At 33.3% G+C, this 72,089-nt stretch overlaps 1 protein-coding gene across 1 annotated transcript; it reads left to right on the top strand.

Moving 5' to 3' along the window:
• The first annotated feature begins 23,934 nt into the window (after window positions 1-23,934).
• Window positions 23,935-40,307, top strand: LOC149528064 (mechanosensitive ion channel protein 5-like). The gene is made up of 10 exons (XM_089807993.1): window positions 23,935-24,141; window positions 24,317-24,873; window positions 25,497-25,620; window positions 25,850-26,140; window positions 26,282-26,484; window positions 26,721-26,781; window positions 27,177-27,257; window positions 27,457-27,657; window positions 28,301-28,381; window positions 40,110-40,307. Exons 1-10 carry the CDS (start codon window positions 23,935-23,937, stop codon window positions 40,305-40,307), a joined length of 2,004 nt encoding a protein of 667 aa, XP_089664119.1.
• The last annotated feature ends 31,782 nt before the right edge of the window (window positions 40,308-72,089 follow it).

The raw sequence follows: 72,089 nt of genomic DNA, 5'->3' as shown, positions 1-72,089 counted from the left end.
GGGTTCAATTTGATATAGATATATAATCAAGACTTAATTTTATACAAGTTTATATATAAACTCTCCTCTTCCCTCTCTGCCTTTCGTGTCCTCCATTTCAAGATCCCATATCTTTATTTCCCTCTCTAGCCCCCTATGAATTTCTCTACATTAACCTCATCATCTCATTATCTTCCCATAAATTTATATCTCTCTCGAGTGCACTCATGTCATGTATCTTTGTCTCTCCCTTATTTAGGACCACTATCTCCATCTTCCCCCCTATATGTATTAATATACTTATCTTTTTTTTGTTTCACTATATATTTCACCTTCTCCCTCTCTATACATGTACTTATATGTCCCTACCACTTATTTTATTATCTAAATGGATATGTCTCTTTTCCATCTATTTGAATATTTATATCTCTCTATCTCTCTCTTTCCATATTTATCATTTATCATTTATCATTTTCTCCATCTCTCTATTTATTCCTTTCTATCGTATATATACACATTTTATGCTTCTCTCTCCCTATACATATCCTCCTTTCTATTTATCTATTAGTCTCTCTCTCTCTCTCTCTCTCTCTCTCTCTCTCTCTCTCTCTCTCTCTCTATATATATATATATATATATATATATATATATATATATATATATATTTGTGATTTACTATCCATTATTGAAAGGATTAAGGGATAAATTTTGTGTACTTATATAATTAGGGTTTAATTTGATTTAGGTTTATATGCACACATTCTTTTGCACATCTACCTATCTCTCTCCCTTTTTCATCCTTCATTTGCATATCCCATATCATTTTATGAGCCTCACTATTCCCCTACCCATCTCTACATATTAAACTCATTATCTCATTCTCTTCACATATATTTTTGTCTCTGTCAAGTTATCTTTCTTCATATATTTGTCTCTTCCTCATTTAACCTCACTCTCTCTATCTAACCTTCTATATATATCTAATATACTTATCTTCATTTATTTCACTATCTTTTTATCCATGTCCATCTATCTTTGTTCCTATGTATACTTATATGTCTCTATCACTCTATCTCTATATCTCTTCCTCTTTGATTTGAATATTTACATCTCTCTATCTCTATGGATCTCTGCATATTTTTTTCTTTTGATCTTCTTCATCCCTGTATTTATTTATCTCTATCATACAAAAATATACACATTCCATGTTTCTCTCCCTATATATATCCTCCTCTCCTAGATCTACCTATTAGTTATTTCCATCAATTTCTTTATGAGTTTTTTTTCTATTGAAATTATATAAAGTCTCTAGAGCTCTTTTTCCCAAGTGGTAATAATGCAAAAAAACACTAACAACACAGAAGTTATGATTTTCTCTTTCAAAAAGGAAGAAACAATAGTTCAAGAATTCATCTTTATGGAAGCTCATTTGTGATACAAATGACTATGAATTGATTTCCAATAAAAACTTAGTTGGGAGACTTGTATAATTAGGAGAATACAAGATAGATGGAGAGATCCATTCTTGTTTCAGTAAAGGTGTATGAAAGTGGAGCTATGAATTAAAAAATCAAGAAAAATATTTTTGGTTTGATGTTTGTATCGGTTTTCCTCTATGGTTATGAGATTTGGGGTAAGAGAATGAAATACCATGAGTGGAGGAAAGTAGAAATAATTCAAAAACCTTTAATCACTAGTTCTCTTTAAGTCAAACCAATGGTCTCATACAGATCCTTTTTTCTAAGGTGCAAATATTTCCAAAGGTAGTATTATCAGTAATTCATTTTCTAAGATACCTAAAGAAAGTGGAAAACATGGATGAGAATCCCTCACCCAAAATGGTTGTTGAAGAAGAATTACACCATGGGAAAATGACTTGAATGAAAAAAAAAAAAGTGGACGAACAAGGGAAAATCAATTTTCATGATTTCCTTAATACTATTAATGAAAACGGGAAAAAGTTAATGTTAGAAAAAAAACCATGACTACTATGAGGACTAAATAAAATTTTATATAAAAAAATACAATGTATCAAAGAGTTCAACCTCATGTTATAGCACAATGAAAAAACTTATCTTAGAGTTACAATTTTGAGAAAGGTTAAAATTATATTTACATACTTGAGGATTGAATCTCATCATTTTATATGTGAAATAAGTGGATGGATAATCCCCAATGAAGAGTGGGGAGAAAGAACTTGCACTTTCTGCTATAAAAGGGTGGTTGAAATGGAACACTACTTCATCTTTGAATGCTCAACATATGAAGACGTTCATCCAAAGTTATTTTGATATTGGTTCATTTTAATGAGTTATTTTAGAAGGCAATGATTCATTAAATAGAAAATTTTCTAGTAAAGATTCATAATAGAAGAGTTTGCATCAAGAGGAACATGAATATGTGTCAATTTTTTGATTCCTTGATCCCTTAAGTTTCTTGGTCTTGTGGAAATCATTAGAACTCCATTCTTTTATTATTCACTAGATTTTTTTTCCATCTAATTTATTATGGCAGCTACAATGGTTATTCTATAAATGTTATTTGTTCTTCTCCTTTATCCAAATATATTGTATACCCAAAAAAGCTACCAAATGCAATTGACAAAAAAAAAATAGTAGAAAGGAAGAGTAAATATTTTCCAAATCTATTATCAAAAAAGGGGAACAACTCTATTTACGATTAATGTCAAGTTACTCTAGGTTGATGTAGTGGAGTTGTGTTGAGCTACACATTGAACCTCTTTGAGAACTTGGAATTAATTCCAAGTTGAGAGGCTACTCTAACAAATCCATGTGTTTTAACAATAATAAGATGAAATGAATAACATATTTAGAGCTTAAACATTATAGATGCAAATAATTTTTTTTAATTTAATTCTTTGTTGAATTTAATTGTACAGTGTTGAAAGAAGTTAAAGAAACATATCTAATATGGCTTCTATACCAAATTATAGTTTTGAGTAATTTGTTTTAAAATAAAAAAATTCATTAAATGTTGTTTTTCAAATTTTGATTGCATATGTTTCCATGTCCAAAATCCAAATATATAACCTCCTAAGTTCATCATTGGATTCAATTAAACATGAAATGATTTTTTTGATTTCTTCTTAAATCTTGATAATGAAACCTTGTTGGGCTTCAACTCCACCACAACACTTCAAAGGAAGTTAAAAAAACTAATGCTCCCTTTTATATATTAATTTTAAGTTACGCACAAAAATAGGGTAATAGAAGGTTTGAGACACTAAAATAGTGCCTAATGAAAAAGAATTTATATAGGGGTGTAGTTTGCAATGCTAAACACACTTAGATCATGGTTTTAGTCCATGGAATTAGAAAGTTTATAGTTTCTTGCATTAATTTTCGCTATATATTAGAGCTTGAAGTAGGAAGAACACAATATTTTTCCAAGTTGTAGAAGTAATGAATTGCTACAAAGGTTCTTAAAGAAAAGTTGTAATGATGTAACTCCATTGAAAAATTATTTGGATTTTCATCTCTTGTTTGGTTCTTTGCATTTTAATTAATGATTTATCACTAAATCATGCACTAGGATGCTTTGAGTTTGTAAAATTATTTGATTTATAAGATGTATCTTGTTTCTATGATTTTTTTATTTTAATATCACTTTGGTTTTAGATCAAACTTTCTATTTATTATTGGTCTAGTATGATTCTTTAGGAGAGAGCCTGCACAGGTAACACAATCAGATTGAGGTTGTGGGTAGTTTCCCATGGTCTTGGGTTTGAAATTGATTTCAAGTTAAAGAGGTGGGATGAATAATGCATGAAGGATCTTTCCCTAGTCTCACCCTTTCTTGCACATGTTGTAGGCCGCTGGACAAGGTCACATGGATGCCTCATAAAAAAAATTCTTGAGGAGTGATCTTGAAATAGATTTGAAATATCAATATAAAATACTATAGTGAACTGTTTAGATGCATGATACTATGTCCTCCCTATTACATTTTGACTCTTTTTTGACAAAAATTGGTCAAATTTATGACTCATGTTGGTCAAATTTTTGACAAACTATTTTGTCACTATTTTTGTCATCAAAAATTCAACCAATTTTTGCTTTGGTCAAAATTTTGACCAAATTGACAATGATTGTTGTATGTTATAGTGATATATCCTCCTTTTCGATCACCAAAAACACTCATTGCCATTACTTATAGTGATATGTCCTCCTTTTTGATAGAAGAGATCACTATATGTTATAGCGATATCTCCTCCTTTTTTATCACTGCAAACACTCATCATGATGACTTAGAGCAATATCTCCTCCTTTTTAGTAGAAGAGATCATTATATCTTATAGTGATATCTCCTCCTTTCCAATCACCAAAAACACTCATTTTCATTACTTATAGTGATATCTCCTCCTTTTGGACAAAAGAGATCACTATATGTTATAGTGATATCTCCTCCTTTTTTATCATCAAAAATACTCATCACCATGACTTATAGCAATATGTCCTCCTTTTCAATAAAAGAGATCAGTATATGTTATAGTGATATCTCCTCCTTTTCAATCACTAAAAACACTCATCATATGACTTATAGCATTACAACATCTCTATCACTCATTACTATAATGATTATATTTTTTTTCCATTTTTCGATGATTGCTATATGTTATAGCAATAAGCTTCCTTTATCACTCATCCTATATTATTTTTTTAGTTTCTTCACACATCAATAAAGGGGATCACTATATGTCATAGTGATATGCTTTCCTCATCGATAAAATTTCCTTATTGCTATAATCTATAGCGATCCATCTTATAACCATACTTCTTTATCATTATAACACATAGTGATATACGTCTCTTCATTGCTTATCACTATGTCATGTTTACACTAAATGTGATGCACGATCCTTTTGACCTATCACTATAATATATAGTGACCTATACTAATTTTTCATCAAACCACATAGCAATACACATCACTTCACCGCTTATCACTATGTCATGTTTACTCAAAATGTGACGCACGATCATGTATTTTCTATCATTGATTGCCACAATACAATCTTCCCCTTTTAGATCACCAAAAAAGCTTATCACTGAGACATATAATGATATAATATCTCTCTTTTTCATTTCCAAGATGACTATATTTCATTTCTGCTAGTGGATATTTGCTAGGTGTTATAGCAATATATCTTCCTTATTGCTCATTGCTATGTCAATTTTATGCTTTCGCTGTATAATGATAGAAGAGATCACTACATGTCATACCAATATACCATCCAAGTTTTCTTATGACCATGACATCATTGCTATAGTGTATATCAAGTCATTAAGCTTTATCACTATAGATATAGCAATATATGAGAAAAGTATAAGGCAATGGTTACGATGACAAAACTTTTTGAGGCTTGACATGAGATGTATAAAATAGATTAACATATGAGTTTTAGAGAATGCTTATAAAATGACTATTACCTTGAAACCAACTAAGAAAATGTTGCAACAAACATCAATAGACTTGGTTGTAGCCAATATTGGCAGGAAGGCAATGATCATGAAGTTCTATGTATGTCTGAGTGTGTTTTTATGTGGCTTTCCATATTTTATAGTTCCCCTTTGCAATTGCACTATCCTGTGATGGGGAGAGATTATAAGTGGCACTTGCTTATAAAATTTGAAGTGAAATATGGAGGTTATGGAATGAAGTATTTTTCAATGGATGAAATTCAGTGGATTCCATTTCAACCTAACAAACATGCGGTAACAGAGTTGCATGCAACCATTCCACTACACAGACTTGACACATTTATCATAGGGGAATCAAAGCAGGATGATACATAATGTGGTTTCATCCATGTGACTCATAGGGAAAACAACCATGCAAACTACAAGGAAGGCAATGTAAAATTGCATTCTAGGTGATTAGAGATGCAATTCCTGACAATGATTGCATTATTGATGAAACTAGATCAAGATACTACTTTGTGAAGAGCCAAACTAGGATTTCTTATCATAATTGCCTCAAACATCTACTAGACACTATATTTGTTGTGCACCTAAAAAATATGTTCTACTTATCCTTTTCTTGAAACCTTCATACTTATCCTACAAAATATTATTTAAAATATTAAGGAGGCATGATGATTTAATAACATAGGAACTATTGATTTCTATATTTTAATCACATCATCATCACCTTCGTATCTTGTCATTCTCAGACAAAATCAAGATCAAATGACTTATTTTCTTTGGAGAAATACATAAAGGGTGCTCTCTTCTTTATTTTAAACTTTCTACAGAATGGTACCATTTTTTGGCAAAGCTTAAAGTTTCTACAAGAGAGTAGAAAGTGATGGGAGATGCACCATCATCTAAGATATAACAAGAAAATCTTTCTACTGGGTAATCAAGTGCAAGAACAGAAAGAGTTGTATTGGTAGTTATCAATGTGGGCTTCTTAAATGAATCTATTGTAGTGATGAAAACATCCACAATAGGAAGCTTGGAAATAGATTCTCCACTATATCTACAAGATAAAAATGAAAATATAGGTACATTATATTGTAGAATTCATTGGTTTTTGCAGATTTAGCAAATTTTCATTAAAAAATTTGCAAGAGGCAAATATGGGGTTTCTACAATAGGTTTTATTTTGAGTTCTAGTTTTCTTTTGGAAACTACTTAGACTATCTTAAAGAAGGAAAGGTAGGAAGTTATAGATAGAATTCTAATCCACTTAAGCATTTGGAAAGAGAGTAGTATACCTATAGTCAAGGAAATTTTTTGGATGTTGTAGATATAAAATTAAATGTGGAGTTTGAGAAGGATGAAATGGAATAATTGGTAGGGATAGGGTTGTGGTGCTCCCATCCAGATCTAGTTGCAAGACCCAAAATGAGGTAAGTGGTAAAGTTGTTGAAACTTCACTTGGTTTTGAGAATACTTTGATATTCTCTACTTAACAAGGCTAACCACGCGAAGGTGGAAGATCATCTAGCCTCACCCCCTCCCCCTAAAATCAATCTAAATTCCCCATTAACATATAATTACTTACTTCATTCATTCATTCATCCATTTATGAGCTATAATATTCAATCAATACAATCGCATAACATTCATTAATATGATATAAAATATAGCAATACATAATAATAATCCAAACTTCATTAACAAATAACAACATTCATTAACATGACATAAAAATCAATATTAATATGCAACATTCATAGATAATTACTTAGAACAACGTTCTTTCATTATCCAACAAAGTTTATCAAACAAGATTTATCAAAGAGCATTTTTTAAAGATCATTTCTTCTTTTTGTTTTTCTTAGCTTTCTTAAGGTAAAGGATGATAGGAGCATCAATATCTTCCTCATTCTCCTCCTCTCATGGCACATGTAATGTTAAATTTTGATGCCTCCTCCTATTTTGAAGAGCACGAGGCTACTGCACTAAAGGGGGCTCTATTGAAATAACAAGTAAATGGGTTAAATTGGCATACTCTTTTCCTTTTTTTTGTTGTTGCAAATATTTCATTACCTAGTAAAACATAACATGCATTTTTCCTACAATGCCACATCATATAAAATAACATTTTTGATCTGCCACCACCTCAACATGCTGAACACTTTGTACATGCTTCACTCATTCACCATGATGTTCAACATGCTCTAAAATATTCAAAAAAAGGTTACATGTCAAATTGCAATTGAAGATGTTAAATTCTATTCATAATTGCATAATTGATTTCCAATTGCAAATTAATATCTCGACCACTATGATGCACATCATGACCTTCATCATGCACTAGTTCTATGATAGGATTTAAAGGCTATAGTGTTATGTGCATTGTTATATGCAACCAATTTATGTTGGAAACTAACACCAAAAAATAAATTTCTCAACTATTCAATTTGATTTACTTTTCATTTGACCAATTTAATTGTGTCTCATTTGGTGCACTAGAATCTTTATGGCTTTCAGATTCTTGGTGTAGGTGTACAACCATGACTTTATAGCCTTCTTTCAAGGCAATTTTTTTATCTTCATCCATGGGCTCTACATTGAATTTTGTGCCCTATATTTTTTGTTTAATATCGTCAGTTTTGCATGTATGATTTGATTAAAACAATTGTTTGAAACATTATGTAAAAAAAAATTATATGAAATTTCATTGTTGCTACTTACAAGTTGAGAGTGAAGATTCATATAGCCACCAAAGCTAAGTTTGTGTTGGCCAACCTTTTGTAGTCTCTCTTTTTTAGCTTTTGATGTGTCCTACAATCTATGAAAAGTTTGAAATATGTTAGATTATATATTTACAAAGATGACTAATTAGTGCATTCTTAGATTCTACTTAATACTATTATGACATACATTCTTTTTCCCTTTTTTGATTCAATTCCTTTACCATGTAGCCTTTTCTCTTTTGCATATTCTATTATTTCATTCCACTCCATTGTTGGAAACATAGGAGGATGCTCATACTTTGGGTTGTCCTTCAGATACCTTCTATATTGGTCCCTCATAGTCTTTATATGTTTGGATGCTCTTTTGAGAAGTAGGGCACTATCAAAAATGCTTTTTCCAAAGAGGTTCTCAAAAGATGTAATGGGATAATTTTTTAATTTAGGACTTTGTTCATTCCACTTTTTAAAAAAAAAATTGTTAGATCAATAAATTTAATATAGTACAATAAATGGAAGAAAAAATAAAATTATAGCAATGATATGAAACTACGTACCTTGACATATGGTGGGTCCAAATAACTTCAATGTCATTTCAAAAAGACAATCATAGAAAACATCATTTCCTACAAAAAAACCATTGGATTATAATTCCAAAATGAGTTATGTATAAGTAAACTACTATTACACTGTAAATAATAACAATTTTAAAGCACCTAGAAGCTTTGGTAATTTTAATGGGAACATATTTTTTTTGTTTAGCAACAATGTCCCTACAAATGAACTAGTACTAGTCATATAGGCTGCTCCAAGAAATGGTCCAACTTCACTAGTAGTGGTCTCTATTGTTCTATCGACTATAGGTGAGTCAATTAGTGCACAAATAGGTCCATGAGTATAAAATCAACCTAAAAATAATAATAATGCATGATTAGCACATAACAAAATATAGCAAAACAAGATTTTACCAGTTGTACTTGGTATACTCAAAGATGCATGCAAGCTCCTTGTTGCCAAAAATGTCATCGACAATATTGGAGTGGCGACTAAAGGAGGTGTCTGTACTTCATCATGAGCTAAAGAATACATTATTAGCAAAGACATTTGAAATGGATAAAGATCAAATGGGATACTAGCTAGAAGCATCTAAAAATCAAAGTTAAGTGTTATAATTTTGATGAAATCAAACAATGTTGCACTAGCAGGGTCACAATCTTCTGTTATTGTTCATATTGTTTCACATGTAGCTAGTGAACTTCATGTACTAATTATTCCATTTGGAGAAATATATCCAAATCTCTCATCATATCAATATGGAATGATTGGTTTCTATGAGAGAAATGGATAGCTTCTTTTTATGGTTGCATATACAGATGATATGTATGGAATGATGGCAGTTGCAGCTGTGACTGGTTTCTATGGCTAGAAAGATATTGGGGTTGCATATAAAGATGATGATTAGGGGAGAAATGGAGTAGCTTCTTTGAATTATGCGCTAGAAGATGTTAGTGCTAAGATTGTTAACAAATAACCTTTCCTCCTAGAGTCAGTAAAAATGATATTGGAAGTTTTTTGGTGCAATTAGCTTTGATGGAAAAGGGTATTTGTTGTGCATATGAATCCAGACATAGGTATTGATCTATTCTCTGAGGTATTGTAGCTTGGAATGTTGAACAATAACTATTTCTAGATAGCCACATATTGGCTCTCTTCCCTTTTGGACTTTGATGGACTTGACTATGAAACCATGAATTCACTCAAAGGAGTCCTTGCTATATGCAGACATATTCCAATTTCACATCAAGATCATTCTTTTAGAGTTTAAGGTGGAACAATATTTACAAAACTAAGATAATTGATTTCCAATTGAATGCATTTGGACTATATGCTTATGATGCAATCTAGACAGTTTCCCATTCAATTGACAATTTCTTGAGGAAAGGCTGAAATTTTCATTTTACAAGTTATCCTTAGCTCTCAAATTTAATTGGAAATGAAATAGAAGTAGGAGAGTTAAAGGTGTTTGTAGGAGGATCATAGTTACATAATATATTGCTACAAACAAATTTCACTAGCTTAACTGGTCATGTAGAATTTGATAAAACTAAAAAATTTCTTGGTTCTACATTTTTCAGATTATCAATATAGTTGGAACACAATTTCATGAGTTAAGTTATTGAGAAAATCAATCTACCTTGTTCGTTATTCGTCCAAAAATCATAGTTGCCAAGTTACACATCCAACAAATTGTGGGTCAGAAAATGATTGATATAGTAGGGCCAGGTCAAGAAAAACTAATACCATATGGGTGGGTATTTCTTAATAATGGCAAGCAGCTTTTGATTGTTGTGCCCAAAAAGGTTGGATTTCAAGAGCTTGAGAATACAATGGAAGGTAACACGAATATGATGAAGGGCTTCATTATTGATGTGTTTGTTGTTGTAGTGGCCTTGTTACCTTATGCTCTTTTGTACAAATTTTAAACTTTTGGAAATGGAAAATCAAACGCCAATTATGATTAGCTTGTGCAATAGGTTGCCTCAAAGGTTGGTATGCAGATCTATTCTTATATGTGCTACTATACTTTAAGATAATCATCTACATGTTAGAGCTCTCATGTAATTCTCACATTACATTTTTTGGTGCACCAGAGTTAATTTCCATATGCATACTAGGGTTATCTTTGTATAACTATAGTAGTGCAGAAATTTGATGCAGGAACATGGTGTACAACTACTGCATTCTTTCTTCTCATAGGAGTTGTTTTATAGACTTTGGAGCATAATCAAACTGTGATTTTCAAGGATGTCTAAAGGATCAAGCCACATTGTTAGCAAAGACATTTGCAGCATTGTTTATTCTCATTTACAATGGATAAAGATCAAAGTTAAGTGTTATTTAAATGAAGGTTGTGCACTACAACTCTCACTATATTGACCACATGGTCTCATAGGTGTCACAAAATCTTGTAAGAAGAATACATACTATTTTAGATCATGATCCATAAGATACTATAACATATAAACATCTATTGAACTTTTATTATTTTTTAAGATTAATTACTGCTTAGCTTCAAAGAATTGACTCTAAGTATCAATTCTTCTTTTAGTGCCTCTATCTCCTCGTTATGTTTTGGTCGAGGACAAGGTCAAGAATTTCATCACTATATTTTTTTACAAGTTTATGGGCGATGAAGATGGGGTCATCGCTACATGCGATGTCATCTACAAATGACGCCTAAGTTTTAGTTCACATTTGATCTACTGTCATGTTCACTTTTCCCTATCAATAAGTATCAAGTTGTGACATCAATATCAATAAGATTCCATCAAAATAACTCTAAATTCATAAAGAAAAGAACATAATAATATGAAATTTGTTTCTACATAATTTGTACAATTATACTAATTAGGTTTAGTTATATTGAAGAAGGTGTGTGAGCTGGTACATCCCCACCTATACCTTGTGATGTATCCATGTCACCCTATGAAAAAGATTAGTAATTCTTAGCAATCAATAACGTAATGAAAGTAATTGACTTACCCAAAAAATATATTAGTAAATCATGATTACATCATACTTGACATTGATCATATGTCAACATATATTTCATTGGTCATGTCATTGATCATCATCTTCATCTATGTCATGATCATCATCACCATCATCGTACTTGTCACTTTGATAATTATCATTACCACCACCATCTTCATCACCACCATCATCATCATCTTCATCACCATTATCATGACCATCATTGCCTTGATAATCACTATCTTCATCAACATGATCATGATCATCATAATCATCACCATCATTGTTGGCATCACCAAAATCATCATCATCTTCTTCTTCTTCATTGTATAATAGTTGTTCATGATCATCATTTACTTCATCTTTTGATTCTTCAATATCTTCTTCTTCCATCACATTATACTTTATCAACCTTCCTCTTGGATCATGTCTAACAACAAATGATCAACCTAATTTATGTGGAATGCCAAAGTAAAATACTTTCTCACATTAGCTTGGGTGAACATAGGGCTCATCTCAAACTAGCTCAAATGACCTTGTATTAATCATTATAAATCCACTATCATATTCAATAATAGTCCTATCAAGATCATTTTGATTCAACCCTAGCTTGTACCATTTGATAACAAATAGAATTAACTTGAATGAATTAAAGTCACACTCAAGTATATCATTCAAAATACCATAGTATCAATTTTCATATTATTGAGGATGTATATCATTTCTAGACAAAATATTGGTGACCTCAAATACTACACTTATCCCATAATCACAAGTTTTCTTCATTTTGTTTAACTTTTTTACACGAAATTTATGACCATCGTAGTACATAGCTTTGTGGTGTTTGATTTGCAATTATTCAAACCTGTCAAGATTATTTGCATCGATCTATGAGTTCATATTAAACTTATGAATTATGATTAGTAATATTCTACATACCTTTCTATTTGTTAAGCCATCTGCTAGATCAAATACCATTGGCATAACATTGGGATCTCCATTACAATGAGCTTTTTTAACTAATGATGCAACACTGTCCCATGTTAATGAGTGACCATTTCCTTGAGATTGTTGAATCCATATCACCATCCAATCAAGATTGATTGCAATATACAAATGTAGTGCATCCCACACATGACCAACTATAAAGAAAATAATTAAACTAGTTAGAAACAACTTATATTAACGATGGATAAGAATTAATTAACTACAATACCATCTTATCATTACCTCTCACTTTCTTCAATCTACCTTTCCCCATCAAGTACTCCCCTTCAAATCTATTAATGGAGTTGGGATCCCAAATGTGATCTACATGAATCTTTGATGCAAACTTGAGAAGATATTCACTAATGTACACTATGTTATGGTATACCATATATGATCCCTCTACCATAGAACCCTCAGGATGTTCTCTTTGCCAAAACAAGCCCTTCATAAATTTTAAGTACCTCTCAACCATCCACATTGACCTAGTTTGTATAGGTCCACACAATCCAGTCTCCTCAACTTGATGTATGAGGTAGTGTTCTTGAGCATTGAAAAAAGTTGAAGATGGACCATTTTTCATTTCAAACATAAGCTATCAAATTTTTCTCTTCCAATATTTTATTTCATTTTTTATCAATTTCTTTAGATGATAACCACCTAAAAGAGATTCAATATACAAAAAACATATATGAGATTTTAGATAAAAATATACAATAAATTACATAAAAAGTAAAGTGAGTCATAAATATAATATATGTACAAAAAATCTAAGAAATAACACTTCTAAGCTCATGTATTTTCCAAGATCATATATAACTTGTTTAATACTATTGTCAAACTAGTATAGGAGAGATAGAGGTAAAACGTACTGCAATCATTAAAAAATGATCTTTTTAATAAATTATGAAATAAGACAATAGGTAGTACATGAAATTTTACAAATATATTATAAATAGATAACACGGCTTACCTTGATGAAAGTATGCCAATCATTTGTTTTCAATCTTGGTCCAAAATCACCTTTCTTTGATAGAAGACCACTTATATTTGTAGCAAACCCAATGGGAAATCTTGTTTTTTTAATGACTTCTTTTAATGCATCACTTTGCTGCTTCATTAATAACCAAGAAAGGGCACTCATATTTATGTGGTCTCCATTGCTATTTGATTGAATGAAAATTTTTAATGCATGATTAGATTCATGAATGTCATTACAAATTTTGACAATTTTTTCTCTGTCATACCTTCCATCAAATATTTTCCATAGTGTCTTTGTTACATTCTTTCCAATATGCATAGCATCAAATAAATACATGATTGGCAGATCCTTGTAGTCTAGTAACCTACTAAATTGAGTAGGACAATTTTTTATTGCTCTAGGAAGTTGGTCATTAATTCCTTGATGACCTTCATAAGCACCAATTACATCATTAATAAATAAAAGATAATATCAAAATATAAATTTTAAACTTTGGACCACAAAGTAGACATTACCTTGGGGATTTAGTCGATCATATTCCAACCTTGATAGATGAGGTGTCATTCTTTGTGGCTTTGATGTTGTTTCTTCTTTTCTATTAAAAAGATGTTTTTCAGTAATTCAATATGTATGATTATTATGGATAAAGTACCTAAACTCATTGAACACTTGCTTTCCAAAACTTCTTGAATGACAAGATTTCATCTTTGGATTACAAACTAGACATGCAAATTTTCCCTTTGTTTGAAGACCTAAAAGATCATGTATAGTTGGATTTTGTGCAATTATCATGCACAACTTAAAATATAACAATAATGTGTAAGCACTATAACAGACCAAAAATATGTGACTTTAACAAAATAGTATATCACAAAAATAAGTTAGCCTAGGGGCATCATGTGTTGTCCATACAAGCATTGCATGGAATTGAAATTGTCTTTTTCCTATTGGTTTAGAGATGTCATACATAGTGACCCCATTCCATAACTTCAACAACTTGTTAATAAGGGGCTTAATATAAATGTTCATATTTTTAACTTGGTACTTACTTAGTAATTGAATGAATATAAACATTACATAATTATTATGACCATTTTGATGTATTAATATAAATTAATTTAGATAAATATTAAATTAAAAAAACCTAGTATAATCATTCACAACATTATGTGATCCCTCTTTATGGACATCTAAGGAGGAATGTTATTGTTAATAACAAAAACAAGCCACACTGAATAAACATATCACATATCTCCAAATGGATTGACATTGTCCACTACTAATAAAAGCTTGATATTATGAGGTTATTCTTTAAAGTGTGGCCATATTTTTTCTATCTTTAAATGCAAAACCATCTACAAGCATTGGCATAATGTCATCTCAACTTCTATTGTGTGTATGGTAATCCATAGATTGTGCCAAGCTAGTAGACCTGAATAATCGTTCAAGATGTGAAATAATGAGAATGTATCAAAGAACCTTGTGAGACACCTTTTTTTATTTTTTGATCTGACCGATATCTACTAATATGACAATTATGACATTCTATTGCAAATTCATGTTGTTTATGATATAGAATGTGATGATTGGGACATGCACGTATTATTGTTCGATACTTCATTCCAATTTGATTCATAATGGTAGATAATTTTCAATACGAATGAGGCAAAATGTTGATGGTGTTAACAAAAACTCACCTATCAACCTACAAAAAAAAATATGGATTGTTAATATAATAAATAGTAATGGTATGGTAAAATTGAAGATGAAAAAAATGACATTACCTTAGCATATGTAACATTGCTACATTAGATAAACTATTCATAACCTTCAAGTTCAACAACACTATAGTAGAGAGAAGATTTGTTTGGGAGCCTTGGTATAGGGGCTCCTATGACTTCTCAAGTATAGGTATATCAAGACCATCTTCATCATCATTATCAAATGCGCTAGTACCATCATAATGATCATCTTCATTAGTTGTGCCGATACCATCTTCTTTAATTATGTCATCTAGCACTTTATCATCTTCTTCCATGGGAGCATTATCCTCAATTAGATATTCACACCTTCATGTTCCTCCAGTTGGAAATCCACATTCACCAATTGAATAAAATCGTGACCCCCTTCAATGTGATCATGTTGCCTATAATGGCTTTGGGATGTTGTGATTAGAATTCTTCAATTCTTTAAGCCCTTAGACTTTTTGCAAGGACAATTATATTTATCATCTTTTCTTTAGAACTGATACCACAATCTAACAATTGTCTCATTAGTTTTTTTTGGGTTCATATTGCCAGACGCGGTCTTTCTTCATAGGAGAATATATTTGCAAAATTATTAGACATGGTGTAGTAAATATTTATATCTTCACATATGGTTTTGATTTTTTTTTTTTTTTGAGTGTAACTAATGTGTATATCTGAAAAAGTATTGGACATTTTGTACTTAATGTTTATATCTACACATATGGTTTTGAAAGAAAAATTTGGTCTAATTAATGTGTATATCTAGAAAAATATTGGACATATTGTACTTAATATTTATATCTGCACATATGGTTTTGGAAAAAAATATTTGGTCACCTCGCTCAAATTCACCTATATTATAATCAATGAAAATTTGTCTTCTTACAACTCTCTTTGTGCTAAGTTGTCACCTTGCTCAAATTCACTCAAATCGAAGAAATTATATGACCTTGAATTTTCTTGTGTGCTAATTGAAAGTAGTGGGCATACCTAGCTACAGAAAAACTCTTAAGAAGTCTTGATCTTTGCTCACTTTCTTACAAAGAGTGAGCATATCATTTAATTGGGCAGTCAAATAAAGTGGGTTATACATAATCATCTTATGAAGTATGTATAATGATTGTAGAGCTTAACAATATGTAAAATGAACTCCATATGTCTTTTGAACTTTATGATTTTAGAGGTTCTCAATTGAAAACACTACATCACATGAAAGAGAAACCAAGGTTTGTTGAATGTTGGAGTTTTCTGTCAAAAGAGGAGATATTTAGGCTTTATTTGCAAGCATGTAATACCTAAATTATAATTAGTCTCTAGACAAATTATTTCAAAGTCCAGATTTTGATGCAGAACTTGAGACGATGATTACATTAAATAAGGGTTTTAAGAATCAATTTGACATATTGATAAGCATTTTAAAAGATCTTACCTTCATAACTATTTCAATCCATCATGTTAATGATATGGGTAAATGTCCAATTTGCACTAATGATTTGTATTGGGAGAGGAGGTGCTTGAGATGCCTTTTCATCCAACCCATATATTCCATTCTCACTAAATTAAACTATGGTTGCTCCAACAATCCACTTGTTCGAACAAGTGTAAACGAAACATTGTAAATTGTATCCCCATATAATTTCCTTTTTATCTAGGTCCCACTAAAACCATGTGGCCTTCCACATCCATTTTTGCTTATCCTATCTTTATTCCACACATATTCATAATAGTTTATCTCCAAGTAGGATCTTTGTTCCAAATTCAGACCCATCTTGGGAAGAGAAGGATGATTAGGGAGGACAAGGGAAACTTAGGGTTGCTCTTTCCTTAAAATCTACCCCTATCCTCAATGTTTGGCATCAAATCTAAATGGGCAATATTTATTTGGTTTCAGTAGGGATTATAGGCCTATTTCACTCTTATTTGAGATTTGCATCCCAAAATGGTTGGGAGAGGTATATAAACAAGGGTGCCTCCATTATTTTGGTAAGTGTCCAATTCAATTCAAGGTAATGAATTCTAATCTTAGATCTCTCAACTATATTTTTAAATCAATACTTGTGACCAAATGAAAAGAGCATCAAATCATCAAGGTATAAGGCATTATTTCTCAAATACAACCTCTATTACATATCAATGTAACCTTTTACATATTTTTATATGCACAGGAATAGGCAGTAGATGTGCAAGAAGAGATATAAATACATGTAGAAAAGAACTGCATTTCACAACTAATTTCATTGATTGTAAAAAAAAAGAAATTGACTACCATCAAATCAGAATCTAGAAAATTAATATATATAAATTATAAAGTTAAAAATTTATCATGTACTTATAAAGAAACATAACATTTATAGAAATTCATTAGAAAAAATGAATTTTAATTGGTAGAGACTACAATGAGAGGGAGGGGGGCATGGACACGAAGGGAGATAATGCTAATGGGGAGGAAGATAATCTTAGAGAGGAGGAATGTAAGGAGAGGATGGGTGGAAATAGAAACATCACTATTAAGATGCCTGCAAATAGAGATGAGGATTTTGAGGGCAAGTCTAATAGGAGTTTGAAAAGAGGGAGAGATATCGACTCTAAGAAGGACAAGTAGGAGGAAGGGAAGGATAACATTGAGGAAGATGAGAAGTAGGGGAGTGGGTAAAAGAATGAGCAAGAAGTTGAGGAATATGGGTCCAGCTAGTACACATGTATGATTTCAGGCAAAGATGGGAGAGTAGTTTGGAGAAATTTTGATAATATTTCTACAAGGATGGAGCTTAAGAGAGAGATGATCAAAACTCTAGTTAAGGAGAATAAGGAGGGAAAAATTCAAATGGAGGAGCTAACTGACCCTTCCCTTGTTATTTTGAGTGAAATCACAAAGGAAAACCCTCAGATGGATGTGCTTAATAATGCTAAAAATAATTCTGTTGAGAGTTATTGAACCACTACATGGACTTTCCATGAAATCCAAGAGCTCAAATATAGAGTGGGTAGACTAGAAAGGGATAATTGAAGCATGTAGAAAAGGAAAATAGAGGAGGAAAAGGAAATGGATAATAGAGTGGAGGAACCAAAGAGTAGAGTTTAGACTATGGAGAGAACTCTGTAGAGAATTGCTAAGCAAAGCTATAACATTCTAAGAGAATCAAATGCCAACATAAAGGTGTTCACAAACAAACTTGAAGAACATAGGGCTAGTAAGGAGGATGGCCAATATCCCAACAATGGAAAGGATAAGACTCTGGAGGACGGTTCGAGAAAGAGAACCATATCCAACACAAAGAAGAAGGACATCCAAGAACTTGAGAAAGATCTTTTAGACTTGAAAGAGGTGGCTCAAAGAATGACAAAGCTAGAGATTCAAGCTACGAAAATCCTCAGAGAAATTGCCTGAGCCTTTCACTTGGCTTTTTGGGCTTGTCCTAGTTTTTTTGCTTTGCTTCCCTATTTATTTATGTTTTTACTTGTTATGCTATGGGAAGCTGTTACTTCTGTCAGTGGCTTTTATGCTGATAATATGTTAAGCACTTTATCTATGCTTTTATTTTACTATTTCAGGGTTTCAAGGTCCCATTAACACCTATTTTCCTTAATAAAAAATCAAGTTAATATGAATAATCTAAAAAATGTCACAATAATACTTAGCCTACCAAATGAATGCCTTCCATTAAAAAATGGACTTGTTGCCTTAACTTAACATAGTTTTACTGTAACTAAAAGTCATCTTTCACCTTTTCAATCCAACTACATCTCGGAAGCTTTTTAATTTATCAATTTTCAAACTCTTTAGCATTGGATTGCATGATATACCCACTTCTACAAAGATGTTTGAAGAAGAAGATTGTTCACATAATTCTTAAGATCCAAATTAAAAAATAATGTTGATGAAACACTCATGAGCCTATTTTCATATGTAATTTAAAAGTAGTAAGAAAGAAAATGCATAGACCCACCCCAGGTTTCAACTCACATCTTGGTAATAAAAATTTACGGATATCCTCAAGATAGCTAGCATGGGCAATGAGTTTAAGACCACAAATAAAGATCAACTATATATGTAATGCATTGATCAATATATATATATGATTTTACAACGTAATCTTGTCTATCTACTATTGTCAATATCATAACTTTTGTCAGCAACTAGCCAAGCCTACTTGATTTGTTTATATGATACAATATCATCATGACGATAGCTTTTTTTTTGTGGTTTATGTTCTATCAACTTTGTCTATCATGCATATTCACTGATTGCTTTAGGATTGGGAATTGGGGAATAGAAAATTAAATTAAAGTAAAAAACAAACTCAAAGTGTTGTGTTTCATTAAGAAAAATCTTCTTGGTTAAGATCATGGAATGGGTTTTTTGGGTTGTAGTGCTAGCTTTAGCTGGTTTAGGATTACTTCTCTTAAAGGTTACAAGAGATATATGGTGGATGCTACTGCAGTTAAAAAATTACTTTGAAGCCCAAGGGATTGGAGGTCCTTCCTATAAGCTAATCCATGGAAATACCCTTGATATTGTTAGAATGACTATAGAGGAGAGTTCTAAGCTATCAATGTCAGGGCACAATATAACTCCTTCAATTATTCTTGTGTATCATCAGTAGCAGAAAACTCATGGTTGATATATTGTATACTTAATTTTTTTTGAATTTTTGAGTTCTAAAGCTTCATAATCACCATTGATTTTAGTTTCTATGAATTTTATCACCAGACAGTGTCTCTAGTTGCAATCATAGTAGAAGGGGAAAAAACACAAAAGCATCCTAAATTTAAAATAATATTTGAAGGAAGTTTTGAAAATTATTTTTTGGTAATATTTCGCTTGAACTTGTTCTAATTATGACTATTGTACTACTTGAACACATTTCAATTAGCTTTTTGAACAGCTTGTATTTCATTTTAAAAAATTACTATCATTGTGATTGGAGTAGTATATAAGAAGAGGAGGATGTGAATCACCAATTCATTAGGCATTCATTTAATTGTAATATAGGTCAGGATTACGTTTACTGGTTTGGGACCAAACCCAGACTTTTATATATAATGGCCTAGAATTTTATAGCATTCAGATGAAGTCCAACATAGACATGTATGACTAATATAATGATATGAAGATTTGTTTACAATGATTTAATTGGGGTAACGGGAGACTATAATTGTTCGAATAATTTGAAAGATGAGAATGATGACACCAAAAACTAATCAAACATAGAAACAAAACCAATGGATTGTGATTTATTTGTGGATGGATAGACATGACATTTAACATAGAAGAAAAATATCAAATTGATAACACTAGACACACATTTATAAGTTAAATCAATGATACCAATTCTTATAGAGTTTTTCTTTCACTAAATAACTCTTTTGTTGGGCAATCAACCAGGTGCTCCTAGAATAATGAATGCCAACTAGAAGAACTCCCCTGTTGGGCCTATTGTTCAGTAGGAGATCCCTTCTTGTGGCTTGCCGTAAGGGGATTACCTATTGACAATGGGGAGAAATCTTTTCTTCATTAGGGGTTTATGCTCTTGAATGGAGATCCCAATAAGAATAGCTTTATTTTGGAACCCTTTGTTTGGTACTTTCATGGGGGTATTCTTGTACGTACAACCTAGCCCTTTCCCTAGCACACTACCATCGAATTTACAATTGCTATAAAATCCGTGTTTGGAAGAAATATATAGTTTTGATGTCAATGGCACTGCATAGGAAAGTAAAAAAATAGTAAATCAAGACATCACATATATGGTATCCGCTGGAAGCATGGAGCAAAATTTTAAAACTGAATCCTATCCAATCAACCACATACCTCTCATTAGATATGCCCAAAATCCTTCGCTCCAATAGCTTTTGCAATCCTAAAATCCTCAGCTCTAATAACCCTAATTGTGCCGCGGAGATGAAATAACAAACAAACAAACTTTTCTCTATTTTTTTATTTGAACCTGAGTTGGTCAAACTTTTGACCAAATTGTGAAACTCTAATTTGGTCAAAATTTTGACCAACTCGGGTATAAAAACAAAAAAAGGTATTGAACAAGCCAATTAAGAGCTTGGTCGAAAATTTAGGTGGAAATTTGACCTATAATGTACTAGTGCCTATCAACGAAATTCTAAAATATTAAATTATCTATATATTATATTTTTGTAAATTTATCAATTTAATTATTTCATTTTAAACATACTTTATACAATATAAAATACTCTACTTATAAAGCTTACAATTGATTAAATTTGTATAGTTGCCACTTTTTTATAATATACTTTTCAATATCTTTATGATAGGTTGTATATTCATCTAGTATATCAAATTTTCTTTCAAGATTCTACCCTTTATAGCTTGTGATTGCATATATATACAACATGTTTGAGAATATTGGAGCATTGATCAGTACATTTTTCTATAAAAATGATAATTAATTTTCCTCCAAAATAAATGTTGTGAAAGGTGTTATCTTCAATTGTTACTTATCATTCTTTTGTTTCATTTTTCTTTTTAATATATATTCTCTTTTTGTAATTTGTTTTCTTTTCAGTTCTAGTTTAAAGAATGCCCACTAGCAACAAAAAATTCCACTTGTTCATTTTTACCTATTTGAATCAATAATTTTTATATATCATTATATAAATATTAGAAGGTTCAATTTAAAAAAACAAATGTCCTTATATTTATATATGTATACATATACATATATGTAAATGCATTGAATGAATTTGAAGAGAACGTTTCAGAGAAATTTGAATAACAATATCTACATCTACATTTAAAATCACTTAATGGTTCATCATCAAGTTGGTTTAGGCAACTTAGGTTGTGAACATTATAAAACACTAATCTTCAAAATAAATCAAGGTAGGTGATAAAGAGATGTTGATGTAAACATTTCCATACAATTCTTTCCATAAATATTCCTACAAATTCCTTAATAACTTGGATTGTAAAAACTTATTGCTCCTTACTAACATCAAATATTTAAAACATGTTGAATTAGTTTCTCTTTATGTAGTTGGTCCTTTTGGATATGTTACTTTAAGATTCATACAAACTGGTTAATTAAACCTTTTTTTATGAAGGTCCTATGCCTACCGCTTATCTCATTTGCCAAAATAAAATTCACATTTCTTTGAATTAGGAATTAATGAACAATCTTGAAGAAGCAAACAATAAGCTTATATAGGCTTATGAGAAAATTGCAAGACCTTTGTTTGATAATTTTTTAAATATATGCCAAAAAATGACATTGAGAACAAGTTAAATTTTATCAAAGATGAGACCACAAAAGGACTTGAAATTTTAGTGGAACAAAAGAAGTTAATTTTTGTCACAAATGACAACTATAAAGAAAATTATATATGGAAATTTCTAGCTTTCCGATAATTTAACATAATAATAATAAATCTTTTGCAAAATATTGATGGAATAACATGTTTTCCTTTTAAGCTCTTTCAATGAGAACTATATTATATGGTTCCTAGGTTACCATCGTAATATGATTTTAGTATTCATTAGATACACAAAAAAATGTTTCATAAGCATCATAAGAGATGTATAATTATTGATATGATAGATTTGTGTGATATATTTATAAAAAAAATTGATAAATAATAGATGTGTGAGATATATTTGTGAACATAATGTAGTGAAGAATTGTTACTTATGTGTATTGTATTTGATACATTAGAATCGAAGATAATAATTCTATAGTTAAATAAATTCAAAAGTAATGTATAAGTATTCCAAAAGTTATTATCACTAATATTAAGACAACCTTATAAAAGTAAGGGGATCCCCCCCTCCAGGCCCCCACCATACCCCCCTCACCCGCCTCCCCACCTTAAAAGCCTCAACTTTCCTAATAATTTTTTCCAACAATGAGATGAGAAAGAAGGATAAACTCGTAAGGATTTTGTATTAAAGAAAATTAAGAAACACAAAATGATAATGATAGTAATAGTTAAAATTCCTATCTAAGGTGAAATATTTGATAAGGATCAAAGAAAATTGTCACATGGTTTAAAGTAGATGTCAAACAAACCCAATTTGACACTCACCTAGAGACATCTTTAGTACAACTAGATGGACAAGTTTTCATTGTGTCTGTTAAGTAACTCTAGATACAAGGCAATGCTTCCCTCACCATAAAATAGAAAAATAATGACATCCTTCTCGAAATCCTTGCAAGAGTGTAGCTTAATGTGAACATGAAATGTTCCAAAACAAATATGTATATATGACTTTTTTCAAAGTATTAATTTTTTTAATTTAATAAATTTGATATTATATTATATATAGACCTAATATTATATATTTAAAGGAATTCAATTAATCACATATAATATACTTTGATCTTTTGAATCTAACCTTACCCATTCTCAATTGTACTAGTGAAGACGATTTTTATATTTATTATCTATACATCCATCTTTAAATCAAATTGTAAATTAATGTATCATAGTTTATCTATTAACAAACCAATAATAATAATTATTAATATAATATCAAATAAAAATTCTTATCGTGCCACATTAACGACCAAATGTCATTTTGTTCTCATTATTTCTTTCGATTGCATTCGCGCTTGCATTGGACTGTAATAATTCGTGTGGGGGTTTTCGTAATCGAGAGAAATTTCATTTTGAGAAAGAGGGTCCTCTACTTTGTCTATGGAGTGAGGAGTAGTGCGAAGAATTGCCTCTGGTTCGGCTTAGTTTTGCTCGCTTGGTATCTCATATTTGATAAAAAGGTAGTAACCGTTCCACACTCTCGTTTTTCATAATTGTTCTTCTCAATGAAAATGCATTTTCATAATTGTTATTGTTTGTTGGGGATAGGGTTTTTCTTCTTAGTCATCTGCAAATTGCTCTTTATATTTGTGATCTCTTTTACATTCTAATATTTTGGTGAATTTTTGCTATCAGTTGGAGCGAGCTACCGAGAACAAAAACCTGTTGGATTACATAGGGACATTTCTACTTTGTCTTCTGTGCGCCTCATTTCTATGGCTATTCAAGACACTATTGGTGAAGATTTTGGCTTTGAATTTTCATGTGAAAACATATTTTGACAGAATTCAGGAGTCCATATTCCATCAATATGTGCTTGAAACTATATCTCCGCCCCCAATGATGGAAATCCATCAATTCTCTGCTCTAGCAGATACAAATAATACGAACAATGCAGGACACGTGGAAATTCAAATAGATCCTCCTGATAACAAGAATAATGAGAGGGCAGGGCTCAAAGAGGAAGGGAGCACCAATGGGATAACTATTAAACAACTGAAGAAGCTGAATCAGAGGAATGTCTCTGCTTGGAAAATGAAGAGATGGATCCGAAATATCAGGCATTTGGGAATCGCTAACACAATTGACAGGTCTTTGAATTACCATAAACATGATCCGAAGATCGATAGTGAACATCAAGCAGCAATTAAGGCAAAGAGGATATTTGAAAATGTTGCTAAGCGTGGAACATAGTATGCATCCACTGACTTGTTCTTTGAAGTAATACCTTTACCTCACATAGGCTTTGTCCTACAATGAGGTGCCGTACTAAGCTTTGTTTTTGTTATTCAAGAATTAGAAAGCTAACATTTAATAGTCCATAGATAATGCCAATTCTAGTTTCTGGTGGATTGTTCCAATAAAAATTTGTAGCAGGCAATACTATTGGCAGTTTATTTATGTCTTAACAGAACGCCATTGCCATTTAAACTGGCATCCTCACACAATAAGATCCACAAGCACTCTTGATCACTACTATGGACTGGAAATTGGTATCCCAGTTCCTAACCATACTGCAGTCTGACCATGTACCCATTCATGTGTTTGGTAATTAAACCATGAACTAATACCAAAACGGCTCTGCTAAGCATCATGTGCAGCAGTGTGTATTGTATGATCACTTTGGTGCTAATGCCATTGTTCTCAAACACCTGACTTTTACAAAAGCACCAAGGAAAAAGCATGAACCCACTAGCATAAATAGGACCAGAGAATATCAGGAAAATCCACGGCTCATGGTTCATTTACTTCTGGGAAAATGAATATGTTTCAGAATTAGTTTTTCTTACTTAAATTAGAGTCCCATCTTTTGCAGTTATATTGAGGAAGATGACCTGCTGAAGTTAATGAGGAAAACAGAGGTGAGCAGAGTCTTTCCCCAATTTACAGGAGCCTCAGATACAGGAAGGATCACTGAATCGTCTCTTGCAAACTGGGTGGTATGCTATTTCAAATCAGTTCCATACTGCTTTTAAGTATCACTCCCAACATATAGCTAGATGTGGTTTTGTTCGGAACGTTGTGCTTATTTCATGTTCTTTTGACCTAATTTTGCTGTTTTATTCTGATGAAAGCAGCACAAAATAAGTTAAACTAGGCAATACTGATTATCTAGTTCTATTAGCTCTTTCTTGGGACATACTGACTAATGTATCTTTTTTGTGGCAGATGAATGTTTTTGAAGAAAGGAAATTACTTTCCCGGTCTCTTAATGACTCCAAAACTGCAGTTAAACAGCTACACAGACTCATCAATGAAGTTGTGGTTATAATCATAGTAATGTTCTCTTTGGTACTTCTGGGCATTGCCAGCACCCGTGCTATTGTTATAATATTAACTTCCCTTCTGCCTGTGGCTTTCATGTTCAAAAATACCTGCAAAACAATCTTTGAAGCCATTGTGTTTGTATTTATCACGCATCCATTTGACGTGGGTGATCGGTGTATTGTTGGAGTTCAGGTAAAAGTCATCCTTCTTACCTTTCACAAATGACTGAAATGAGTGAAGATTCACCTATGAACAAAAAAAGAAAAAGTAGAAAATGTTACAGATTGGTTTTATAATACAACTGTACAACTAATTGATATTTGAATGGTACAGATGGTTGTGGAAGAAATGAACATCTTCACTACAGTGTTTCTGTTGAGTGATAATGAGAAAGTATACTACCCCAACTCAATATTATCCACGAAACCAATCATTAACTATCATAGGAGTCCAGATATGGGAGAGAGTTTTGACTTCTTCGTGGATGCTACTACTACTATGGAAAAAATTGCTGCGCTTAAGGAGAGAATAAGAAGGTCCTTTTATTTGTGATTTTTTTTAGCAATGGTATAATATGAGGCACAGTTACACATAAATCTGCAAACACCCTTACATACGAAATACTTGATTGGGTTAATCACATAAAGTTTTTAGAAATTTATTCTTAAATCTCAGCAACAAGAGAATCATAAACAAACTCATCTAGGTCCATTGGTCCACTTTGGCCTAAAGGCCAGTAAGGTTAGGTTAGCTTATCTTATTTATGAAACAGGTATTTCCTTGATTTGTATGAATATTTAGGCACTCTGTTTGTTTATGCAGCTATATTGAAAGCAAGCATCATCATTGGCACCCAGACTATAATTTGTTTACTAGGGAGATTGAGAACACTAATAGGATGAGAATGGGCCTTTGCCTCAGACATACAATGAATTATCAAAACATAAGTGAGAGATCAAATAGAAGATCTGCATTGCTACTGAAAATGAAGGATATGCTTGAGGAACTTCAAATTAATTTTGCCTAAAAAAATGCCTGTTAAGTTTGCTAGGTCTACTGTAAGATGAGATCCTCATTCATTTCTAATGAGTTGAGGTAAATAAAGAATAACAATTTTTATTGGAAGTGTTTCTTTTTCTTTGTTTTTATTTAATGACTATTTCATTACTTATCTTGTAATCTACATTGGTAATTATAACGACAAATTCTTTTGGATTGTGTTTTGCAGGGAACAAAGCTCCATTGCTTTGTGCACAAGGTACATGTTTCTGGTTTTGCATGTTCTTTGCCAACAAATAGAATTTCTGAGGTATGAAGTACAGGTAGAAATACATTTTATTTACTAGTATTATGGTTTCTTTGAATATAATATTTTAAAAAATTTGTATGCTATGGTAGTGAGCTAGTGAGAGTAAATTTCGCAGCAATTGTCACTCAATATCTTCAGCATTTTTGGCTTAAAAAACAAGGTGAGGCCTCTGTATGTTATGATTCTTGAATGGGCACAGATTGTCGTGATAGCTTACAAAGTTTGCTGGGACAAGGGGTGCTATCATGCAGATATTTCTGCAGCCTTTAAAGGAGTTGATATGCTCTCTCTTTTTCTTGCCTGTAGTTTCCCTCTTGCAGATTATTTTGAAGATGCTGTTGCTATCAAGGATTCCACATTTTTTATTCTAGTTGCAGGGAGTATGTTCATTTGTTCATATGTAAAGTCTTCATTTACGTTCCTAACCTTTCCATTATAATATTTTGATGAATTTGTTCTATCAATTTTGGCTAACTATATCCTTTTAAGGCCATTAAATTTACCTCAGCTTATCTTATTTATGAGATAAACATTTCCATAGATTGTTTTATTATTTAAGTGTTTTGTTTGTTCATGTAGCCATATTAAAAGCAAGTCTCATCATTTACACCCAGAATATAATGTGTTTATCAGGAAGATTAAGAGCATTAATAGTGTGAGAAAAGGCCTTCGCCTCAGATAGACAAGAAATTCTCAGAACATAGGTAAGAATCAAATTGAAAAATTGTTTTGCAACTGAAAATGAAGGGAATATTTGAGGAACTTAAAATTGAATCTTAGCTTTTGCGTTAAGACGTGCATGTTTAAGTTTGTTGAGCCTTTTGCAGATAGGTATGCATTATCATTGAGTAGAGGTGGTTAGCAAAAGAAATTGGTTTTCTCAAGGTTCCGTGTATTTTCATCTTTCTTTGGTACTCTCCACACTTAAGCAGAGGATAATATTTTTTTTGTGGGGAATCTTTCCATTGTCAATTTGCATACTGTTTCTATGACTACTGTGGAATCTGCACTGAAATTTACAATGATGATTTTTTGGATTGCAGGCAACAAAGTTATATTGCTTTTTACACGTAGTATGTGTTTTGTGGAATTGCCTTCTTTTGCCAGAACATATAATATCTAAGGTATGAAGTGCAGACAGAAACATACTCATTGTGGGATGTTGACATCTGTTTTAGCAAGATTGCACTAGTATTTTTAAATCTGATTTTTACTACACATCTGTATCAAGTATTCTTCCTGTGCTCTTACATAATGTAATCTTGCAGTAGGATTTTCAATATTGTTTGTGGTAGAGTTGCATATTCAAAACTAAATCAGGTAATTATTTACATCTTTAGAATACTGGGAAATATGACTCCTGAGAAAGAGCACAACAATATCCTCCTCCCTGTTCACCTCTATGACTTGTGATCATACCCACATTTTCACATTTATTTTGAAGAACATTAGCATTTGTGAGTTTTGTGTCTACTAGTTACTATAGCTCGCCCTCAGACTGCTATATTTGAATTGGTTTTTCAGAAATCTTTGAGCAATAGTGTTGTTTTTGAAATCTATGCATGATTTCTTTACAATGCATTGAAGAAAAGTGTTTCTCTCATCTGTACAGCAGTGAGCAAATTTTGCAACTTGCCAGTGTAGAAATAGCATAAATTGTCAGTAAGGAAAACAAGACTTGATGACTTGTAGTTGTCTTGTAGTTTCCTCAACATCTTAATTATCTAATCAAATTATGGTCTCTTTTAATATAAGTGATAGTTTTTGACAAATATAAGTGATATTTTTTGAGTTGTATGCTAAAAGTGAGCTAACGAGAATGAAATTTGCAGGAATTGTCACTCAATCTTCAGCATTTTTGTCTTTGAAAACAAGTTGAGCTCTCTGTATGCCACATTTCCAAGCAACAAGAATGGGAGTGGATCTAATACTCTCTCCACAGAAGGTGGGAACTTTCTGGATAAGTCCATTTTTTGTGAATATGCAGAAGGAATTGCATAGGGGTATGGTATGATGCAGATATTACAGCATCATATATTACATTTTTAAGGAGTGGATGTGTTCTCTCTTTCTCTAGCCTCTAATATTACAGCTGTAGGATTGAGCATCCTTCAAGCATGGTTGGAACTATTAAGAAGCAGCAGCTCCTCAGTGAGGGAGATTATTTTGATAAAAGACATGTTCCCTTCAACATGATTTCAAAGACATCTATGTCTTGTGTTTTTTGTGTTGCAGCTTTACTGAAGGCAGCAATATATCCTCATTGAAGTCCTCGAGCCATAAGTTAGTAGTAATGACTGTGTACACATACAATCTTGTACAAAATAAAGAAATCATGTTCATCCTTTAATAAATATAATGCCAACAGTAAAGGCATGGAGAAGTTCATGAAAGTCATGCAGGTGCAAATTGGTTTTCTTGTCAACTTGTTATTACCACTTTGCATCTAATTTTTAGATTGGACTACAGTAGGGAGATAATTAAGTACTTGAAAAAAATAGGAGGTCCATTTGACATTATTGTAGGTCATATTGATCCAAATATGGATCAAGTATTGAACCAATTTTTGATACATCAAAATAGAACTATAACTCATTCTTCTGCAGTTTGGGCTACAACCTACCCATCTATACATTTAAAGGGAAGAGCATTCTTTTATCCACATGACAGAATCGGTATACAACTTCAATGTCCTTCCATTTATGATCTCAAGCTGAAAGAACCTCTCTTTTTAAGAACTATAATTAATGTACGACAGATACCGACAACTTTTTGAAGAAAAACTGACTCGCTTTGAAGAGTTATAGCTCATCTAATTAAATTTTCAAACTTTTAAATTTCCAATATTTTAAGAACTACAATTTATTATGAAAGTCAAATTTAAATATGTTTTTGTAGCTTCTTTCAACACTACACTTATTCGACAACAATGAGCCAGCGTTTAAAAAAAACCAATCTGGCATGTTTGCACTCTCAGTATGTTATGCTTTTAACCTCATTGTTGGAAAAATAAAATAAAATGAACAAACTTGTCATAACAATCTCTGTAATTTCTAGAAGAGGTTTCACAGTTAGGCTCGACTACAACAACGCAAATCTAATTACTTCACATCCATGGTAAATATAGTTTTTTCCTTGCTTTGATATTGGATTTCAGAAACATTTTCTCCTCCTTATTTGTATGGCTCATTTATTTTTATTTTCCATGGATTTAGGGCGGCTTTTTTAGTATACAATATTTCAACAAAAGAGAAGAGTAAGAATAGTTACACAAATATCCAATACAATTGTCATATGCATTGAAATAACTAAAATTTTATTGAAGAGCAAATGAAAGAGTATTAATAACCTTGAGGAGACCACGGCCTAAGGGGCTATGGAACATAACATTTAACACATTTTCAAGTTTTTTCCTTATGCAAGTTTTCTATTGCGATTCTTTGATATCACCTCTCCATAAAAGTAGGATAACAATAACAACACTAGTAGTCCACTCATTTGGGTTATTTCTTTATGTGGCACCATTAAAAATTCTCTTGATGTGTGGAGCAAGAATTTAGCAAGTGGTCCTTCATTGTCTTGAGTAAGTTGTCTCTAGCAGCCTTGCATCCCTCATTAGACCAAGGGTAGGTTAGGAAAGTGTTTGAACTTTTCTTCATAGGATGAGATCTCCTACACGTTGTCAAAGTCTTGTGCATTAAAGTGATCAGTATATTGCTACAATATACTCACTTCTATAATCGTTTTCCTTGAGGGTGTTGCTCAAGTGCAGCCACAAAAAGCTTTCAGTTTTCTTGCTTCACAAGGAATATAACTTTTGTCTGATTTTTTCTATTAATGTGTTTGGTTTCCCCTCATTAAAGTTCATTTGCATGGATTCCAAACTTAACAAAGAGATGTAATGTTCAGGTTTCATTTTTGGTAAGCCAACCCCCAATATTGAACTCTAACAACTTCTAAATATAATTTCAAGCATAAATCACATAATAAACCATACTTTCGCCCATTGTAGTTTTGTAGTGACAATGGAGTTATATGCTTCATATGTGGGTTTAAATGTGATAATATGCCAATTTTGTGACAGCATAGAATTAGAATAGGTTTCTAGGTTTAGTATGTATGTTCATTGAGAAATAAATATGTGGCTTTTAAGAGCCTTTTTTTCTTATTTTTTTATTGATTATTTATAATTAATATATTACTAGGCTCATAGTCTATTTTTTTAAAAATAAATTACTTTCTCTAAAGTAGCACAAGGAGCTTTGCTATGTAGATTTCTTTTCTTGTAGATCTTGAAGCTTTTAATGGAAAGGTAACAAGAATCCATCCTAATTGTTGCCCCCTTTATATTTTTTCGAGCCAATACTTATGTAGGTCTTCTTTATCTACTTTTATTATTCAAACCCATGATTCTCTTATTGGGATTGTGATACCTCTATTCCCCTTACTTGTTTCAATACATTTATTCCTCATTGATACTTCATTGTATCCTTCAAAATTTAGAACATTAAATATATCATGCTCATGTTCTTTCATAGGAAAAATAATGTGTTCTTTCTTTGTGAAGGGCGCTGACCTTAGTTTTTGCTTTTATAGGTAGCCTCTACAATTCCTACTTGTGATGCAATGTTGGTAGATGTAAAAGAATGTGATTTATATCATTTTATGGTTGTAGTATGATGTTAAGGAATGTAAAAGTATTTTAAATCTTAGGTTTGGTGTTCCCATTTGGTCTGCAAAAAAATTTGTGTTGTTTTGAGTATCAACCTATATGCAAAGATAGTGTATCAATTTATATAAATGTTTTGCATTCCTACACATTCAATGAATTTGGTGATATGACTCTGTTTATTGCTTTGTCAATGTTAGTGATGTTATGTTGAGCATTTGTAAGTGTCCTGGAGGTTTGCATCATTTTTGGAGTATTAATTTTAATGTGCATTAACAATTCTATTTTTGTGAGTTGAATTGAGTTGTTTAAATTTGTGTGGTAAAATCCTAGGTAGCTCCTAAAATTGGCAACCACATGCAAACTTCAAATGCTTGTATATATATTTTCCTTCATTTTTTTATTTGGATAAAAACCAATGATTATCTTAATTAGTTCGAACCCCTTGATCATGATAGTGACCTCATAAATGCATCGCCATGGACTAATTCTGACATGAAATATAAATCCACATAGAGGAACAAAACATAATCTACCAAAAATAAATTCAAAATGTCTCAAAACATTATCTAAAGACACTTATCAATATTTCATACCATGTACAATTTGGCTATGGAGGTAGCTACCCAAGATATAGAGGTATGATCAAAAGTGTTATAACAAGAGATAACCAATATGAGAAGAATAAATTGTATTCTCATCAAGAATGCATTTGGATGGAACCAATAGAATTAAGTTCACATGAGACGCCTTGGTCAAATAGGCCAAGGTGAGATATAGGAAAGTATAAGATTATGTAAACATCTTAGTATTATGCCTTTATACATAAAGTGATAACTTATTACCCACCTAATGTAGAAAAGTGCTAATATGATAAGTCCACCAAAGGTGAAAGTGACACTTAAGGTGGAAAAGTGAAAATGTAATAATACCACTAAAAGGGGAATATTCATATGTAGACCTAAGTAAGCTTAAGTACATGTGTATTTATGGCCTAGAAGAAGTACTAGGTACAACACTTAAAACATACCAATGAAATGTGTTGCTTTCTCATCTAATCCTTAGTAAGATGAAGAATGCAAGGCTAATTAAAGAAATTTCAAATAATATAAGAAAAAAAAAAAACAAACATAAGGAAACATGAATGATTGATAAAAATTTAAAAGCTAAGATATGTGATTTTAAAAGGAAAGAATTAATAAGTTTCAAAAATTACAACCCTAGAGTCTTTTTAAGGGAGCTACAAAATAATGAAACCAAGAGAAAATAATATCATTAATGCTCACTTGTTGGATTCTGTGAAGTTCCTCTTTTAATGCCCAAAGAGAAAAGTAGATATAACTTGTTTTATGGTAGAGACACATTATACATGTACGGAGGCAGTTGAACCTAGATTTCAATGGATAACTCTTATGGGTTATGAAGTAGATCCATTTGTTGTAACATAACATGTGTATGCCATACTTGCTTCTGAGAAGGATCCCAATTCAAAAAGATGGGGAACTTATCAAGAGAAATCTCAGAAGGTATGGGAGGAGTTGAGAAGAAGTTCAAGAAAGAAGAAGGTGCATAAAATAGTTGATAGCATTGTAGAGAAAGAAGGAATTTCTAAAGAGAAGATGGAAGAACATAGAAACAAAGTGAATCTATGCAATCTAAAGAAAAGGTTTCTACCCCTATGATGGTACAAGGTGAAGCTATTATTGAGCCTAAACCTTTAGACATACTAGACTCACTTACTCTAGTGGCCTCATCTACAAATATTTCTCCTACATTGTAGAGAGTAACAAGAAGATTATCAAAGAGAACACCACCTGCAAAGGTTATGAAGGGTGAGGTCTCAAAGGTATATTTAATTGGTGAACAAATTGTGAGGCCTACAAGAACACCTAGACCTAAGGCTACGTTGGCAATTTGGCTAAGGATAGTTGATAGGGTTGTCCTTAATGGAAACATAACACAAATTTTGAGGTAACTAAGTCAAAAGACAAGTTTAGCTATAGGATACTTAGAAAGTTGTCTAAGTATAATAGTGGTAAAAAAGAAACAGTCATACAATTTTTTTTAGTGAGCTTCACATAAGGCATATGAAATTAGACAATCTTAGAAGAAGGTAGTATGGACATCATAGATGATGTGTGTAAGGCTGCTAAAGTTTAAGATAAGTTTTGAATAAGTTTGTTAATCTCATATTGGTTTTGACAAGGTGCTAACAAAACACTTAGTCATTATTTAATAGAATTACACTACAAGCCAAGTGATCAGAGCAAGCCAAGAAATCAGTGTGAACTAAGTGATCAAGGCATACCGAGTATTAGTTTCCAAACAATACATGCTGAGTAATATACATAGTCAGTGCTGAGAAGATAGTGTCGAGTCACTCATAAGATGAGTAAATAGAGTATGCTAAGTCATTTAGAAGATGAATTACAACATTGATGATACAGTGAATGTTGAGCATTAGTGACTTCAATTGCCGAGTGAACAGTTTTGGACATAATTGTTTGTAATGACACAAACTTCTATGTAAACCATTTTTGGGCTGACTTAACGATTGTTTTATGAATTCTTATGTAGTTCATGCAACCAATAAAATTGAGGGATGTTCTAAGAGGAAAAATGGATCAACCTAAGCCATTGATTCTAACCTAACCCTAGGCAAAATTTCTGTTTACTTAAGGAGACAAATCATAAATAGTTAGTATTGCATGAAGGAAGAGAAGGAGATACAAGAGACAAATGCTAAGTATAGAGAGAATTCATGATGGCTATGGAGATTGTGACAATGTTATGAATTGCAGAATCAATTAGAGAGAATAGAGAAAAGTAGAGAGAGGATAGAGGAGACATATTTAATTAGAAGGATCAAGTACACACCAAGAAAGAGAAGATCTGACATCTAGTAATAGAGTGCTAACCAAAGGATTATGGTGCTAAATAATTCTAACAAGCAATGTAGAGAAAATCTCCTAACAAAGTAGTCTTAACAAGCTTGTGTAAAATTCTTAATCGAGTACTTGTTTTATTGCAAGTTAAGTCCTCTAACAAGGCACACTTTTAGTAAGGTGTTTAAATCCTTTAACAAGGTGAGACTTAATAGTCTTTGTAAGCCTTTAACAGGGTAGACCTTTCATAGGGTAGATCATAGTTTATGGTCAAACTTCTTGTAACTTTAATTGGCTACACTTTATAGTTGTAGCTATGAAGATTTGTGGGTGTCATCCTTGCCCCAGTTTTACCTTCTTATTGGAGGGTTTTTGGGTAACAAATTTATTGTGTCATGTGTTATTTGTTTCATGCTATGGATGAACATGTATAGTTAGCTATTTCAACTTACATGCTAAATTATGAGATGTATGTATGGTGAACGTTTTATAGTTAAAGTTTTAAAGTACTAATTCATCCCCTTGCTAGAGTTTTCTTTCCCATTGTTATTTCCAACAATTGGTATCATAGCCTTGTTCTTTGAAAAGGAAAGCTTTATAACTTTGAGAAAAGACGTTGAAGATGGAAGTCTATAAGTTGGGAAAGACTATTGAGAACTAGAAGATTGAAATCCATCTTGCCCTACACCAACTCATGGAAGCAAGAGATGAACTACAACATTCATTGAGAAGAAGGAAAGAGATATCTATTGAGCAGAATGACACTCATTATCAAGAAAAAGACACTACTGAATTTTTTGCAAATTGAAACTCAAGTGAGTTTGATGTAGCTATTGTAGATCCGATGGAAAAGAATGGTGCCCTAATTGAAGAGGTCAAAAATATTAAGATAGAACAAGAAGTCCAATTTGTATTTCTACGTGAGGTAACCATGTAGAAGAAGAAATCCAAGGAGGAAAAAGTCATTATTGAAGATGACAAAAGAACACTAACCAATAGATTGTATGAGAAGACATCAAATGTGTAAAAGATTCCTAACATGCAATTGGATACAATGAATCAATTGATGATTTCCAATCATGAATTGAATGGAAAAGATATTGAGATCACAAACCCTGAAGTTAAAGCATAAACAACCGAGGAATGAATTGAGAAATGAAAAGGAATTTGCTAAAAGTTTCAACAAACCTAGTGAAGCCATCAAATATTTTGAGAAACTGATGAGATTTCATAGATCTAATAATGATACTATTGGATTGGGATACACCAAAATTGAGGAAGGAGAATCATCTAAAAGTGGTGAACAATGAAACAACAAAGGTAAGAACTATGAACCCACTTATCATAATTGTGGAAAGTTAGGTCATACAATAAATGTTTGCAGGAGCAATAATGCAAATTAGAACCCTAAGTAGAAATTCAAGGGTTATTGTCATAAGTACAATAAGCAAGGACATTAGACACATGAATTAAGAACCAAGACCTTAAGCACACAAATATTTGAAGGATATTGTCATAATTGTCAGAAGTATGGACATAAAACATATGAATGTAGATCTAATTCCAAGTGGGCATCTAACAAGTAGACAAAGGTACAACAAAATGAAATATCCTACAATTAGGTTTACAATACAAGGTACACTTGTCACTATTTTCAAGAATATGGACATGTTTCTAAGAAATGCATTAGAACACATTTCTAAGGAAACTACAATAGATGGTTGAGTGAGACTACATGTTTTAGTTGTTTTAAGATTGGTCATATCAGTAGAAATTGTCCAACTAGATCACCAACACCAAGTAATGGAAACAATAAAGGCAATGAAAAGGTCAATGTTGAGAAGGTCAAAGTGCAAATGAACAAGACATGGAAGAAGGAAGATTTCAGCACATCAATTTTAGATGAGGTCACTTCATCCAATGGATTAGGTGATCTCATCACCTCCAACTAGGCAATCAAAAGTATGTGTGGGACTGATATTTCAATAATATATTTTAAATCAATTCTGAGAATCTAAGTTCTGAAAAGATTATATATGCATGAATTAAGATGCAATGCATATACCGAGTGAGTTGGAAACCCTATGTTGACCGAGATTACAGCTGTGTAAGTATTAAGAATTTATTATAGAATTTTAAGGGTTATATAATTGTTTCTCAACTCATTTGCATTCACCAATGATGAAAGAGAGCATGAAGGTGAATTGCAATAGGAGATTCTTGCATTTGTGAACTAAATTCAACTAAAACTTGACATATTCATAACATTGGAAAAGTATTTTACTAGTGTCGAGTTTTGTTGTTTAAATATTTGTGAACCCTAAGTATCAAATATGGAAACTAGCTCTTCTGCAAGTGTTAGGAAGGAAGGAAGGAAATGAAGTGTTTAATGTGAAATCAATTAGTAATGATGTAAGACAACCACCTTTTTGAGCAATACCTAAAATTGCTTATAAAGGAGACCCGTCTAGTGCATTGTTGATGATACCACCAAAGGTTCTTATGATTTAGGATGTCAGGTGTTGTTATACATGCAAAGTTGGAAGTATAGGAGACATGGAGATAAGGGATTTGTACAGTCAACTTTGTGTAGATGAAGTCTTAAGGGAAGAGAATAAAATTGTAGAAAAGAAAGTGTTGACCTATGCCTTAGATTTCCCTAATGTATTCAAAATTGAATGGACAAAGATTGTGCTCGGTAGATACATGATGACTTTGTATGGTTGGAAAATGGACCAATTAAGATCACTAAAAGGATCATCAACCGAGTGACATGGTATCCTACCCTAGATAGACTGAAGAGAATGTGAAATGATTCAAAGGAGATAATTTAGAAGAACATAGGTGTAATATGGAACAAGAGGGGAATTTCTATAGTTTTTATCTTAGACCCCTTAATTGACTTTTTTGTGAGAGTGATAGCTCACAAGTTCTTTCAATCTAGCAAACCAAATAGTGCATCTTGCATGGATGTACGTTTGGGATACAAAATAGTGAAGAGAGACCACACCTATGACCTTGTTGAGTTGGAGCTTCAAAAAATATTTGAAAACTTGGAGGCAATAAGGAAAGCAAAGAGTGTATCTTGCAAATTTGGTTCTTTACTAGTTTGTATATTCTTTTATGTGTAGAACACATTTCCTACATTTGGAAAAGTTTCTTGGAATACAATAGGTCTATTACAGTACATATTGTAGAATTCATAGAGTAACTTGGAGATAACTTTGACTTAGTGATGACTAGTTATTTTGAGGATTTTAAAAAATCCATGAAACAGAGACTAAGGATTCCTATGTCACTAGTGGAGAAACATTATAATGATGTTTGCTTCTTAGTGGATGTAGATTATACATATGTGCAAGAAACTATTCCTAGGGTTAGATGACTTAATCCCTTGCCATATGTGATCAATGGTGATGAGGCATCTGCAACTATCATAGCTCTATTGGCAAAAGAAATAGATAAAAGTGCCACCTCATTCGGAAAATCTGAGGAAGGCAAGTCCATAATTACAATTGACTTGAATATAAATTCTATGTTAAGGAAGAAGAATAAACTTGTGAAGAAGCTGGCGAAGGGGGAGAAGAAGATGAAGATGAAGAAGAGGATGAATAAGTCCAAGTGCCTTTGGCACTCACTCAAGTACAAGGAGAAGATGATGAAGTAAATGACAAAGGTGTCAAGGGAGAAGAAGTTGATGAAACACCCAAACCTACTAAGAAGAAGAAGAGAAAGGATAAGGAATCTAAAGTGGAGAAACCTAAGAAGAAGCTTGTGAAAATTACACAATAGAAGCCATCAATACCTACTACTAGGCCTAACACAAGGGCAACCACCAAGAAAGTTAAGGTTGTTGAGAAACCTAAAGGAAAGAGGACTATTGCCTTTGCAGAGCTGAACCAACTAGCCAAGAAGAGATATGTGAGGAGAAAATACACTCTAGTGGCTGAGTAGATGAGGAGAAGACATAATCTAATGACATGAGTCAATTCAAGGTGGTAAGCATAGTCCCTCCTCCGACTTAGATAATTTGTGTGACAATATTAATCTGGTTTTGTACACATAGATTTTGATAAGTTAGGAAAGTTTGAACAAAATACTGCTAAAGAAGCCATATATGTGATGATGGCTACATTCAAATCAACTCCTATTGAGATTGCCAACTCCCTACCTAAGAGTCCATATGACCAACTTGAGCAGAAATGACAATATTGTTTACAAATTGAGAGACAGATGAGGGAATCCACTCTAGCCCAAGTAATGCTAAAATTGGATAAGAGGAAGATTACCAAAGCTATGGAAAAGAACAAGTCAAAATTTTCCCTAAAATATAGAGCTTTCCATATATTGAACAAGAATATTGAGGATGTGGTGACCAAGAGTACACAAATCTAGAAAAAAATCTATGGGTTATCCACTCCTACAATAAAAGACAAAGGTGAGCAAGAAATGAAAGATCTTAAGAAAGATGAAAAAGCTACAATAGAAACAACACAAGAAGAATCAATAAAGGATGGTAGTATGGGAGGAACTGAGGACGCAACAACAACAAAAGAAGCCACAACTAAAGAAGATCAACAAGAGGAACAAAATGTACAAGAAGTACAAGTGCCAAATGACAATCCTCCACATGTAGACCAAGTGAGTCAACATGACTAAATAAAAATCAAGGATGTTCCTAATAATTTTTCTCAGAACATCAATCTTTGGATTGATGATTACTTGAAGAAGATATCGAAGGATTCCACCATGGAAAAAAAATTATGCTGAAACTATATTGGTGAGAACTGATGAAATTGAAATGGTAGAAGTGGAAGCAACAGGGGAGAAACAAATTGATGCATTTAGTGTGTCCCCTACAACTATAGAGACAAAAGATCAAAGTGTAAGAACTAAACAACTAAGTGTTATTATTGAAACACTAGTAGCATTGTCTCTAGTGCACTCATTTAAACTAAGCAAGCCTTAGTTACAGTTGAGAAAGATGGAGCATAAGTCAAATTAGGTCAAGAATCCAATCCTATACTTACTCCAAAAATTCAAGGAGAAGCTCAATAGGAAGTGAGACAAGTTGAAAAATCTTTAGAGGTGAAGGTGACTACTACTCTAGAGGAACAAATTTTCATCTAGACTCTGGTTACCTTACTAGTTTTTGTGACTCCTACCAGTACTCAAGTTCTTCAAATCCTGAGACCCAACAACAATTTCTCATCTTTTATACTATTTTAATGCTCGAGAATTTAAAATGCAAAAAAATAAAAAATAAAACGATCAAATAGACCTTCTTCTTTTGTGTAGCTTTTCACGCCACCAAATCTCTGGCGATCTACGGTGGGCGCATTCCCACATTCTCCAAATGCACGACCTTTATGTAATGCGGGGAAGCCCCTTTATGACACGTGGATCAGTGGGTCCATGTTCTTTCTATGGGCTGCAAAGGGTGGAAGTCTCAGTCTAGTTGGCGATTCTATTGGTGCCTACTTACCCGCATTTTGAGTTCTGTCAGATTTCTTGACAATGCAGGGAAGCACATATTGGTCACGTGGTAGGTGGGTCCACCTTCTTTAGGTTGCCACAAATAGGGTGAAAGGGTAGTTACGCAGGTTTAGAAGTGTGTGTTATGAGCACCATCAGATCTCTCAAGATTAGCGGCTGGTTGATGCCCACAAGATGAAGTTGCAAGGAAGTTAAACAATGTAGGCATGCCCCTTTGTGACACATGGCTGGTGTGACATCATGGGCCCACCCTTGTCAAGGAGGTATTGACAGCTCGTCCTCAATGGCAGTTTTTAGGAAAGATAGAGTACAAAAAAGGTATCTCATTGGCCCTTCCAGCTGACCAAATATGCAGTTCTGCAGAGTTTTGATCACCGTAGATTCAAATGAAATCAGTGGCTAGTGCATGTTTGCAATATAAAGATGCAAGGATGTTAAGGAATGCAGACATGCGCCTTGCTACCATGTGTTCTTGTGGGCTCAATTTTATTTAAGGTGCCACAAGTTGTATGCCAGGGTATTGCTGGGTCAGGGTAGGTCAAATGCTGAGTGTTTTTGTGGGCCCAGGTTTTCATGGACAAGCACAGTGAATGGAGAGTCTTTCTCAATCATTGACCTTGTGCAGATCGACGATCAGTGCTTGCTCACAATATAGAAGTACGAGGGAGTTAAACATTGTGGGGAAGTGCCTAAATTCCATGTGTCCTCGCAGGCTCGAGGAGATACGTTGTGGCTAGGTAGTGTGGTTAAGGCTGGAAATTGGTAGTTGCATCATAGTTAGGATTTGAGGAGGTGGAGCAGTTAGTAAAGAAGGTACTGGTCAATCGCATGGAGAATTGTAGAGTGGGAAAATAAAATGAAGTTATTGGCCCACATGGCCTAACTTGGGTGCAATATTCAGTCGACCTACTGATCATATTGATTCACGAGGTAGAAACAGGGGAATTTGAGTTTTATTGCACGATTCGATCCTTGTGATCAATGCCAACCACCCTCAAATGAGCGCTGAACTCAATGAACACGAGAACACCCCACCATCTTTGATCCGATCCATATACCTGGTTAGAACTATTTAATGGCATCGTTTCTATCTTCTCAGGGCCCTGTTCCAACAAGATCAGATATCATTACGTTTGGATTTGCACTCAGATTAAATTTTCTTCAGATCTCCATGATTATTCTCTGAAGGGCTTAATGGTAGTGGTTGTGGAGTAAATTCAGTAAGAGGACATCTTAGTTATGCTTGAACTATAAAGGCAATTTTGTAAAATATTGTAAAGGTTGACCCTTCTCTAACTTCTCTGATATTGCTTTGCAATTTCATGGTAAATTCCCTTTGCCTCTGAGCTGTATGACATTCTACCTCATCTCCTTTAGCCATTGATGTAAAGTACAAAAACTATTTGCCTCTCATCGGTGTATTGTGGATATCTACAATCTTGCATGACTATATTTCTTTTGGCCTGTGAATGATATATAAGTGAATCTTCTCTTTCATTGTGTCATTCGTTAAGGTTTTTTGATCTGAATGTGATTGTTAGATTAAAACAAGCCTGAATGTGTATATATTTTGGTGTCATGATGGTTCAATAGTGCATGTATGGGTAGAGATCAGTTTGAATGCTCTATTTTGGTGCATCACCCCCTTAGGTTAGAGTAGGTAGATTTGTTTTCATGCATTCCTTCTCCCCTTTCCTCTCCAAGAATATTTAGGTGCACCCTAATAGTAAAGGAAGCTGGCCTTCTCTAGAGAATCAACCTCATAGTTCAAGTCCCATAGCTTGGAGGTTGTTTCCATGTTTCACAAGGTTGTCCTTAGGTAAAAACTTTGGAAAAGGGTGCAAACCTTTGTGACAAAAAATGTCAAGGAGCTCAGAAGAAATATCTTATGGAGATGTAAGCCTAGATGAGCTGATTGAACTACCCAAGTTCGATCTTAACAAAATCACCATTGAGCATATGAGCATTCTACAGGAAGCTCTATAGAGGAAGAAACAACAAGAGTTGCTAAGAAGGGAGCATATTTCTCGATGCTTTCAATCTTCTAGATACAAATGAAGACAAACCAATTATTAAACAAATGGTACACATTGTTGATAAGATCAATGATGAAGACCTAGATGCAAATACTAAACTATTAGAATGGTCTAAAAGAAAATTTGATACTAAGGTACTTGAAAAGATATCTAGTGCCCTTGCACTATTTTAGGTTGATTTAGCAACCAAGATGGAGAGTGCGAAGGAGGTGTTGGAGAACATTTTTTCTCTTTACACCAAGTTAAGTAATGTGAATCTTTTCACACATGAGATTCAAAGGCATGTTGACTAGCTGGAAGGAGATCTAAAGACTACAAGTGATACATTAAAACTATCTCTTGGTCAAATTCAGTCACATTTTCAGAGACTAGTATCCACTCAAGGTAGTCTTGCTAAGTTGAAAGCACAAGATACTAACATTCCAACTACTTTGATCAGCATTCAATCTATGTTGACCCCACACATGGAAGTCTTGTACAAGGAACTAAACTATTCTAAAACATTGATGAAGAAAGATTCTAATCTCTCCACTCATGATGGCCTAGTTAACCTTGTTACTGAGCTAGATATCCAATATCAATATCTAGAGGTAGCGTGCAAAAATTGGGATGCAACATTGAAAATAATAATGGAGATCCATAAATCATTTTTGGATAAACATACTATCAGTGTACCATCCATGAAAATAAGTGTCAAAAAGGGAGACAATGAATATAAGGGGGATACAATACAAAAAGGGATATAGTGAAGTGAAGGTGAGCAATGAAAAAATAGGGTACAACTAATATACTCAATAGGAGTATTAGATTCAAATACAGAAAAGAAACATTTACTCAGGGTGAGCAATGGAGTAATTGAGGAATGAGGTATGATAGTTTGACATCCATTTTGCAAAATTTTGAAGTTTTGAAATTTTGTATAACAACTAAGTCATAGATATATATTGTCTGATTTGTGCTCATAATAAGGATTGTATATGCATGGAAACATGCTTTTGCCACTCTATCAAAGTGGGGAATTGTTAATCTCAGATTGGTTTTGATAAGGCAGTGAAAAAAAACTTAGTCATTATTCAACAAAATTATAGTGCAAGCTGACTGATCAGAGCAAGTCAAGCAATCAGTGTGAGCCGAGTGATCAAGGCATATTGAGCATCAATTGCTATACAATATATGTTAAGTAATATACATAGTTAGTGCCGACCACCAGTATGTGCCAAGTAGATAGTTAATACTGAGTCACTCATAAGTTGATTAAACAGAGTATGTTGAGTCATTCAGAAGATGAGTTACAACATTGAAGATACAATGAATGTCCAGCATCAGAAACTTTAATTGCTGAGTGAACAATTTTGAGCATAGTTGTTTGTACTGGCACAAACTTCTATGTAAACCATTTTTGGGCCAACTTAATGATTGTTTTGTGATTCTAGAAGATGTACACAGATGTATATTATGAATCCCTATGTAGTGCATGCAACTGGTCAAATTGAGGGATGTTCTAAGTGAAAAAATGGATCAACCTAAGCTATTGATTCTAACCTAACCATAGCCAACTTGTGTTTACTTAAGGAAACAAACCCTAAACATTTTTTATTGCATGAAGGAAGAGAAGGAGACACAAGAGAGATGAATGCTAAGTACAAAGAGAACTCATGATGGCTATGGAGGTTGTGACTATTATGAATTGTAGAATCAATTAGAGAGATAAGAGAAAAGAAAAGAGAGGATAGAGGAGATGTATCTAATCAGAAGGATTAAGTACACACTAGTAAAGAGAAGATTTGACATCTAGCAATAGAGTGCTAACCAAAGTATCATGGTGCTGAATCATTCTAACAAGTGATGTAGAGAAAATATCTTAATAGAGTGGTCTTAATAGGCTTGTGTAATCTCTTAACTGAGTGCTTGTTTTATTGCAAGTTTAAGTCATCTAACAAGGCACACTTTTAGCAAGGTGTTTAAATCCTTTAATAGGGTGAGATCTAACTATCTGTGTAGAAGACCTTTCATAGGGTAGATCATAATTTATGGTTAAACTTCTATTAACCTTAATTGGCTATACTTTAGAGTTGCAACAGTGGAGATTTGTGGGTGTCATCCCCACCCTAGTTTTACCTTCTCATTGGAGGGTTTCTAGGTAACAAATTTATTATGTAGTTAGCTATTTCATTTTACATGCTAAATTATAAGATGGATGTGTGGCAAATATTTTATGATTAAAGTTTTGAAGTACCAACTCATGGCCCCCCTCAAAGCTTACTTTCCCATTGTTATTTCCATCAAAGTTTTGGGAAGTTTTCCAATAATAGGTATAACATTGCAAAATAGAGTACTAGAATACTAAGTTTTTGGTTAAGGAATTATTTTGACTTGTCAAAATAATTGCTTGGCAATGTTGGGCTGACATGCTAAAAGTTAACTCTCACACAGAAGAACTTAATATGAGATTTTGGTAGCATGTGAAGAAGGATAAGGATGACAGTTTAAAGTTTCTAGTATAAAAGAATATATTTTTGTTTAGTCAACTCACAAGTTGTATTGTAATGATATGATTTCTATAAGTACACTTTGTATGTACTATATAGATACAAATTTGATGAGCAAAGAAGGGAAGATTTTTCTATGAAGTTTTGTATATGTGGGACTACAAGGACATATTATACATTCAAGATATAAACATAGTTAAGGTTTTGTATCTATTCATATAACTTGTAAAGTTGTATATACAAATTTGGGAAGTGGGATTGACTTGCATTTTGTATTGTAATTACAAATCCTAATAGTGTTGACGCGTCTGACAAGGCCTAGTCCTATCATAAGGACATGTACACTATATAAATCTAATAGACTCATAATAGGGTCAATATCTTTCACAAGATACTTTTGATTAGTTGATCATTTTGTGGGTACTATCCCCACCGAGGATTTGTGGGTACTATCAAAGGTTGGTATGCAGATCTATTCTTATATTTGCTACTATACTTTAAGATAATCATCTACATGTTAGAGCTCTCATGTAATTCTCACATTACATTTTTTGGTGCACTAGAGTTAATTTCCATATGCATACTAGGGTTATCTTTGTATAACTACAGTAGTGCAGAAATTTGATGCAGGAACATGGTGTACAACTACTGCATTCTTTCTTCTCATAGGAGTTATTTTATAGACTTTGGAGCATAATCAAATTGTGATTTTCAAGGATGTCTAAAGGATCAAGCCACATTGTTAGCAAAGACATTTGAAGCATTGTTTATTCTCATTTGCAATGGATAAAGATCAAAGTTAAGTGTTATTTAAACGAAGGTTGTGCACTACAACTCTCACTATATTGACCACATGGTCTCATAGGTGTCACAAAATCTTGTAAGATGAATACATACTATTTTAGATCATGATCCATAAGATACTATAACATATAAACATCTATTGAACTTTTATTATTTTTTAAGATTAATTACTGCTTAGCTTCAAAGAATTAACTCTAAGTATCAATTCTTCTTTTAGTGCCTCTATCTCCTCGTTATGTTTTGGTCGAGGAAAAGGTCAAGAATTTCATCACTATATTTTTTTACAAGTTTATGGGTGATGAAGATGGGGTCATCGCTACATGGGATGTCATCTACAAATGACACCTAAGTTTTAGTTCACAATTGATCTACTGTCATGTTCACTTTTCCCTATCAATAAGTATCAAGTTGTGACATCAATATCAATAAGATTCCATCGAAATAACTCTAAATTCATAAAGAAAAGAACATAATAATATGAAATTTGTTTCTACATAATTTGTACAATTACACTAATTAGGTTTAGTTATGTTGAAGAAGGTGTGTGAGCTGGTACATCCCCACCTATACCTTGTGATGTATCCATGTCACCCTATGAAAAAGATTAGTAATTCTTAGCAATCAATAACATAATGAAAGTAATTGACTTACCCAAAAACTATATTAGTAAATCATGATTGCATCATATTTGACATTGATCATATGTCAACATATATTTCATTGGTCATGTCATTGATCATCATCTTCATCTATGTCATGATCATCATCACCATCATCGTACTTGTCACTTTGATAATTATCATTACCACCACCATCTTCATCACCACCATCATCATCATCCTCATCACCATTATCATGACCATCATTGCCTTGATCATCACTATCTTTATCAACATGATCATGATCATCATAATCATCACCATCATTGTTGGCATCACCAAAATCATCATCTTCTTCTTCTTCTTCATTGTATAATAGTTGTTCATGATCATCATTTACTTCATCTTTTGATTCTTCAATATCTTCTTCTTCCATCACATTATACTTTATCAACCTACAAACTCCCGTTCTTGGGTCTCCTTCTCGATAGGTTTGGCAGCCTCTGAAGAACAACAAAGTAATGCGCAATAATCAAGTTCTGGAATGAGCCCAAAATGCCTCCAAACCCCTTAAAAGAGGGCATAACCCTAACTCACGTCCAAAAGGGGTTAATAAAACATATTTTAATAATAATTTTCATTTATTAGTCCATTAGCTTCCAAAGATTATCCCCTTTTTTTGAAACTTCACCTTTTTGGGCCTGCCTGCCTTAGCAGAGATTATTATTTTTAATTATTTGAAAAGGGGACATGACAAGTAGTAACTTTCAAGTTTCAACTTGTGTCCTATATTAGGTGTGTTATTAATAATGTCGTAACATCGTTACGTCAGTGCCACAATTACCAAGTCGACTATCATCACTTTTGGTACGTTAATAGTAAATACAATAGTTTTATTGACCGTTGATTAGTTAAAGATCAACAATAGTAGATGCATCTCAGGGCCACTCGCTTGAAAAGACTTGGAGTTGCATGTAATTTGCTGGAATGGAGACACATGGAAAAGTTTACATTGAAATCATTAATCATGTCAGGCACTATTGACTATCCGACATTAATGTCAGCACATTTTGGCATTTCACATACTTGAAAATTAATAGGAATATGAAAAGATAAGATATGGAAGATCGTGAGCGCCAAAGAATTAGATGCAACTGCAGTTTGCCAATAAATAGGCTCTTCAATTCCTCTTTCAATATCATTTCTTATATTCTAATTTCTTTAATTTGAATTTGGTTTGTAGTTGCACTTTGCAGAGTTTTTAGTTTCTTGAATCGTAGTCATGGATATGTCAATTCGCCTGAAATGCATTGATATGGCTCTGCAAAAGCCCTTTTTGGGAAAAATGCCTGATGATGTCCTTGCCATGGTTTGCAAGGTAGATGGCTGAAGTCCTTTTATCGGCCATGCTATATGCATGGTACTCGGCCATGAATTCTTGAGAAATGATAAGAGGTACCATGTGTCCACGGATATTACCTCCCGCTTCTTTGTGTCTCTTCTCGACCTTGGAGGTAGGCAAATAGACATGTTGATGCTTCTGCGTAACATTCTTTAAAGAAACATTTTTAGAAGATGATGTCAAAATTATTGTATTGGCCAAGCAGGTACTGGGGCCAGGTATTGGCATCCCTTTTGCAGATGTAGCAGACAAGTGTTGGGAGGAAGGCATAGGGTGCATTATACATAAGCATCCTTCCTTGCTCGGCATGAACAAATGGCAATTGACTCACCATCGAAAGTGGGTGCAGATTAGAAGGGACTTTCTACAAAAATGGTTGTTGTTGGATGATGATCTCAGCGAGGCGAACTTCACATGGCTAGATGAGTTTAGTGACATCATCTTCTCCAATAGATTCCTCGCAGACGAAACTGAAGACCTTTTTGATGAAAGGCTTCAATCCTTCGGCCCCTCAGCCCACTCATGCTTCTAGCCTCCTTGGTTCCCTGGTTCCCTGTTCAATGTTCCCTGTTCCCTTGGCCCTTTGGGGCAAAAAAACATTTTGATAAGGGCAAAAGTTTGCGAATTTTTTTTTTCAAGATTTCTATATTTTTCTTTGGATTGGGCCCTGCCCTTTTTTGTAAATTACGAAATAGTAAAACTAGGCTGATTAGTGATTTAATCAGCTATTTTGAATATGTATGCTATGAATCAGTATTATGTACATTGTACAGTCTAAAATATTATCAATGAAAACAATAGTTTTTAGCTTCTCGAATCTCAAATCGTTGTTCTTCTTAGTCTACGACTTTGTAAGTTTGTTTCAAATTTATGTGTCAAATTTTTATAATTTGTGTCAAATTTTTATAACATACCTATCTTGTCACCTATTCCTAACTCTTTTTCCATTATGAAATCTTTTAAATGATGAAGAATAGTTTATAAACAATTATCAAAATTTTTGATATATGTTAAATTTTAATAATTTATGGATATTATAACTATATTATATTTTAATTTTGAAACTAAATAATAAATATGAATAAAAATAGAGCATTTGCAATTATATTTTTAAATTGTAATTATAACCATATCATATACATATAATATAATTAATTATACTATACTGTAATATAATATAATATAATTATAATTTATAACCATATAATATCTATATAATATAATAATAATGAGAATGAGTATGACCATTTTAGATAATCGTGGATTCTGTGACACGTGTCACAATTTCGAATGAATCTTGGCAAATGGGAAAAGATTCCCCAAATCGGCCCAAAATTCATCTTGGGCCGTCGATCTATCAGATTGAGTCTACTATCTGAGATGGTCATTATATATTTTATTAAATTTATTATTATTATTATATTATATTTACATCGTTATATTTATATTTTATTATATGGTTAAGATTATATCATATGACTATAATTATATTATATTATATTATAGTATATGTTCTATTATATAATAAATAACTATAACATATAATATTTATATAATATAATAATAATAATAATGACTCGAGTCATCGACAACTTGGGAGGAACTTCAGGCCGATTTGGGTAATCTTTTCCCATCTGCCCAGATTCTGGGCAGATGGGAAAAGATTATCCAAATTAGCCCGAAATTCCTCCCAAGCCGTGGATGACTCGATGATTCTTATTATTATTATTATTATTTATATAATATAATAATAATATTATACCATATAATATTTATATAATGTAATAATAATAATAATGACTCGAGTCATCAACGAAATTATTATTATTATTATTATTATTTATATAATATAATAATATTATTATTAATATTTATATAATAATAATATTTATAATAATAATAATATTATTATTATTATTATACCATATAATATTTATATAATGTAATAATAATAATAATAATGACTCGAGTCATCGATGAAATTATTATTATTATTATTTATATAATATTATATTATTATTATTATTAATATTTATATAATAACAATATTTATAATAATAATAATAATATTATTATAGCATATAATATTTATATAATGTAATAATAATAATAATGACTTGAGTCATTGACAGAATTATTATCATTATTATTTATATAATATAAATATTATTATTATTATTAATATTTATATAATATAAATATTATATTATTATATAAATAATAATAATAATAATAATAATAATAATAATTTCGTCGATGACTTGAGTCATTAATATTATTATTATTACATTATATACATATTATATGGTATAATATTATTATTATTATTATAATTATAATAATAAATATTATTATTATAAATATAATAATAAATATAATAATAATAATAATAATAATAATAAATGTTATTATTATAATTATAATAATAAATATAATAATAATAATAATAATAATAATAATAATAATAAATATTATTATAATATAAATATTATTATTATATTATATAAATATTACTATTATATTATATAAATAATAATAATAATAATAAGAAGTTAGAACCATCGAGTCATCGACGGCCCGGGAGGAATTTCAGGCCGATTTGGGGAATCATTTCCCATCTGCCTAGATTCATCCAGAATCGTGACATGTGTCATGATTTTAGATGAATCTGGGCAGATGGGAAAAGATTCCCCAAATCGGCCCAAAATTCCTCGCAGGCTGTCGATAACTTGAGTCAATAATTATTATATAAATAATAATAATAATAATAATTCTGTCAATAGCTCAAGTCATTATTATTATTATTATATTATATAATAATAATAATATTATAATATTATATTATACAAATATTATATGGTATAATATAATAATAATAATAATTCTAGAGTCATCGACGGCTCGGGATGAATCTCGATCAATTAGATTGAGATGGTCATTATTATTATCATTATATTATATTATTTAATATAATATTATATATTAATATAGTAACAATAATAAATTTAATAATAACCATTTGATAGTCTATAGATTGACGGCCCGAGATGAATTTCGGGCCGATTTGGGGAATGCTTTCCCATCTGCCAAGATGCATCTGAAATCGTGACACGTGTAACTTATGTACATCACTACATTTGAGAGAAAGGCTTTCAAAGTGGCAAATGATTTGGTAACTTTTTTTGGCTTTCATTTTGCTAGTCACTGGAATTATGATCCACTAAACATAATAAAAACAAGACTTATTGCCAATGGGAACTCTGCGAGAAAATATCAACACCAGGAGATGCCATTGATAGAAAAGTTAAAAAATAAGGATTCGTGGGATGAGGTTAAGAAAGAGATGGAGAAACATACATCAGAGAATAATATTTCATTGCAATAGTTGTCATCCCAAATTACGACATTGCACATATCAGAGTCACACAAATTAGGGCCTCTGACATACTTAAATTTCTATGAGAAAGCACTTGAACCTTCTAAGAAGTCTATGCCAAAAGAAATTAAAGAGGCATGCGCATCTGAAATGTGGTGTCAAACCAAGACAACTGAGTTTTGGAAAATGAGGCAAAATCTGGGTGAACCAAAGACATCATCAAATTTTGAGAAAATTGACGAGGATGACCTTTTCAACACTTATTGGGATAAAGAGCATCCAACTATACTATATCAACTTGAGACTTGCAGTGACAGTGATATTCAAAGACAGGAGGATCTCCAGTCTAATGCTGACATTCAAGGTATTAAGGATTTCGGGTCAACCAGGGGCAGAGATATTATTAAACTTCAAATGAGTGATTCTATTAAACAATCATATGGTAAAGGAGAAACTATGATACAAAAAATGGGTTATGCAGGTATAGGGCCCATTGGTGCAAGTGGTGATGGGATTTGGAATCCAGTTGCAGTACCAGACCCACCCAAAAAAAGAAGTAAACCAATCATTGGAAGCTTCAAGATTGAAGATGATTCATCTAAAAAGGGAAAAAAACATTATACTTCTACTTCTAAAGGTCATCCCAACACATTATTTATTAAATCTTCAAATCCAGTTGTAGTTGATCCCACTAGCACTGGCATTGACGCTGGCACTAGCATGGATGAACCTTGTGCAAAAAAGAAAAAGCTTATGACAATTACACCGCAAGAAATTTCAGTGGTTACTTCAACAATGTATGGACCAGTGGCTTCTATAGAAAACCCTGAAAATAGTCCTAAAACACCAAGATTTGGAATGGGCCATCTTCAGTATGTTGCCAATCCTCAAAATACAGTTGTAGGTGGAGAAAGTTTAGCTAGAGATGGCGGAGCATCAACATTCAATGATATAGTTGATAATTCACCTTTCAAACACTCAATTGTGTCAAAAAACCTAGATTTTAGTTTGAACGAGTTTGCATCAAATTTTGAATAGACAAGCGAAAGAAATAGGCAAATTATGAAGACTTTGAAAAGTGATGCAGTTGCCGAATGCCAGGGATCTACTAATAGAATATTTCCAACATATGATCCAAACAATGAAATGATGAACTTCATGGCTGTTATGCCCCTAGGCAAAGATAATAATCCACCACAAAATGTAATAAATCGTAACGATATACAAGTTACCAGTCTTCAAATGGATTTTTCAAAAGTGAAAAATATTGACAAAATCAATATATCAAAAGAGAGCAAAAAAATGGTCTACTCTACACTTCTAAAAGTAGAGAGGGGAAAAAAAAGGCTTACAAAGCAAATAGAAAAGTTATAGGCAGACCTTGATAATGTGAAGGCAAAGGAGAAAGCAACAGACAATAGGTTCAAAGAATTGAAAAACATGATAAATTTTTTTTCTCCTATAGAGGCAATTGTCCAACAAGAAAAGATGAATGAACAAGTGCAACAGTTGACTAAAGAATTGGATGAGTGCCAAAAAAGACTTAAGAATGAACAAGTGTCTACTGCACAGTTGTTCAAGTCTATAGAGAGTAGTGCACAGGTCATGAATCAATTGAAAACTAAGCTGGAATCTACTGCCAAGGAAAATAAAATTTTGAAGGATGAATGGGACAAGGAAAAGAACAAAGTGGAGTCTAGGGAAAGTATGATTTTTAATTTGCAAAAGGAATTGGGGAATGAGAAGAAAAAAGAGGAGTCTACTACAGACACAATCCATAATTTGAATAACCAATTGGAGAATATGAAACAAAAAGAGTTGTCAACTGCAAAAACTATCAGTGATTTGAATGAGGAATTGGAGAATGCAAAGAAAACAGAGTCTAGTGTTACTGCAAGCACTAACACAATCCACAAATTAAGGAGAGAATTGGAGAATGCAAAGAAAAAAGAGGAGTCAGCAGCAAAGCAAAACCTCAATTTGAGAAAGAAATTGGAGAACACGAAGAAAGAGGAGTCTACTCAAAGTCTCTATGATTTGAAGAAGGAATTGGATAGTGTGATGAAAAAGGAGGAGTCCACTTCAAAGACAATCCATGATTTGAAAAGGGAACTCGAGGTAAATAAGAAAAAAGAGGTAACTAATGCAAATAAAATCCAATATTTGAAGAATAAATTGGAGGATGAGAGGAAGAGAGCAACTGATTGCCAAAGGAAACTAGAGGAAATTGAGAAAAAGAGTGAAAAAGAGATGTCTGAAATGAAGAAAAAGGTGGAGAATGTAATGGCAAAAAATAGAACGACCTCTTCCAAAGACCATCATGTGAACGATACTATAATAAACACAGTTAAGCTTATGAAACAAGAAATTTGGGACAAAATAATGACGATTAGTGATGGTTTTTTTGAATGGCTTGATTTAAATAGAAATCTCAAAGTTGTCTTTGAAAATGTAAAAATTGATTTTCAGGGTAAAAGACAAATCTTCACTAGTTCCTTAAAAGATCTTTCTGACCAAGTTCTCAATAAAGTAAAGAGATATAGTGACAAGGATTTGGCAAACCATGGAATAAACAACCACTTGGATGCCTATGTAATGGCCATTAAGGTCTCTCAACATTGTGAAGAAGTAACACAAATTGGTGAATCACTCAATTCTGCTTCCAAAGAGCTGATGAAGATGAATAACACCATAGTGAACTTGCTAAATGTTGGATTACCAAATCCTGCTAACTCAAAAAGCACATTCATTGGAAACAAAAATTACATGAAAAAGTTGCAGGGCAGGATGAATTCTCATTTAGGGGAATTGCTTGAGGAATTCACTCCGGAGGGAATTGCAGGTTGCATCAAATCATTGTTTACAATGAGTGATGCTATAGATAGAGTCCTCCTATCATTTGATTCTATCTCTTAGAATTATTTTTTGTTGACAAGACTACAACTAATTAGCTACAACCTCAAAAAAATGGGGTATCCAAATGATGTAGAATGGAGTGCCCTAAAGAAATTCAGTGAAGCTAGGTCATCTTCTCAAACTGTTACTGTTGCTATCAGTGGCGGTCATAGCTGATAGCACTAAGTAGTAACACTGTAACAACTTAGTAAGTGATAGAAATATAATTATTTTTTTACTTGTTGCTCTTTAATTTCAAATTTTGGATTTAATTTCAATTTTTTTTAATGTTAATTGTTACAAGAATCAAGAGCCAACATATCAGGATAGTTGGGCAGCCAGGCCCTAGCATAGTAGCATACTATGGCATATCAGGAATCAAGAGCCAGCATAATAATATCTGATCATATATACAATTACAAACTGATGCACAGCTATTGTTGCTCCCTTGTATCTTCACAAGGGAATTCACGGTCATTACAATTTGACATTGAGTCATTTGCAAAGGGTTTTAATTGTTTGTAATTGACAATCGTAACTTAAATGTATTATGTTACAGGCTGATTTGTAATTATAAATTATAATGCAATTTTTTTAAAATGGAGCTTATTCTTTTAAATGCATTATGTTACAATTTCTTAAAGAAAAAACTAGAATCAATGAAAATCTCAACATTTTAAAAAAATACAATCAATGAAAATCTCCACATGTAAGTACTAAGTTTGTAACATCAACATGTTCAAAAATAAATAAATAAAATTAAGCATCTATAAAGGGACAGTGAATGAAGGCTATAAATTAACTTCTACAAACATGTTACATAATTAATTAGTAGGTAGAGTCTTAGATCAGAGCTACTAGCCTAGTACTTGACTCACACACAAGGTTGAGAAGCTGCTATAGTTGCCATTCTGCCTGGACCAGCTTAGCATCACTATCATCAGAATCCTCCTCATTTATTGCATGTAAAATTTCATTATTTGTTTTTTTTTCTTCAGATTCACTATCAACGTTAGACAAACTATGCATTCCAAATTCAACATCATCTTCATTGCTTTGATTTTCAATATCATGATATGAACCACTGCCACCACCACTACCACTACCACTTGTGTTTGAAATGTTGGCAATCCCTCTTCTTTGACATCACTTTCTCCAAATGATGATAGCCCTGTCATAAGGGAAACTTTCTACCTCATACCTAGAATTATAGAGCCTTAGACAATTATCCAAATTTTTGTCTAATTTGTTTCTAACCTTTGACTTAAGTAAGCCCAAAGTACTAAAAACTCTCTCATCCTCCACTGAGCCCAATATCATTGTCAAACATAAATTGGTAATCTTGAAATATCTGGTATTACCTCTCTCAACTAATTTCTCTCACCAAGATTTTTCCAAAGCTTTGTTACTACTCCCTCTTCATTTGGGTTCTCCATAACAGCATATTGTTCCCTCATAATGTTTGCAAAAGAGTATGATTAATCTCTCAGTCGAGTTTCATCTAAAATTTCATTTATGCTGACTCCATTGATTACTTTAGGTGTGGAAAAATGCTGAATCAAAGTCATCATCCTTCTTCAAAAATTAGTTGGACTGTTTAGAGACCAATATTGTGGAAAAACAATTGACATTGCTTCTAGCAGTTCCTCTGGAGGGAATCTGAATCTGATTTCTGACAACAGATTGTAGCAAACTCGCTTGACAAAGTCAAGCATAGAGTCTTTGATCTTCTTGAAGGCTTCACTTGTAACACATGAAAGTACCTTCTCTAGTTCTGATTCAACTTCACTTCCTGCTTTGTTGGGGTTGACGTGGGCATAGTACTGTATTGGTATGTCAACTCCATGTACCCTGGCATATACCTCATCGTCTGCACCAATATGTAAAAAGTTCGCAGGATTGTTCAAATCTAAGATTTCTAACCACTTTGCAAACTTCGTTTCGTCTAATGGTAATAATCGGTACAGAGTATCCAGGCTACTACATGTCATTTTATGCAGCTTATTATATTCTGTAATGTACATAGCTCTTTGTTGAACCTTTTTTATAATATTTCTCATGCCTTGTAGCATGGGGAGAATAGCTGCTAAAGTTAAGAGTACCTTAACATTAGTTAGGCTTGAATATAGCTGAGGGAATTTGTCTTGCACAGAGTGGATTAGTCCAAACAATGATGGGTATTCAGACATTACTTGATGCACTGGTCCATCCAAAGAGATCCATCTGGTACCATTCTCTTTAAGAAGCTTCCTCCCATCAGTAAGTCCTGCAGCAAAGTGTTGAAATTCTCAGACTCGTTTTGGACTTCGACTGAAGTATTGGTAAATCTCTTTGATCAGGGATTCCACTTTACTTACACAACCAAAATTGCTGACAATTCCAAATGCTAGATTCATTCGAAAGGCCATGCAATGAATGGGAATAGCGTAGGGTGCCAAATCATTCTTGATCTTTTTGCAAAGACCACCTTTATGACCTTGCATAACCAAAGCACCATCCGCTCCAACAGACACCAACTTTTTGGAAATCTCCATGCTATCCAATCCTCTAGATTTAATTAGAGTAGTCTTTAATAATTCATATAATTTTTTAGCTGTCGCACTACGATTCAATTTAGCAACAGATAGTAGAAATGGTTAATGACAAAGATTGTTTACAGTATAAAGATGCATGCACACGTAAGAAGTATTATCAATTGCTATAACTTCATCTAGAGACAATGCGATGAAATCTAAGTTTTTAATAGATTCCTTCATATCTTCTATTTCAACCTGTGCAAGACATTTAGCCCATTCCCAGCCGCTGTTTACTGACCAGTGACTGTTAGGATAGTTTTGAGTTTTCAAAAGATGCAATAATGAAATCATTGTAGGGTAGTCCATCATAGGGCATCCTCTACTCAATATATAAAAGACCACACCTAATTGAACTACTTTTTCCATATTTTGCACTTCTATTTCTTTCCCAATGAAATGTTCAATAGAACCTTTTACTGCAAAATAGCAAATTGTGTAGAATAATAATTTCTTATAGTCCAATCTAGGTTGGTGAATTAGGCAGGATTAACAAGCAGGAATGTCAAATGCACGTGAAATGTACCTTCTGATGCAAGCCTATAGTCGAAAACAATTAGCTAAATGGGGTGGGTGATCGACACATGTCAGTAAATGGTTGGCGACACTGAACCCAAGGGAAAATTTATATGGTTGTAGCAATGGCAAAATAACATCGGCCAATATGAAACAACATGCAAAGGCTGGTGATATGTTTAAAATAAATTTATCCAAACTGTATATTGCATTGGCGATTGCACCAATATTTTTAACCAATCATGTGATAACTAATGGATGACCACCTCGGGCATTGGACCCAAATATGATAAATATCCAGCGATGCGGTTAGACCCAAATATGATAAATATTCAGCAAATGACGATTGACCCATCAAACGAGATCGCCAAAAGGCAAAGATTCACCGCTAAAGTAATTGCTACAGCCATGTTGGAAAAAGTACAAGGAATAAAACTTATGAGGAACATCTGGTCAAATGGAAAAGGAGGCCAATAGAGGATTCATCATGGCTAGAAAGGGAGGAGGTTAACCATCTTGGTTTTCCTTTCAACACCCGAGACATGATGGAGTCACTTCTCAAATTACCTCAGGTGTCTAATGTAGGAGCATCATGGGTGTAAGAGCAATCTTGTATCACCCAAAAATATTTTTATTTTAGTCTTTTGTATTTTAATAAGGACTAGTAGATAGGGTTGTTACTATTAATGGGAACTTGCTATTTTTAGCAAGTTTTTCATACAAGCTTGGAATGTTCTCATTTTCTACAAGAAGGTTAATTTTACAGTTGTAAGCCTACCATAAAAATTGCATTGCTCAAACATAAGTATCAAAGAAGTTATTATAGAATTTCAATGGAAAAATTTGTAGAAAAATCTTGAGGCTTACTGTTGGAGGCCTTAGAGTGCCCAAATGAGGTCTAAAAACTTGATAGAAGGGCACTTGTGTGGTTTTCAACTTGTAGATCAGGAGCTCACATTTGTGAAAAGTCGTTATAATAGCCAATTTAAGAAACAGTTTGAGAGTTATGGCCTTCCAAAGTTGGGCTACCTCAAATATCTAAAATAATTGTCAAAGATGTATTTGGCCAACTCTATATGTATTGTCAGGGTCTGTTAGCCCTAGGTATTAAGTTTCATTGTCTAGAACCTTCCTAGGTGGCATAAAATTGCTTATTCTAGAAAGGCCTGAACATTATCTAGGATAGCTCTAGGTGATAATTGGTAGCTTGTCTTGTAGATTACTATAATGAAGGTGCCCATGTGGGTTAGCATATTGTACTTATGAATTTTGTAATTCCCCATTTGTGGTACAAATAAGAAGTCCACATTTTGTTCTCGCATTTTCTATTGTTTCTTTGTTTTTTTTATGTGTTTATGGTATTAAGGGGAGAAGCCTTCATCATTAATATTATTATTTTAACTATTATTTTTAAAGTTTAATTGGGTTAGGGTTATCATTATGATTGGGTGTTAGGATTATGGTTAGTATTTAGATTATTATTCATTTGGGTTCATATTATGGATAAAATTTATAATTAGAGTTTAAGGATGAGATTATCGGTAGGGTTAGAGTTAGACTTAACACTTAGGTTATGGTTAGAATTATGGTCAATTTTATAGTCTCCCTCTCTCTCTCCCTCCTTCCCTCCCTTAACTATTCTCCCTCTCTATAGTCACCCCCACTCTCTCTCTCTCTCTCTCTCTCTAGATGTTCCCCCTTCAAATTCTCTCTAACTCACAAGCCTCCTTTATCTATGTCTTTAGATATGTCCCCCCCCCCCCCTCTCTCTCTCTCTCTCTCACTCTCTCTCTCTCCATATCTGTATATATATTTATATGCCCCAATCTCTCTCTCCCTCTCCCTCCTTGTCTCTCTATCCCTTCCCCCATATCTCTCTCTCAATATCTCCCTCCCTCTACAATCCATTACCTCTCTATGTATACCACCTAATCAACCTCTCTCTCTCTCTCTATACACACACACACAGACACACACACACATGCACCCACCCATGTTTCCCTCACATAATCTCTCTCTCTCTCTCTCTCTCTCTCTCTTTGAGCTCACTATTGTGTAATAAAATCAAGATTGCAGAAGAGGATCAGCATAAGATAGCATTCACTACCCCTTGGGGAACCTTTTGCTACAACATGATGCCTTTTGGCCTAAAGAATGCTGGGGCTACCTATCAAAGAGCTATGACAGCCATTTTCCATGATCTTATCCATAGCATTTTGGAGGATTATCTGGATGATATCTTGGTCAAATCTCATACCTTCATGGATCATCTTGTTGACTTGGAGAAAGTCTTTGATAGGTTAGCCAAATATCATCTCATGCTGAATCCAAAGAAGTGTGTCTTTGGGGTCACATCTGGCAAGCTTCTAGGCTTTATAGTTTCTAAACAAGGTATAGAGATTGACCCCAAGAAGGTCAAGGCTATCTTAGACATGCCTCCTCCCCAGAAACTGCGACAACTTCACTCTCTTTAGGGAAACCTTCAATCCGTTTGGCGCTTCATCTCCCAGCTTGCAGATAAGTGTACACCATTTACACATTTAGTGAAGAAGGATGAAAACTTCAAGTGGGATCCTTTATGTCAGTGCAGCTTTGACCAGCTCAAGCAGTATCTCACCAATCCCCCTACCTTGATTCCACCATTTCTTGGTCATCCCTTGATTTTGTACATATCAGCAATGCCTACTGCTCTAGGGGTACTTCTAGCATAGCTTGATGACTATGGCAGAGAAAGAGCCATCTACTATATCAGTAGAACCCTAGTTGGTTATGAACTCAATTATACTCCTATAGAAAAAGCTTGTTTGGCAGTTGTTTTCTCAACTCAAAAGCTTTGCCACTACATGCTAAGTCATACATCCAACTAGTCTCCAAGATAGACCCTCTCAAGTATATGCTCTCTAGAACAACACTTACAGGCTGTTTGACTAAATGGGTTATGCTCCTTAGTGAATTTGACGTCCAGTATGTGGACAGAAAGAAAATCAAAGGGCAAGCTATAACATATGACCTAGCTGATGCACCTCTAATAGATGCATATCCTTTGATCACAGAATTTCCAGATGAGCATATCTGTCTAATTGAAGAATAGCCCCCATGGAAACTTTATTTTGATGGTTCATACACATCTCATGGATCAGGGGCAGGAATATTGTTGGTTACACCTCAAGGAGATTACATTCCAAAAGCCTTCAAGCTACAATTCCTAGGCACCAACAATATAGTAGAATATGAAGCTCTCGTAGTAGGATTAAAGATAGTTGCAGAATGGAACACCACTAAGTTACAAATCTTTGGCAATTCTTAGCTCATCATCAAGCAAGTCCTAAATGAATATCAAACCAAAGATGAAAAGCTATTACCCTACAAAGAGCTAGTTGATCAGCTAACCCAACATTTTACAAAGCTTCAGTTTACACAAGTGCCTTGAGTGCAAAACAAAGCAGCAAACGCTATGGCTACTATCGGCTCGCTCTTGGAAATTCCCCAAGTAGCTACATAGTATGAGTTTTTAGTCAAGCAACTCCTCACACCCACCTATGCAAATGAGGATTCAAATCATGTTTATATCTTGGTTGGTCCCCAATCCCCTTGGTACCATGAGATTCAAGCTTACCTTAACGATGGTATCATATCCCCTCACCTCACACGTACCCAACACCAGAACCTCATCCAAAAGTCATCCCGCTATGTTATCATAGCCAATACCCTATATCATCGGGGTTATCATGATACTCTCTCTCAATGTTTAGATGAAAATGAGGCTGTGATGGCATTAAAAGAAGTACACTCCAGACTTTGCAGTGCCCACACAAGTGGTATTTTCCTAGCACAAAAAATCCTTAGAGCAGGTTACTATTGGCCTACCATTGAAGAAGACTCCTGTGACTTTGTCAGAAAGTGTCTCCCATGTCAGCAGCATGCAAATCTTGTGCATGCTCCCACACAAAATCTATAGCCTATTACACCACCTTGGCCTTTCGCTTGTTGGGGCCTTGATGTAGTTGGAACTATCACGCTTCTCTCATCTAATGGACATAAATGGATAATAACAGCTATAGACTATTTCACTAAGTGGGTGGAAGCAGTCCCCCTAGTCTCAGCTATAGGAGTTTAGGTCTCCAAGTTCATCTTGTACCACATTGGTTTCCGCTTTGGCATCCCATCCACCATCTTCATTGACCATGAAGGTAACTTTGAAAATCTCAACATGGAAGAATTATGCACTTCCCTCCGCATCCATCATCGCTTTTCTAGCCCATACTTCCCACAAGGTAATGGCCAGGCAGAGGCAACAAACAAAACCCTCCTCAAAATCCTAAAGAAAGTTGTCAATGATTCTGACCATGATTAGCACCTACAAACAAATCCAGTTCTATGGGCCTATCAACCTCCTTCCATAAATCCAAAGAAACAACTCCATACTCCTTAGTCTATGGTGTTGAAGTGGTACTACCCATAGAGGTTGAACTTCCCTCATTGCACATATCTTTGCGAGGGCAAATATCAGATGAAGAATACAGAGTAGCTCGGCTCACCTAGCTAGATCTCTTAGATGAGAAGTGACAACAAGCTTATGATCATCTCGTAGTCTATCAAACTCATCTCAAAAAGAATTTCAACAAGAAGGTGCTTCCATGACACTTTCAGCCAGGTGACATGGTCCTCAAAGAAAACATGAAAGTCTAAGCAGATCGAGAAAAGAGAGGCAAGTTTGAACCTACATGGCTTGGTCCTTATGTTGTCACTGCATCCTTTGGCTTCGGAGCCTATCAACTATCTACACCAGAAGGAGAACTCTTGAATGATGCTACTAATATCATTCATCTCAAGAAGTTCTTTTCTTGAAGATCCTTGGTATACCCAACTTTTGAAAAATACAAAAAAATAGTAAAGAGAAATAAGCATCCAATGGTGAAAAATTGGCAATTCAAGCGCCTTGGATAGGTACTTTGGTGAAAACCTCGTAATTCAGGCACCTTGTGTACTAAGACTAATCCATTATCTATCACTCTCCTATCCCTCATCCATCCATTCACCATCCCATAACACACCTGCCTGTTCCTTTGGTGTTCCAACCAAATATCCAAAATCTGATGAAGCTTATAAATACCTCCTGTACAGCTTGTAAAATCTTATACCTCAGCTTGTAAAATCTTGTACCAAAGCTTGTATTATACCTTGTAAATATTGTACCATACCTTGTATATCTGAATCTTGTCAAAAGCTTGTACCATATTCCAGCTTGTAAATAATCTTGTATCCTAGCTTGTATCCTATCACATGCACACAAAGAACCCCATTTTCACTTAAGCTTTTCGCAAACCATCTACCTATCCACCTATCAACTATTATAGACATCCCACCCTTCACAAATATTTCCATCTCATAAAACCGAAACATGAACAAAACCTTGTACATTTGTAACATATCCTGGTTTGTTAGCTTGCACATCCTCTTTAGCTTAGTACCATTATATCTATCCAATCTTTGTGTCAGTTCATCTTTGATCAACATCTTGCACAGATCACACATCTTGGTTAGCTATTCCAATGCATCCTTTAGCTAGATCTCCTGTCACCAAAGTGTTATCCTTCTGAGTTTAGCTTGCCAGACACATCACTCATCTAGATCCATCAGCATAGGTACTCTCCAATAGATCCTTGCAGGATATAGCTTTCCTCATGTCTGATCTTGGTCCGTTAGTACCTCGTCCTACCCATCTCGTTGCCAAACAGCTCTCTTTTGGATTTTTACTTTCCTTTTGATTTGGAATCTTCCCTTTTGGGTCTTGAAATATCTTTTCCAAAAAATCTTTTGTTCCCTCCTCAAGGTTGCCACGATCTTCCATATCATGGTATATTGCGAATGCGGCAATCTGAGCATAAGGTCTTGATTAGGTCTTTTGTTTGTTTTTCTTTTTTGCTTGTGGGTTACCCAGTGTCGTTTCCATGTTGCTTCCTTTGGGATTCATGTGTGATACTGGGGTAATCCTTGTGTGTTTGTTTTGAGTCAGTTCGTCAGTCCTCTGGACGGTTGGTGAAAAGGCCTTGATGTTCTTGGTAACCTTGACAATTAACCAATAGTCCTATAGAAAATCTAGTGCTCAACTACATGGTGGTACTTCTCTTTGAAGTATCCCCCCTACTCAAAAAAGATTCAATGGATTCCCTTCATCTTCATTACCCCCCATCCATCTCCAGCATCTGTCACTCCTCCCCTAGCTTATGCATCAGTATCTCTTTGAATCACTCCTCACGCTTAGCTTTAGGGATCCACAATACTAGTCTTAGGGATTCACCAATCCAATCAATCCACCAAACCTCATCTTTCGAGATCCACAATCCTAGTCTTAGGGATCTCTAAAAACCATCTTCCACCAATCTGACTCTTTGAAATCATGTTGCACCAGCTTTATCATTCCATCATCCATCTCCCTACCATGGATTCCTTTTATAGCACTCCGCTCCTCCATCCTCCCCCCCCAATCCTAGAAAGTCTTAAGCTTGCTTTACTATTGTGCCTCTGATTCTCCTTTATCATTCTCCCATAGTGAGAGTTTGAGCTAATTCAGCCCCTCCTCTTTTCCAATCTGTGTCTCTGCTTGTCTCAATTTCTTGTACTTTTCAAGAAGCCGTCGAGCCTCATTTCTCTCTCTGCCACCTTCTTGAGGGGGCATCATCTAAGTCTAGTCTGTCCTCTTCTTATCCGAGACTGGGGCAACCTTGTTGCTAAAACATCTTCCTCATGTTGTCTTCACTTGAAATTCTTTGAAATAGTGTTGTCTCAACACTATGTCAAAGAGGGGCAAAATGTAGACACACAAATTTGATTACACCGCTTTAGTAATCCTATTTAGTTATCTCTAAAGACATCATTAATTAAATTCCTATTTAATCAATCCTTTTGCCATCCCCTAGCCAACTAATTTAATTAATCATCTATACTCCTAAATTGATAAATCAAATAACCTATCATTTATCAATTAAATCTTTTTCTCCTATCTAATTCCAAAAATCCCCATTTATTAAATAAATCTATTTGATAAATAAAATCCTCAAATCTAAAAACCCCTAACCTATCCCTAATCCTCCATTTAGCCTAATCCACCCCATCCACCCATACTAACCTAGCTTAGCCACTATCTCACCCAACCTCATTAATGTCATCTACTTGCACATCTCTAACATCCTTAATCTAATTCTAAACACAAGCCTAATCCACCCCCTAATGATGTCACATTTCCTAAACAAGTTTAAGACTTTTCTAAACGAAATCAAAGTCCCCTCTCCAAAATATCCCAACCACCAAGCCATGAGTGCTCTTACAAGCCCACTCATGACTCTTACATCCCTCTTCCATACTCAATCTCCCTCATCATGCCTTTAACCAACCCCTTATCCTATCCTCTCACACTCATCCTCCTTGTGACAAGTGTCACCTTCCCATTGGTGTTAAACAAGCACAATCCATGTGCTCCCCTTTGAGTGCATCTTAGCCCTCCTTAACCATCTCTCCATCCTTGCATCTTAGCCCTCCATCCCTCTACCCCGTGGCCTATAAATTGAATCCCTTCCCAGGCCATTTTATCACAATCCTTGAGCTAAAGTTACCATGCTATTTTGAGAACCAAAGTCATCAATCTTAACATTATAATGCCAAATTGAGAGCTCACAAGGCTACCAATTTTCCATTACCCATCTCCACCATTGAAGCAATTGGACAAGAAATTGAGCATATATCCACATCAAAGGACACATCTACAAAATCAAGGAAGCACAGAGTGTTTTCTCTTTTGAGGTTTACATTTCTTGTTTGCTTTCTTTGTCTAAACTTATATGTGAATTTAGTTTTAGTTTGTGAATGTTTCTCTTATGGTTAATGTTCTTTGCACACTAAATCTTGTTCTACACTACCTATATACACTTTTGTGAGTCTGTGACTATTTGTTTTCTTCTCTAACTTCTAGAAAAACAAAATTTGGAAAAGCAAAAAAAAACACATTCAAAAAAGCAAAATACCACTTGCTGAAAAATAAGTTCTAGAAAAAAATTAAAAAGCAAATTTGACAAAGCAAAATGCTACTTAGCATATTTAATAATGTTTTAATCTATTTTATTTTTGAGAATATCATTTGACAATTTATTTTAAGTTTGTATTTTAAAAATTTTTTGAATGTCTTTTTCTATTTTCTATTTTAGTTTGACTTTTCATTTAATATTTTAAATATTTCATTTGTTAGCTTATTTTAAGAAAGCACAAAGTAAATAGAAAGTACATAGCAACATGTACATAGAAAGTACATAGCAACATGACATGACATGTTTTAATTTAGTTTTTAAAGTTTTTGTGAATGCTAAATGACATTTTCTATTTTAAATTAATTTTTAAAATTAAATTTTGTTTATAACTCCCATCAAATTTCTTTTCTATTTCTATTAGTTAATAATTATGATTGCCAAATAAAATTACATATTTTAATTTGATTTTTATCAGTTTTGTGAATGTCAAATGACATTTGCTATTTTAAATTGATTTTTAAAAATAAATTTTGTTTACAACCCCCATCAAATCTTTCTTCCTTACACAGATTATTCCTTAGAATATTCTTGTACTAGGATTTGTTTTTGCCATTCTATGTCTCTCAGCATAAATATTTAGGGAAAAAAATTAAATGCTCAAAATTAAATGTGAGGTCAGTGGGTTAGGTACCACATGTTTTTAACATATGGGTGATGTGATACTGCTTGATAATTTTGTTGAAGCTTGATATTATAAAAGACAATGCATGGGTAGTTTTACAGGTAAGGCAAAAAAAGACAAGAAATGATAGTCAAGCAAGACAAGGTGAGACATGTTAGCTAAGGAAGCATTTCTGACAATCAGAAAAATAGCATCGAATGTGTGGATTAATGCTTGTTCACATAGATTGCTTGGTTGTGGCTATGGATTTGAAGACTTTTGTGGTTTTATTTTAATGGTGTTTTTGCTGAATAATACAAAGTGATGGATGCATTTGGAGGCTACATTTTTTCCCTCAATGAGGGTTTCCTAGGGTATATCTCATGTCACATTTTTGTGGGTATGTTGTCTATTCTCTTGCATGTGTATTTTAAGTACTTATTTATTTTAGATTTATTAAGAGTTATGTGAAAATAATAACATTTGAGCTTGCAAGTTTCTTTACAAGTCCAATATATACTGGTAAATAATGAACATTTTTTTGTTGTTGAGCATGGTTGAGAAAGTACAATAAAGAGTGCAAGTTGTGATCAAGCCAGGGTAGAGTTGAGTATGTTGTGAAGTGCGTTGAGCTTAAGTGGATCTAATTTAAAAAAGCTAGTGTTATTCCATAGATCATTCTTTCTATTTTTCTCTAACAATTACAAAAATAAAATCCCTTAACTAGATGGATCCTAATAGGTCCTTTATTGTAAATCCTTTAACAAGATGACAATTAATTAGTGTTTAAAGTCCTTTAACTAAGTTACTCCTAATAAGGTAAAGCTCATAATAAGGATAGCAGTAAATCCTCTAATAGGGTGACACTCATAACAAGATTAAGCTCCTCATAGGGCATGCTTCAAAAGAGTGCACAATTTGTGGGTACTGATTCCCATCACAATTTTCACCCAAGTTGGTTTTATGTGATACCAAAATGTTTGTGTCAATCTCGTGGATGTGCTTAAGTGTTTCTATTAAGTTTTTTTTTGAGATAAAGGTATACAGGTAGAAAAGTTTCTTATTTGTTTGATTACTGATTCACTCCCCTCTCAATAATCTAATCCCTTAGGAGCACAATGTAGGTAAGAATTCTTATCAGTATGCCTAGAAGAAAGAAGAAACTTTAAAGAGAAGATAAATAAACCCTAGGGAAAGTGATAAACAAGTTGGTGGCAAAGGTAAAAAGACAAATTTGGTTGAAGAGGAACATGATCAAAGGATTTTTTTAGAGAGGTAGTGACATAAAATAGTTCAAAGCTAATTGTTTTAAATGTGAGAGTGTTATACATATATTTTTCCAATGTCAGAAGGTTCTAGAAGAGGCAAGGATAAATAAAACCTAGTAACACATGAGAAGAAAGCTAAGAATGAGCCTCAACAAGGCATAAACAGATGATATGGGAGAATATTAATGTTTAGAAGACTCATGTTAACTAAGAAGGAGAATGATTCTATTCAAAGGAGAAACTTGTTTAGGAAAATTTGCAAGTAAGGAAGTAAGTGTTGTAAAGCTATAATGGATAGTGGTAGTAATGATAACCTTGTATCAAATGAGATGGTACAAAACCTTAGATTAAAGGGATATTTAAACACCCTTTTCTTTATGGAATAATGTTGGTTTTAGGATGATCATATGGTTGAAGTTAGACAAAAGTGCTGAGTTAAGTTCAATATTGGACCTTACAAGGATGAGGTGTTGTGTGATGTGGTTAACATGAGTTCTTATTATTTTTTGTTAGGAACACCTTGGAAATATCATAGGGGGTATAGTCATGATTGTAGAAGGAATATAGTTTCAATTATGAAAGATGGAATAAATTTTACTTTGATCATTTTGAAGATGGCAGATTTCTTTCACGGGAGTCTGTTAATTGGAACAAAGAAATTGAAGAAGAAATTGAGTTTCCTTTTGAAGATGCAAGCCCTATTTTTCCTACAAAATCATCCTCAAGAGCATAACCTATAGATACGAGTGGTCTTCAACCTTTTGCTAAAATTTTGGCCAGTTTCCTTGATGATATTGCTCCAAATCCACTAGTTGTTAACAATCTAGTACCTAATGTTCCTTTTTAGAAACAACCTCATAATCTAATACCTCCAGTAATGGCACAAATTGCTTTTCCATTTCCTCTTCCAAGCCTCATAAATACTAATAATCTCAAGAATATACCTACAGTTGCTCTTCCAAAGTTCTATGGCCTCACAACCGAAGACCCTGATACATTCTTATTTGACATACTCTATTGTAGTTTTGACTACAACATTGATGCCAATAATCTCAAATTATTTTCAGCAACATTGAAAGATACAACTTTACGATGGTTCATGGGCTTAGGAGCCAATGTAGAAAGAACTTTGGATGAAATGCAAACTCTATTTCTAGATAAATATAAAGAGTATTGCCAGGCATTTGGTTCAAGAGGAGATGATATCTTTAGGAGATCAAAAAAGGAGGAAGAAACATTAGAAGACTATGTTTCATGTTTCTTGTATACACTGCAGAAAAACCCTCAACATGTGTTGTCTAAGGATTCACAAAAGCTAGTCTTTTTGAGAGGTGTAAATGATAATTGTCTAGAAGACTAGATCTAATGGCTAGTGGTGATTTATATCAACCTTCTTGGGATGACCTCATGAAAATATGTCAAAATTATTCAAGGTCAATTATGAAGAAAGGTCATGCACCTCATTTCACAGTCACTAAAGGAATCAGTTAGGGAATTTCAAAGCTTGAGATATCTAATCTGCTCATAGATTTTAAGCAAGATATTATAAATGATGTTGCTACACATCCTGACACAATGACTACAAAGAAGAATCATGCTGAAGTTGAATTACAATTAGTTGAATACTGCCCCCACTACCGAAAGCAAAAGAAGGATTGCCAATGCAAATTGGTTGCCTGCATGGAGAACCAACATCTTCCAACTTAGTATATCAAGATAGATAGAGATGATGAGCAAGTATTCTTTGTTGCTCAACACCGGCCATGGGCCCAACATCAAGGTATGCCTCATGACCCTTTGTAAAATTAAAATTTATATGGTATTCAATGGAAAAACTGTAAGCCCCAAGGTCATCCACAATATAATCAACCTAATTGGAACAATATTGGGTAAAATAATCCGCAACAACGCTAATGGCCTCAAAAATCCTAACCATCCTGGCCCAACCAACTGAATAACCAATGGTAAAACTAGTAGAACCAATGGCAACCATCCAAGGGGAATTGGCAATCTACAAACCAATGGAGAGGACCTCAATAGTGGTTTAACCAAAATACCGACACTCCACAATTACCACCCCTAGCCTAACAACCTGCACTAATGCCACCATCTATGAATCCTGGACCTCAAAAGTAGACACAATTACCTACACAACCTCAACCAAATCCAAATAACCATTAGCCATAACAACCCATGTGTATTGTTGATGCTCAACAATATCCTACTTACGCTCTGAATATTGTATATATATATATATATATGAGATTTGGTACAACTTTACCAGTGCCTAAACCTCTTATAACTAAAATACCAAATACTCCTTAGCATTAGAACCCCTAGTCTCCAAAGAGGTTGACCCAACCAATGTCATTATCTTATCCCAAGCTCAGCTAGTGGTGGAACCTCCTTTTCTAAAGAAGCTTGTACAAAGTAAACCTATACAAATAGAGGAATAGTCTTTTGATATTGTTGACCAGTTGAAGAAAATGCATGTCCGGATACCCCTATTCCAAGCTATTAAAGATATTCCTATCTATGGAAAAGCCATTAAAGAAGCCTGCCTGAAGAAACATGGGAGGAAGAAAAAGGACCCAACTATAGTCCATGTTGTGGGACAATTGGCTGACATTATGTTAGAAAAATTGATCACTCCAAAATATTCTAATCCAGGTAGTCTAGTTGTGAATGTGAGGATAAATGGTCATTCTATTAAAAATAATTTAATAGATCTTGGTACTGCTATAAATTTCATGACCAAGGATACTATGAAGAAGTTGAACATAGAAGGATCAAGGGCTACTTCAACAATTCTACAACTTGTAGTTAGTTCCAATCTTGGTGGGATGATAGAAAACATAGTTGTAACCTTAGACTCTTTAGAGTATCCTGCATATTGCATGATCTTGTTTCCCAAAGTTAATTTATTTGGTTACCCTATCATCCTAGGACAACCATGGTTAGCTATAGTTGATGCAAATATAAGTTTTAGATCAGGGAATATGACCATATCAAATGGCCAAGCAATAAAAAAAATGATTTGTATCCTCCAATACAACCATTACTAGATTTGAGCACATTTGTCAAGCTAGATTTAGGGGACGGAGAAGAAGAATTAAACTCTATAGCATAGCTTATGATCTTACATAGACAATCCTTTCTAAAGCTGTAGGAAGAGAATTTAGTACTTCAAAGTATTCTTACTAACAATTGTGTGGTAGAAAAAGATGTATCTAAAAGTTCTGTGTTATAATTAACCACATATGAGGAATGTGATGAGAATTGTACTCTGCTCAAAGAACTAGACATTCTTCATCAACTTTTACCATGTGAATTACATACAAGTCCAATTTATAAAGCTGCTATGATAGAGTCTACCACTACTGTTGAGTTGTCCAAAGGTCATAATCTTCATGTTAACCCCAAAATATCATCTAAACAAATGGAACAATTAACAAAGCTATTAATGTGATCAAATTTCCACAATCCATCATAGTTTTGTAAATCAGTTTCTGGATTAGATTGTGTGACGATTTTTACCATCAACGTTTCGAATCACACTACATGATCCATCATCAAGATAAGAGAGCAAGAGATGTCAAACAAAATAAGTGAAAAATTTAGCCTAGACTCACCAAATAAAAGAGAACAAGAGCAAGGGAGAGCACAAACTCCGAAGCTGAACCAAATAATAATAAATATAAAAATACAAACAAGACAAAACAAAAAAGGGGGAATGACTCAAACAAAAGGACAACACACAAGAAAAAGGAACAACAAGGAAATGAAAATAAGAAGACCAAGAAAATAAAAAATGTACAAGATATATATATATATATATATATATTTAAACATATATATATATATATATATATATATATACATATATATACATATATATATATATATATATATATATATACATATATATATATATATATATATATATATATATATATATATATATATATATATATATATATATATATATATATATATATATATATATATATATATATATAAAGCTACTACAAAAGCATGAAAAGGATTTTGCATGGGACTACATGGTGATATGAAAGGGTTGAGTCCTACATTATGCACTCATAGAATATACATCAATGAAGGGTGTCTACCACTTTGTCAACCCCAGCAAAGGATAAATCCAAGCCTTAGAGAAATAGTTAAAACTGAATTGCAAAAATTCATTGATGCTAGTTTTATTTATCCTATATCTAATAGTAGATGGGTGTTATCCCTAGTCATAGTGCACAAAAAGTGAAGAAAACGGAATTTTTTTGTAGATTACAGAGGATTGAATAAGGCCACCAAAAAGGATCACTTTCCTTTACCATTTATAGATCAAGTTCTAGACACTCTAGCTAGAAAGAAGTATTTCTCTTTTCTAGATGGGTATAGTGGTTATAATCAAATCAGTATTGCTTCTGAAGACCCAGATAAAACCACATTCACATGCCCATGGGGTACTTTTGCATACTCTATTTTGCCATTTGGTCTATGTAATGATCCTACAACATTTCAACAAGTTGTTATTAGCATCTTTGCTAATATATCACATGATTGTATGGAAATATATATGGATGAATTCACAACATTTGGAGTCACCTTTGAGGAAGCCATGATGAATCTTGAAAACATTTTGATAAGGTGTGAAGAACATTATCTAGCACTTAATTGTGAAAAATGTTTCATGCTCATGCAGGCAGGTGTGTTACTTGGTCATTTCATATTAGTTGTAGGAATACAAGTGGATCCAGCTAAGATATAGGTAATTCAAACATTTCTCATACCCACAAAACCGAAAGATGTAAGATATTTTCTAGGTCATGCTAGATATTATAGACGTTTCATAAAAGACTTCAGCAAAATAGCTACTCCCTTATATACGTTACTGACTAAGGAAGCTGAACTCATTCGGACACCCGAATGCAATGGAGCATTCTTGCAGCTTAAGAAACTTCTCACTAAAACCTCAATTTTACAAGGCCCTCATTGGACTTTGTCTTTTCACATATATACACAAAGACTTTTGACTATGCCATAGGTGCAGTTCTAGGACAACAATCTCAACATCTTTAAAATGCAATATATTATATTAGCAAGAACCTTCAGGAACCAAAATTTAAC

This window comes from Cupressus sempervirens, chromosome 11 (genome assembly GCF_028749045.1).
Source record: "Cupressus sempervirens isolate cs-2001-9-10 chromosome 11, ASM2874904v1, whole genome shotgun sequence".
NCBI lineage: Eukaryota > Viridiplantae > Streptophyta > Pinopsida > Cupressales > Cupressaceae > Cupressus > Cupressus sempervirens.
This window is presented reverse-complemented; position numbering and strand designations above follow the sequence as displayed.

Coding starts and splice junctions, on each gene's coding strand:
- LOC149528064 (XM_089807993.1), top strand. CDS start 23,935: ATGTCATTTTGTTCTCATTATTTCTTTCGATTGCATTCGCGCTTGCAT. Junction 25,621..25,849: donor CGTCTCTTGCAAACTGGGTG/GTATGCTATTTC, acceptor TTTTTGTGGCAG/ATGAATGTTTTTGAAGAAAG. Junction 27,258..27,456: donor CAACAAATAGAATTTCTGAG/GTATGAAGTACA, acceptor GAATGGGCACAG/ATTGTCGTGATAGCTTACAA.